Raw genomic sequence first — 51,778 nt, 5'->3', positions numbered from 1 at the left:
AGGTAGACCAATGTGAACTTGGGCGTTTCCTACCAGTCTGGCATTTATATCACTTCCTCTCTTTGCAGGTTATCCCAGGCTGCTTTTCTCTTAAGTAGAAGTACTATGTGGGTATTGTATTCTGCAGCATTGCACAACTTGATCAAGACAGAGTAAGTGTCCTCGAAGATCTTCTAGAAAGATAGTCAGAAATGAAAATGCCAAGGAAAATGAAGCCTACTTATTTTGTGAAGAATCTAGCAAGGTTTGAGCATTGAATAATGACCCACAAATAATAATGATAATACCTTTGCTTCAACTCAGAGAAGCAGAAGAAAAACAGCATGGCCTAGTGGATAGAGCAGGGCCCTAGGAGTCAGAAGGACCTAGATTCTAATTCTGCTCCTCCACTTGTCTGCTGTGTGATCCTGGGCAAGTCACTTCACTTCTCTGTGCCTCAGTTACCTCAAATGGGGATTAAGACCGAAAGCCCCATCTGGGACAGGGTCTGTGTCCAACGTGATTAGCTTGTATCTACCCCAGCCCTTAGTACAGTGCCTGGTACATAGTAAGTGCTTAACAAAATGCCATAATTTTAAAAAAACCTCGTTATCCATCAATATTAGCAGTCATGCTGTACTTGGTCAAGAGCTTAGTACAGTGTTCTGAAATAAGACAGCACTGAATAAATACCATTGTTTGATTGATTAATGTACAGAGAGAGAAGAATCAGTCATGGTGGTGGAAATGTACTACAGGTAACGCTCCACGTATGGGGAGATGTGCTTCAGTGTTTGGAACCTTCTCGAACCTGTGTGGCTCAGGAGTTACCTAGGGACTGACAAAATGCACAACCAGGCCGAGGTCATAGCAACTGGCATAACTTGGCAGCAAGTTCAGACCCGGGAAGCTCCACGCTTGGGTCATGGCTCAGCTCCTTTTTCTGTTTATTTATTGATTTTTTTGGAGCTGTTCTACTACTTTCCAGCTTGGGCTGAGGCGGCCCAAAGGATTAAAGGCTGCTCCCAGGAATATTTGCCCACACTTCCCCTCACTGCCACTCATTGCAGCAACGCTCCCAGTAAAGGTGGGTGCGGACAGTGGAGGGCACCTAGCTTCTTCTGAAATCTTGAGTCGGAGGGCCCATCCTGATTTCAAGGGGCAGAGAACCCTATGGTGGAGCTTGTGACTCTTGCCCTAGGATTAGCCCTGCTCTAATTGGCACATACCCTTTACCCTCTCCACACCACGGATGCAAGGGGGTGGGCAAAATGGTTGGAGAGACAGGCCTCCATTGCCCTCAATGATCTACCAGATCCCAGATTCCAAATCCTTCTTGGCTAGGAATTATAGGCGGAGGTCACCAGGAAGGAGACAAGACAGCCAGCTACCTCCCCCTCAATCTTATTGATCCCCCAGTAGGGAGGGGCAGAGAAGAAAAGGGAGTTTGCCATGGGCATGGATATTTCTCGGCACAGCTCCGGCTCAGAAGCCTTGCTTTGGAGTGGAAAACAATTCCTCTTCCATGTTTAATTGCACTCATAGAGTGCAAAAAATGACTTAATAACAATCAGTGAGCATCTGCTCCAATTAAACTGTACACTGAGAGAGGACTTAGGCTCCTGGCCTACCCATGAAGAGGCCATGTTTGCTTTTCTTGATTTGACTGCTGTACTATCTCCTCTCAGTCAATCAATCAATCAATCAGTCATTGATCATTATTGAGCACTTACTGTTTAAAGGACCCTGAGAGACCTGGTGAGTGTCTATGAATATGGGTGAATTTGTTTGGTTTACGGGTGAATTTTCTGCTTTTGCAGTCTTCTTGTCCATTTTTCAGACCCTGCCACTGCACACCATGTGTTAGACTGACCTCCGACTTTGCAGATAATGTCAACTACCATTAGCCATAATAGTATTTATTAAGAGCCTACTTTATGCCAAGCACCGTGTGCATAGCGCTCGGGATATTGTAAATGCCTAATAGATACCATCGTTAAGTGCTGGGAAAAATATATATGGATGAGACACAAACCTAGTCCCTAAGGGGCTCATTATCTGAAGAGGAGCAACAGGAAGGAGCTCAGTAACAAGCACATTAGAAAAGATGAAAGATGAAAAAAAGGAAAATGGGGAAGAGACTAATAGAACCCCACGGCTGGCCAAGAGAGGACAGACCTGAGGAGTGAGAGTGCATGAGAGGAACAAGAAATAGAAACCAAGTCCCATCATAAGGGGACAAGGAACAGCGTCCCCCCAAAATGGGACACACACACACACACACCCCGCCCCGAGATGTAGTTGATATCACACGCATTATGCCAGTGTGCGCGGAATTGTGATGATGTCATGCGGGTGCCACTCTGACAGGCATCAGTCCCATTCCTCCTGAACTGAGAGTGTTTTACTGGGGCACCCTAGGATACCCCAGTCGTGCTACGACCTTTTCATTCTCCTTCCAGCTCCCTTTGAATGCAGCCATTCTCTCTGGATCACAGAACTAGCCAGCAGGAGCTGCACGGGAGGGAGGCTCAGTGTGGAAAATAGAAACGCCAGAAATAATGAATACGGCTGGTATCGTATTTATAACAGACAGGGGAAGACCAGCCTGCCCGGCATAGAACCAGATAATTGAACCAAATGGCCCAGCCTGCATTTTAACCCTCACTGGAGGGCAGAATAAGAAATGCAAAGTCATATGCCTGGCTGATTCAAGAACATGCAAACCCAACTACGATGAATAGTCTTCTAGACTGTGAGCCCACTGTTGGGTAGGGACCGTCTCTATATGTTGCCAACTTGTACTTCCCAAGCGCTTAGTACAGTGCTCTGCACACAGTAAGCGCTCAATAAATACAACTGAATGAATGAATGAAGTGGGGTGAAAGAGATGAGAAGCAGCGTGGTTTAGTGGAAAGAGCACGGGCTTGGGAGTCAAAGGTCATGGTTCTAATCCCGCCTCCACCACTGATCAGCTGTGTGACTTCGGGCAAGTCACTTGACTTATCTGTGCTTACCTCATCTGTAAAATGGGGATTGAGACTGTGAGCCCCACGGGGGACAACCTGATTACTTTGTATCTACCCCAGTGCTTAGAACAGTGCTCGGCACATTGTAAGCATTTAACAAACAGTATTATTATCAATCAAGCAATCAGTGTTTTTCTGAGTGCTTACTGTGTGCAGAGTAGTAAACTAAGCATTTGGGCAAGTAGACTATAACAGAGATGGTAGACCCGTTCCCTGCCCACAACGAGTTTACAGCCTAGAAGGGGACCTTACAATCTGCAGAGTACTGCTGCTCCATCACGCCCCGGCCACCCCGGACAGTAATGAGTTCTGGGCAGCTCAGCTTAGAGACCCCATCACTTTCAAGAAAATTGCAGTGGAGAGGTTGAGAATCAGCACAGTATAGTGGATAGAGCAAGTGCCTGTGACCATAAAGTCATGGGTTCTAATCCCAGCTCCGCCGCTTGTCTGCTGTGTGACCTTGAGCAAGTCACTTCACTTCCTCTGTGCCTCAGTTACCTCATCTGTAAAATAGGGATTGAGACTGTGAGCCCCATATGGGACAGGGACTGTGTCCAACCCAATTTGCTTGTACCCACCCCAGGGCTAAGTACAGTGCCTGGTACATAATAAGCACCTAACAAATACCATAATTATTAATATTATTATTATTCATTCATTCGATCATATTTCTTGAGTGTTTACTTTGTGCAGAACTCAGTACTAGGCACTTGGGAGGGTACAGTACAACAATAAACAGACACATTCCTTGCCCATGACAAGCTTAGAGTCTACAAGGGGAAACAGATATTAAATAAATTACAGATAAGAACATAAGTGCTGTGGGTTTGGGAAGGGGGATGAATAAAGGGAGCAAGTCAGGGTGACACAGAAGAGAGTGGCAGAAGAGGAAAGAAGAGCTTAGTCAGGGAAGGCCTCTTGGTGGATATATGCCTTTGATAAGGCTCTGAAGGTGGGGAGAGTCATTGCCTACCAGATATGAAAAGGAAGGGCATTCCAGGTCAGAGGCAGGATGTGGGCAAGAGGTCTTCTGCAAGATTGATGAGATCGAGGTACAGTAAGTAGGTTAGCATTAAAGGAGTGAAGTGTGCAGGCTGGCTGGTAGTAGGACATAAATGACAGTACGGAGGTAGAAAGGGGCAAGGTTATTGAGTGTTTTAAAGTCAGTGGTGAGAGTTTTTATTTGATGTGGAGGTGGATGGGCACTTTCACCATGTGCCACCTTAGAGAGGGGAAGAGGAATATATTCATTTTGCCTCTACCAGTTTTGCAAGGGGCTGAGCCCTCTCTCCTGACCCCCATTATTATTATTATTATTGTTATTCATTCATTCATTCAATCGTATTTATTGAGCGCTTACTGTGTGCAGAGCACTGTACTAAGCACTTGGGAAGTACAAGTTGGCAACATATAGAGACGGTCCTTACCCAACAGTGGGCTCACAGTCTAGAAGGGGGAGACAGACAACGAAACATATTAACAAAAGAAAATGAATAGAAATATGTGCAAATAAAAAAAGTAAACAGAGTAATAAATACGTACAAACATATATACAGGTACATATTCATTCATTCAATCATATTTACTGAGCCCTTACTGTGAGCAGAGCACTGTACTAAGCGCTTGGGAAGTCCAAGTTGGCAACAGATAGAGACGGTCCCTACCCAACAGCGGGCTCACAGTCTAGAAGGGGGAGACAGACAACAAAACATATTAACAAAAGAAAATGAATAGAAATATGTACAAATAAAATAAGTAAACAGAGTAATAAGTACAAACACATATACAGGTACATATTCATGGCATAACAATGATAATAATGGTATTTGCTAAGTGCTTACTATGTGCCAGGCACCATACTAAGCCCTGGGGTGGGTACAAGCAAATTGGGTTGGACACAGCCCCTGTCCCATGGAGGGCTCATAGTCTCAATCCCCATTTTACAGATGTAGAGAGAACTGAGGCCCAGAGAAGTGAAATGACTTACCCAAGGTCACACAGCAGACAAATGGCAGAGCCAGTATTTGCACCCACAACCTTATGACTCCCAAGCCTGTGCTCTCTCCATTATACCATGCTATGCCTCTGCCATCCTCTCTGAGAGTGCACCATGAGGCAGCTGTCTCACTCACTTAACACCTGAAGCCTGTCCTGGCCAAGAGACTAAACAAGTAAAACCACTTAACCTCTCTGGGCTTCAGTTTCATCATCTGTTAAATAGGAATAAAATACCTGCTCTCCCTACCTCTTGTATTGTGAGTCTCATCTTGATTATCTAAGTGCTAGCACAGCGTTGAATGCTTAGCAAGCCCTTAATAAATACCATTTTTTAAAAAAGAGACATGAGCAGGTGTCTTTCTATGATACTTCGGACCAAGACTCTGGTAGAAGTCTCTGACATCAGAATGGTAAACTGTGCTCCTTGATTCAACAGCTTGCAGTCATGATGACTCCCAAGGAAGTTATATATTGAGAAGAGATTAATGCAGAAGGGCTGTTTTCTAAGTTGGACATCTAGAATTCCCAAGCAGAACTTGAGAATGCAGTGCATGAGGGGGCAATCTGATAGAGGGAGGAAATGCACCTTCAGGAAGATGTCCCTGGGGTACGGGAACCCCCTCTCTCCTCCTCCTTACTCTTCCCGGCTTAAAGCTTTACTGAAGGCACATCTCCTCCAAGAGGCCGTCTCTAACTAGCCTTCCTTTCCTCTTCTCTCACTCCCTTCCGTGTCACCCCGACTTGCTCCCTTTATTCATCACCCCACCAGCCCCACAGTCTTTGCACTTATGTCCATATCCGTAATTTATTTATATTAACGTCTGTCTCCCCCAACTGTAGACTGTAAGCTTCTGTGGGTGGGGACTGTGTCTGATTATTGTGCTTTGCACACAGTAAACTCTCAATAAATATGAATAAATGAATGAATGAATGAGGAGCCTGCACTTTCTCAGAGCAAAGGGGTCCAGGAGTGGCCAGTGGCCTAACTCAGCCTTGGCCCCTTGCCAACCCCTCCTTGCCAGAATGATGTCAAATGGGATTTCACCAATATTCTGAGGTCAGAACCCTATCTTCTCTCCTGATAATTCCATCATCAGTAGCATATATTAAGCACCTACTAGACCCCAGTACTTGGGAAAACATGATTGAAGTAAAAGATATGGATTCTGCCCTTTAGTAAATGACACTGTTCTGGCCAAAAGGGGTGGATCTCTGATCTTTGGAAGAGTGCAAAGAGAAAGTCATTTCTTCTAGGAAAATTGAAGCAGCCTAACGAGGAGAGAAAATTGGAGGTGTTTAGAATCAGCTACTTCCTGTCCCAGGACTAGTGGTCCTATTTATTATGCCCTACCAGCAAGAGAGGCGTGTAGCCTAGTGGAAAGAGCACAGTCCTGGAAGTCAGAGGACCTGGGTTCTCAACCAAACTCCACCACTGGTCTGCTGTATGACCTTGAGAAAGTCACTTAACTTCTCTGTGCCTCAGTTACCTCATCTGTAAAATGGGGATTAAGACTGCGAGCCCCACCTGGGACGTAGACTGTGTCCAGCCTAATGGTCCTGTATCTAACCCAGGGTTTAGAACAGTGCCTGGCACACAGTAAGTGATTAACAAATTCCATTTTGAAAAAACCCTTAGTCCTTTTTGTTCCCAATCTGCTGTGGAAGCAAGAAAGAAGAACCCTCTCGAAGTTGAAAATATATTTTTAAAACCTGATGAAGGTCAGAATGAGAGATGAAGTGGAAGGGTCATAGCAACCGTTTAGAAAAATGTAAATTATTCATCATATCATTAATGTTTCTTCCTAGAGAGGAGGCCAAAGTAATAGTAAAAAACTTAATTCTTATGGAAACCTCAGGCCTGGATAAATTTTGATCGATTTTTTTTCTGGCAGTGACCTAAATAGAACTCTGGCAAAATTAAAGGTTTTATAACAGATTTTGCCTGAACCTAGGGTTGAGGCTCTAATATAATTCTATAAGGTCAAGAAACTTAAAAGGGAGACTGGTACCTTGATTTGAATTCACACTACAACTGACATTTTGGCCTCATGCCTCCAGGGAAATCTTTGATCTTTTAGGCCAAAGAAGACTCAGACATCTTATTCAAAGTTCACTTGAAGAGAGTTCATTAATGCTCTCCCCAATCTCCCTTTTTTTCTTTCTTTATAGATAAAGAGAAGAACTTCAGAAGTGAACACTTTCATTGTGTAAATGCCTGGAAACCTGTGCCACAATCTCAAAATGTTAGTTTTTGGTAGAAATGCAATTCCTGACACAAATTTTTTTATGATATTTTGTTAAGCACTTACTATGTACCAGGCACAGTACTAAGCACTGGGGTAGATCCAAGCTAATCAGGTTGGCCGCAGTCCGTGTCCCACATCGGGCTCACAGTCTTAATCCCCATTTTACAGATGAGGTAACTGAGGCCCAGAGAAGTTAAATAACTTGCCCAAGGTCACACAGAAGTACCCAAGCTATATTCTGGGAGCCCCGGCAGACCTCCTATGGTGATTCCACAAAGGTTCAGTTGGTATTCGGTGATGGTGGTATTCGTTTAAGGGCTTACTCCATGCCAAACACTGTACTAAGAGCTGAGGTAGACAGAAGATAATCAGACTGGATACGGTCCCTGTCCCACGTGGTGCTCACAGTCAATGTAGTAGAAGATTAACTTAAACTGATCTACCAGAACCTGTACCTGATCTTAAATGAACAATTTTCTTTTCCAACTCTCGCTGTCTTCCAGGAATAATGGGGTCACTTTAGCCAAGCTCTGTTTTTTTGGCAAGTTTACAATTAGATCATCTGTGCTCTTCAGACCCCCTCCTGCAGAGAAGCAGCATGGCCTAGTGTAAAGAATTCAGGCCTAGGAGTCAGAGGACCTGATATCTAATCCCAGCTCCACCACCTGTTTTCGGTATGACCTTAAGTGAGTCATTTCACTTCTCTGTGCTTCATTACCCCATCTCTAAAATGGGGATTGATTACTACTCACCCCTACTTAGACTGTGAGTCCCATGTGGGACAGAGACTGTGTCCGACCTGTTTAACTTGTATCTACCCCAGTTCTTAGAACAGTGCTTCACACGTAGTAAGCGCTCAGCAAGTGCCATAATTATTATTGTTCTTCTCTGTGCCTCAGTTACCTCACCTGTAGAATGAGGATTAAGACTGTGAGCCCCATGTGGGACAGAGACTGTGTCCAACCTCATTATCTTGTAGCTATCCCAGCTCCTAGAATAGCACCTGGCGCATAGTAAGCTCTCAAGAAATGCCATTTAAAAAGTCTTTTGCAGAGAAATGAGGGAGGTATGTCAGCTAGTGAGGAGCAATGGCCTAGTGGATGTAGCATGAACCTGGGAATCAGAAGGACCTAATCTTGGCATTCTAATCCCAGCTCTGCCACTTGTCTGCTGTGTGACCTTGGGTGAGTCACTTAAATTTTCTGTGCTTCAGTTTCCTCATCTGTAAAATGGGGATTAAAACTGTAAGCCCTATGTAGGATAGAAACTATGTCTAACACGATTATCTTGTATTCACCCCAGTGCTTAGAACAGTGCCTGGCACACAGTTACCACTTAACAAATACTACAATTATAATTGTTATTATTATTAGTGATGTGACCCCAGAGCAGGGCCCTGGGAATCTGAACTTTTAGCCCACCAGCAGCACTGACTCATTGTGTGGCCTGAGATACCTCACATTATCCCCTGCTATCTCCTTTTCTTTATCTACAAAATGGGGATAATAGCAGTGACACACCAAACCCGGGCGGTGTTCGTCTTAACTAATTAAAGATGGCTGGATAGTTAGAATATAATCAGTGAGACACACAGACATTAAATACTATTAGTATGTTAATATCAGCACAGAACGGTAGAAACAGTAAGGATAATGACACTGATGAGAGTGCACCCTTTCCAAAGGTTCAAAGGAATTTCCATCTATTCACTTGATAAAGTGAAGAAAGTATGTTCTTATGGGAAACCAATCTGTCTTTCCACATATAATTACATGTAATAGTGTAAATAATACTTCTCACAGCTGCTATTTGGAGTTCTACTAAATGGAACAACAACGTTTCTTGTCTCAATGTCTTTTTTTATGAATATACAACTGCCCCTCCTCACCAAGAGAGCCGATTCTGACCTAAATCCAAGGCATTCTGGCAGAATCCCACCAAATGCTAAATCACAGGGAGGAGAGCCAATAGCTTGTCCATTACCCAACTCCATCTCCCGTGTCATAATCTCTCCCAGCCCTTCTCTTCACTAGGTAGCTGGAGGCCTAAATACTTTCATCATCATCTGTTTTCTCTCAGTTTGACTTTTTTAGAGAACTAGGTCATCTCTTAGCAATCTTGAAATTGCAGCCCAGGGAGATGTTGGGCAGGAACGGCTCCTGACTGCAGCATGTGCCGAGGCTGGAAGACGAGTTCATTTGAAATGCCAGGACACCGAGATAGCAAACGATGCCGTCAGCGGATAACGATCCGACCTGGAAATGAGGGCCCGGCCCACAGGCCAGTGCTGAAATGACATACTGTCCCAGGGCATGCTAATGATCCTATTTCCGTTACCGGATACATTTTACTTACTTAAAGATCACAAGCTTACTCAAAGCCTTGACAGTTCCTTGCTGGGTGGGTTAGGTGGGGTGCTTTGTTCACCTTTTTGGACCCACTGTGAGAGAGAAAATGTGTGTGTGTGTGTGTGTGTGCGTGAGAGAGAGAGAGAGAGAGAGAGAGAGAGAGAGAGAGAGAGAGAGAATTGCACTTATGGTCTCAAAACTAAATCCTTCCAAACGTCACTTTAAAGATCGGCTGAAAATTACTTTGCCAAGCACCATAGACCATGAGTTGATACTCCACTGGCATAAGTCATACGAGATGTTCAGAGCCAATTGGCATTTGTGGAAAAGGAAACTCCTGAATCTCTAGAAGGGGGTTACATCCATTTGTCATTAAACAATGATAGAGAAGCAGCGTGGCTCAGTGGAAAGAGCACGGGCTTTGGAGTCAGAGGTCATGGGTTCGAATCCCAGCTCTGCAAATTGTCAGCTGTGTGACTTTGGGCAAGTCACTTGACTTCTCTGTGCCTCCGTTACCTCATCTGTAAAATGGGGATGAAGACTGTGAGCCCCCCATGGGACAGCCTGATCACCTTGTAACTTCCCCAGTGCTTAGAACAGTGCTTTGCACACAGTAAGCGCTTAATAAATACCATTAAAAAAATAAGGAAGTCACAGGCTGAGACCCAAGATTCCTGCAATCCCAACTCAAGACTCAACCACTGCGCAGTGATGTGAACCCAAGGAAATCTCTTAACTTTTTGGGTCTCAATTTCCTTATCCAGAAACAAGGCTAAGGGGATGAATTATTTACTGTCATTATCACTATTTTTATTATTGCCTTTATTCGGCTTACTCCATCATCATCATAATAATAATGGCATTTATTAAGCACTTACTATGTGCAAAACACTGTTCTAAGTGCTGGGGAGGTTATGAGTTGATCATGTTGCCCCACGGGGGGCTCAAAGTCTTAATCCCCATTTTACAGATGAGGTAACTGAGGCCCAGAGAAGTTAAGTGACTTGCCCAAAGTCACACAGCTGACAATTGGCAGAGACAGGATTTGAACTCATGACCTCTGACTCCAAAGCCCGTGCTCTTTCCACTGAGCCACACTCTATGCATCGGCTGCTTTCATAATGGATGTTATTGATGTTATTGCTTTGTTGTCTGTCTCCCCCTTCTAGACTGTGGGCCCATTGTTGGGTAGGGATTGTCTCTATCTGTTGCCAAATTGTACTTTCCAAGAGCTTAGTACAGTGCTCTGCACACAGTAAGTGCTCAATAAATATGATTGAGTGAATGAATAATGCCCCCTAGAAAATCAAGTTTGTCTTGGTTTCTTCATTGCAAACAGCAAATCTGAAATAGGGGAAGCTAAATTGTTACTTCAGTCTCTTCTTAGTTATTCAAAGTTTGATGACTCAGTTTGCTAATGATTGCAGTTTACCTCTCAGTCTTTATCTGTAAGTTTGAAGGTCAAATGGCATTTGACCTCTCAAGAGATCAGCCACTGGGGGGATGGATAATTGATTACTAAACTCAGAAAGGAGAATAAAAATAATGGTCATAGAGATGCATTAAATGTAAATGACCCCTTTGCAAAAAGGGACCCAACACTGATCAAAAGCAAACAAGTAGGGAGATTAGCTTCAGTCTCCCTCATTACAAACTCTGTCATGGTTTTATCTAAGGGATTGGGGCTGAGTAATAACTGGAGTGTCTACTGCTCTCTGCCTTTACCAACAATTTCAAGTAGCAGAGAAGGAAAAAGCAAAAAAATTCAAATTAGTTGTTTTACTACTTCTAGCGAATCTGGTACTTTGATGGAGGAAATTCAAACTATTGGCTCAGATGAAATTATTTTGAATAATCTGGGAATTTTGGTTTATATTTAATATCCCTTATCTATATCTGGTGAATCCGTGTAACACAGCGAGAAAGAGTTTTAAACAATTCTAGTGTCTTCTTTCTTAAGAGTCTGCCTAGACTGTAAGCTCATTGTGGGAAGGCAATGTGTCTGTTTGTTTTTATATTGTACTCTTCCAAGCTCTTAATACAGTGCTTTGCACACAATAAGTGCTCAATAAATACGATTGAATGAATTAATAGTAAGCAGTAGAGTGTTAGACTGGAAATGAAGAAGCCTCGGTTATGTTTCCAGATATTGTCCTGGCTTGCTGTGAAGCCTGGAGTGAAACTTTTAGAAGTCATCCCCTTGACCTCAGAAGTTATCATTATTATTCATCATTATTATTAGTAGTAATAATAATAATAGCAATAATAATGGTATTTGTTAACCACTCATTATGGGACAAGCACTGTGCTAAGCACTGGGAAAAATACAATACAATCAGATCAGATACAGTCCCAGTTCCTCACAGAGCTCACAACCTCAATTCTTCTAAATCTAGCTAAATGCTGGAACACAAAACTGCAACTGGGATCAATTTGCTGCCTTTTAGAGAGGGATCACATGTTTCCTCATAACACATATGGATCATATTTTTCCTGTGTATCATTCTAGCTTTGTTCACTTAATCTATGGGAGAACTGAACAAATATCTAACTCTACATGTTTTGCACCTGCTAGTTTTTTTAGAAAGCAATTTCAAAAAGACTACCATATGGCTTTCTACTCTTTGCCAGATAGGGTCTAGCTGCCAAATGTGGCTTGTTTTTTGTGTTTCTTCCTCTTTAATATCTCTCCGATTGAGTGAACTCACATTGACACTTAATAGAGTGACACTGGTTTGGACAGGCCCATTAGATGTTCACACTTTCAGTGATTACTGAAATCGTATTAGTATCATCAAGGATTGAAACTCTTCCATTCTGCACTGTTGGACTTATTTCAATAGTCTGAGCAGGAATCTTTTTTATTGGTTTGGGAAGAAACTAATTCATAAAATGGGCATTGCACTTTCCGATCCCAGACTTGGAAAAATTAGTATTTGCTGCTTTTGCTGTGCTCTTTATGTGTCTCTTACTCACAGTGGTCACTTGTCAAGTAGTTTGCAACTCCAAAGACCTGCACACCCATAAATAGCAAGATAGTCATTCTAGTGGTAAACATAGAGTTAGGGTCTTGCCATTACCAGGGTCCATGTCTTTCCGCTGGGGTCTAGGGTCCAAATGCCTCCACAGTTCCTCAGCAGCAAGAGGAACCTATTTGGGAAGCTCCTTGTTTGTCCACGGTCATCTCTTGTACTTCCCATGTGCTAGAATAGTGCATTGCATTCAGTGGGCACTTGTTAGGTGCTTACTATGTGCACTACTGTTCTAAGTACTGAGGTAGAAACAGGTTAATCAGGTTGGACACAGTCCCTCTTCCACATGGGGCTCAGAACCATAATCCCCGTTTTACTGATGAGGTAACTGAGGTACAGAGAAGTTAAATAACATGCCCAAGGTCACACAGCAGACATGTGGCAGAGCCGGAACTAGAACCCAGGTCCTTCTGACTCCCGGGCCCGCGCTTCTATCAAAGCAGGTTCAGGCTCCCTTGAGGGATGTCAGTGAATCAATCCATGATATTTATCACTGATTGTTATTATTATTGTATTGTTAAGCATTTACTATGTGTCAGCCTTTCTCAGTGTGCTTGGGAGAGTACTGTTCAATAGATTTGGTTGAAACAATCCCAGCCCTCATGGATCTTATATCAAATCAATCTAGAGATCTCTGAGACCCAGACCTCAGACATGGTTTTAGATATGGAAAATAACATCGCTATATATCTACCTATCTATATCTATATCCCTATCTATATCTCCCTATCCCTATCTTTTCCTCCCTCAAAGCCCTACTGAGAGCTCACCTCCTCCAGGAGGCCTTCCCAGACTGAGCCCCCTCCTTCCTCTCCTTCTCATCCCCCTCCCCATCCTCCCCGCCTTACCTCCTTCCCCTCCCCACAGCACCTGTATATATGTATATATGTTTGTACGTGTTTATTACTCTATTTTATTTGTACATATTTATTCTATTTATTTTATTTTGTTACTATGTTTTGTTTTGTTCTCTGTCTCCTCCTTCTAGACTGTGAGCCCGCTGTTGGGTAGGGACCGTCTCTATATGTTGCCAACCTACTTCCCAAGCGCTTAATACAGTGCTCTGCACACAGTAAGCGCTCAATAAATACAATTGAATGAATGAATGAATATATATCATAGCCAACATTCCTGGATATTAGCAAAAGACATAAATTAAGTGTCTGAGTCACTGGGTGTGTCTCGGTTTTTCTCGACAATAATAATAAAAATCATCGTATTTAAGTGATTACTATGCGCTAAGCCCTGTGCCAAATGCTGGGGGTAGGGCAATATAAGCAGACAACTTTGTTTACCTGTCTCTCTGCTTCTCACCTTCTCTCTGGGGTTCCTCATTCCTGCTTCCCTGAGGCCTTGCCCCAGCTTTTCTTCTGCACCTAAAATGAAAAGATGGCATTTATGGCTTCAGCTATTCCGATGGCAGGGAAGAAGGGAACAATTCCTGTAGGAACAGATGATCCCACCACTACCTGCTTCTGATTAATCCCATCTCTGCCTGCCACTGTGTTTCATCTGGTTTCCTAAGCCTGCTTAGAATGGATATAAAGTATCAGGTGGCCGGTGAAAAGTAACCAATAAATGGAGCACTCTAGAAATGCAAAAAAAATTAAAAATAAAGTTAAACAGAATAACACTATTGCAATCAACTGGCTTCAAAATGTGTCCTTATTCTCTCTTGATCTCTCTTCTTCAGTGAAATTACTATAGTCATAAAAAATATTCTATTTAACTTCCCACTCTAATTGCATTCATGCTCCATACTTCATCTCTTCTCCATTCTCTTCTTTTTAGAGCGTTGCCTCTCCCTTTTCTACTCTACTTTTCTACTCGTTTTCTCCTCTTGTCTACTCAGTACTCCCACTCGCCCTCTGTTTCCTTTCTTTTTTTCTGTCTCCTTCCACAAGTTTCCAATATCTATGCTCTACCCACCTGATATAAAGAGCAAATCAAATCAAAATTAAGAGTAGAAAATGAACAGACTTTTAAAATGGCATTTGCCAAAAAATGGCACTTGCCTATATATGAAAAGGTGATGTCTTTGAAACACAGGTAAACTTTTGGAGGGCTGGTATTGAATTCATTCACTCATTCAATTGTATTTATTGAGTGTTTAGTGTGTGCAGAGCACTGTTCTGAATGCTTGGGAGAGTACAATGAATCTTTCTTTATGTGCTAAATCATCCCCAGCAGGGTGGTTGTCGAATACTGAGCTGTAATAGTAATTCAGTGTTAACACAGAATTGTGGTCCCAGCTGCATTGTGAAAAAAACGAACTCTTTGGATTTTAATGTAATGTGGGACACAACAGGAGGAAGAGATAAATGAGATCACAACTAGACTGCAAGTTCTTTGAGGGTAGGGATAGTGTCTACCAACTGTATTGTACTTCCCCAAGTGCTAATGCAGTGTTCTGCACCTGATAATCACTTAATAAATTCCACTGATGGAAATTAAGAAGGCACTAGTAATTGACCGGCTTCTCACATCCTCTGTCCGGCCACTGTGGCTATGGGCAAATGACCTAACTGCTCTGCTTTCCTAATAAGGCGGGGACTATAATATTTGCCTGATTCACAAGTCTGCTGTTTAGATTAAAGTGCTCTGTAAACATTAATTAAAGATGCAGAGAGTTAGGTTAGGTATTATTAAATGTGAAACAAAATAGTTTCCTTTTCCCTTTAATCAAACTTTGCCCATGGCGGGGGAGGGTGGTGGGATGGTGGTGGGGGTGGAGGGATTGAAGAGAAAGATTTAAGTGCTAGGGAATTGTCCCCAGTTCTGCCACTGATTTGTCCTGTTGGAAAGACAATCACTCAACAGTCTTTCTCTGCCATTAGCAAAATGGGGATCAGAGTTTAACAAATGCCATTAAAAAACAAAAGAAAACAAAAAAAAACCCTTACCTCACCCATGGTGTGGCAGTTTTGGGGTAGAAATTTGTTAGGAGTAACACTGAACCTTGCACTCAGGGCATTCATGGTAAACTAAGACAAACAAATAACCGTCCTTCCCTCCAAATAGGAGGCCTGTGAGATTCTGTGAGGTGCCATCAGAATTAAGCCTTGATTACAGGTATTTTTGAAAGATTCTAGAATTTCTCCGAATAACCAACTTCTGATACTTTTCTTTAAACTTCCTTCCCAAAACCAGGTTGCTGAAGAGGAGAGAGAAGAGGGTGGGAGTTTTGAGCCCAAGATGACAGAAGCAAGTAAAACATAATAATAATTGTGGTATTTGTTAGGTGTTGACTATGTGTGGAGCACTGTGCCAAGAGCCGGGGTAGGTACAAGAAAAGATTGTGTTGGGTAGGGACTGTCTCTATATGTTGCCAATTTGTACTTCCCAAGCGCTTAGTACAGTGCTCTGCACATAGTAAGTGCTCAATAAATACGATTGATGATGATGATGATGATTAGATGAGACACAATCCTTGACCCACATGGATTCACACTCTAAGGGGGAGAAAGGATAATTGCTTAATTCCCATTTTAGAGATGAGAAAACTGAGGCCTAGAGAAAACAAGCGGCATGCCTGAGTTTCCACAGCTGGCAAAGTGGCAAACCGAATTTAGAACCCAGGTCTTTGACTCCCAGTCCTGTGCTCTCCCCACTATACCACAAGGCTTCTCATGGAAGCTAAGGAAACCTTAACAATCAGGATAGTTTTAAATGTAATTGTTTAGGAATGGATAAACCTTGTAAAGTCCCTTACCGGCCTAAGGATCTATAGATAATCCAGCCTAGAGGGGTGCCACTGTCCAGTAATCTTAAACCATGGCTTCTTCATCATCATCATCATCATCATCATCATCAATCGTATTTATTGAGCGCTTACTATGTGCAGAGCACTGTACTAAGGATGACCCTAACGGAGATAGGGTTCACAAACATCATCGCCTGGTGGATATTCATTCATTCATTCAATCGTATTTATTGAGCGTTTACTGTGTGCAGTGCACTGTACTAAGTGCTTGAAAAGTACAATTCATCAACAGATAGGGACAGTCCCTACCCAACAACAGGCTCACAGTCAAGAAGTGGGGAAACAGACAACAAAACAAGTAGAAAGGCAGAAGATTCAGAAGAATATGGGTTCTAATCCTGACTCTACCACTTGTCTACTTTGTGACCTTGGGCAACTCACTTCACTTCTCTGTGCCTCAATTAGCTCATCTGTAACATGGGGAAAAGACTGTAAACCCCATGTGGGACAGGTACTGCGTCTAACCTGATTAGCTTGTATCTACCCCAGTGCTTAGAACAGTGCTTGGCACTTTGTAAGCACTTAACGAGTAGCATAATTATTATTAGTATCGTTGTAGCTCATTCACTCATTCAATCATATTTATTGAGCGCTTACTGTGTGCAAATCACTGTACTGAGCGCTTGGACGAATACAACAATGAACAGACACATCCCCTGCACCGAATGAACTCTTATCTCTCCCAGCGCTGAGTTCAGTGCCTGGCACATCGTACGCACTTAAAAAACACCATCAAAAGAAAATAGGGTTTCACTCCCTCTCTTACCCATTCCCCCCTCTTACCTTTCCCAGACGCCAATTTTGGCTTAGTTGATAGAGCACGGCCCCGGGAGTCAGAAGGTCACTGGTTCTCATCCTTGCTCTGTCACATGTCTGCTGTGTGACCTTGGGCAAGTCACTTCACTACTCTTGGCCTCCGTTACTTCATCTGTAAAATGGGGATTAAGAGTGTGAGCCCCATAAGAAGCAGCGTGGCTTCATGGAAAGAGCGCCTAATAATAATAATAATAGATATTATATAATAATTCGTATTATTCCCCCCTTCGAGACCGCGAGGCCGTTGTTGGGTAAGGATTGCCTCTGTTGCCGAATTGCCAAGCGCTTAATACAGCGCTCTGCCCAACCTGAGTAACTTGAATCTACCCCCGGCACTTAAGACAGAGATTGGCACGTAATACGCGCCTAATAATAATTATATAATAATTATATAATAATTATTACTATTCCCCACTTCGAGGCTGCGAGTCCGTTGTCGGGTAAGGATTGTCTCTGTTGCAGAATTGCCAAGCGCTTCATACAGCGCTCTGCCCAACCTGAGTAACTTGAATCTACCCCCGGCACTTAGGACAGAGATTGGCACGTAATAAGCGCCTAATAATAATAATAGATATTATATAATAATTCTTATTATTCCCCCCTTCGAGACTGCGAGGCCGTTGTTGGGTAAGGATTGCCTCTGTTGCCCAATTGCCAAGCGCTTAATACAGCGCTCTGCCCAACCTAACTTGAATCTACCCCCGGCACTTAGGACAGAGATTGGCACATAATAAGCGCCTAATAATAATAATAATAAATATTATATAATAATTCTTATTATTCCCTCCTTCGGGACTGCGAGTCCATTGTTGGGTAAGGACTGTCTCTGTTGCCGAATTGCCAAGCGCTTAATACAGCGCTCTGCCCAACCTGAGTAACTTGAATCTACCCCCGGCACTTAGGCAGAGATTGGCACGTAATAAGCGCCTAATAATAATAATAATAAATATTATATAATAATTCTTATTATTCCCTCCTTCGGGACTGCGAGGCCGTTGTTGGGTTAAGGATTGTCTCTGTTGCCGAATTGCCAAGCGCTTAATACAGTGCTCTGCCCAACCTGAGTAACTTGAATCTACCCCCGGCACTTAGGCAGAGATTGGCATGTAATAAGCGCCTAATAATAATAATAATAAATATTATATAATAATTCTTATTATTCCCTCCTTCGGGACTGCGAGGCCGTTGTTGGGTTAAGGATTGTCTCTGTTGCCGAATTGCCAAGCGCTTAATACAGTGCTCTGCCCAACCTGAGTAACTTGAATCTACCCCTGGCATTTAGGATAGAGATTGGCCCGTAATAAGCGCCTAATAATAATTATATAATAATTATATAATAATTCTTATTATTCCTCCCTTCGAGACTGCGAGGCCGTTGTTGGGTAAAGATTGCCTCCGTTGCCGAATTGCCAAGCGCTTAATACAGTGCTCTGCCCAACCTAACTTGAATCTACCCCCGGCACTTAGGACAGAGATTGGCACGTAATAAGCGCCTAATAATAATAATAATAATAATAAATATTATATAATAATTCTTATTATTGCCCCTTCAATACTGCGAGGCTGTTGTTGGGTTAAGGATTGTCTCTGTTGCCCAATTGCCAAGCGCTTAATCCAGTGCTCTGCCCACAGTAGGCGCTCAATAAGTACGACTGAATGAATTATTTGTATTGTTGTTATTATTATCGTTATTATTACGGTTGGTATTATTATTATTCTGTGGCGTCCCAGAGACGGGCCGGAGGAGAAAGAGGTGGGGCCTGTGTTTTTTAAATCGCTGCTGCCCAGGGCGGGGCAGGTGGGAGGCGCGCTGCGCATGCGCAGAGCGGCGGCGGCGGCTCCCGGGTGAAGCCTGCTGCAGCAGCAGGAGGGAGTTAGGTTAGCAACAGCAGCAGCGCGCCCTCCTCGTCCAGGCAGCCCTCCTCCTCGCACCCGCTGCCGGCTCTCCGACCCCCCGGGAGGTGAGTGGCTCTGGCTGCAGCTGCCTTCAGCTCAGGAGTGGGCGGGAGGGGGAAAAAAAAGAACCGGGGCAGGAAGAGAGTTTCTTGCACCCCCCTTTTTCCCGTGGCGGTTTCGAGTGCTCCCTCCTCCTCCTCATCAGTCGTATTGATTGAGCGCTTACTGTGTGCAGAGCACTGTGCTAAGCGCTTGGGAAGTACAAGTTGGTAACATATAGAGACAGTCCCCACCCAGAGAAGAGAAGCCGCGTGGCTCAATGGAAAGAGCCCGGGCTTTGGAGCCTGAGGTCAGGGGTTCGAATCCTGCCTCCGCCACATGTCTGCTGTGTGACCCTGGGCGAGTCACTTAACTTCTCTGGGCCCTCAGTTCCCTCATCTGTAAAATGGGGATTAAGACTGGGAGCCCCCCGTGGGACAACCCGATCCCCTTGTAACCCCCCCAGCGCTTAGAACAGTGCTTTGCACATAGTAAGCGCTTAATAAATGCCATTATTATTATTATTACCCAGCAGTGGGCTCACAGTCTAAAAGGGGGAGACAGAGAACAAAACCAAACATACTAACAAAATAAAATCAATAGAATGGATGTGGACAAGAAAAATAAATAAATCAATAGAGGAATAAATATGTACAAACGTATACATATATACAGGTGCTGTGGGGAAGGGAAGGAGGTAAGATGGGGGGATGGAGAGGGGGGACGAGGGGGAGAGGAAGGAAGGGGCTCAGTCTGGGAAGGCCTCCTGGAGGAGGTGAGCACTCAGGAGGGCCTTGAAGGGAGGAAGAGAGCTGGCCCGGGCTCGGCCATGCGACGTTTTGCAGCCCCGGGAGGCTGGAGGGCCCGGCGGGGGCGAGGCGGTCTTCACCTTCCCGCGGGCAGGGATCGTTTGCAGCCTTTACAGCCGGGGGGCAATTATAATAATAATAATAATAATAATGGCATTTATTAAGCGCTTACTATATGCAAAGCACTGTCCTAAGCGTTGCGGAGGTTACAAGGTGATCAGGTTGTCCCCCGGAGGGCTCACAGTCTTCATCCCCATTTTCCAGATGAGGGAACTGAGGTACAGAGAAGTTGTGTTACCTCATCTGTAAAATGGGGAGGGAACTGAGGCACAGAGAAGTTGTGTTACCTCATTTGTAAAATGGGGATTGACTGTGCGCCCCCCGTGGGGCAACCTGAACACCTTGTATCCCCCCAGCGCTTAGAACAGTGCTTTGCACATAGTAAGCGCTTAATAAATGCTATTATTATTATTATTATTGTGACTTGCCCACAGTCACACAGCTGACAACTGGCTCAACCGGGATTTGAACCCATGACCTCTGACTCCAAAGCCCCGGCCCTTTCCACTGCGCTACACTGCTTTTGCTGCTCGTTGCCCCCCGCGCTTCCCCAGCCCGGCTTGCCCCTTGGGCCCAGCCCTTAGAGCAGTGCTTGGCACATAGTAAGCGCTTACTATTATCATTACTATATATTATAATATATATTATTATTACTATATATTAATATATATATTATTGTCGATAATAATAGTATTTGTTAAGTGCTTATTATGTCCCAAGCACTGTTCTAAGCGCTGGGGTAGATAGAAAGTAATCAGGTTGTCCCACTTGGGGCTCACAGTCTCAATCCCCGTTTTACAGATGAGGCAACTGAGGCCCAGAAAAGTTAAGTGACTTGTCCAAAGCCCCACAGCGGACAAGTGGCAGAGCCAGAATTAGAATCCACGATCTCCGACTCCCAAGCCCGGGCTCTACCCACTAAGCCACTCTGCTTCCTTGTACCATTATTATTATTTGGGGGGTGTTCCCCCTGGAGAAGGGGGTCGCAAGTTTTCTCCACCTCCAAGCATTTCGTTGATGCCACTGTGTACGGGGCTTCCAGGGAGATGAGCACTAATAATCACGTATTTTGAAGTGGCTATTGAGATGCTTGTTTGGTTTGTGTTTTTCTGAAGTTTATCTTAAAGTCTACGGTTTCTTCTCCAGATTGGCTTTTGTGCTCCACCCTTTAATAATCAACTTTAGGTATCTTTAAGGTGGGTTATCAGTTGCAGTTCACCGCTGAACTAGAATAAAAACGTCAGTGAAGGAGAGCTATTTAAGCTCCGTGTCTCTAGAGAGTGAACCCGATGTGGGCGGCGATTGTCTCTATTGCTGAATTGTTCTTTCCAATAATAATAATAATAATTTTGGTATTTATTAAGCACTTACTATGTGCAAAGACTGTTCTAAGCGCTGGGGAGGATACAAAGTGATCAAGTTGTCCCGTGTGGGGCTCACAATCCTAATCCCCATTTTACAAATGAGGAACTGAGGCACAGAGAAGTGAGGTGACTTGCCCCAAGTCACACAGCTGACATGCGGCAGAGCTGGGATTTGAACCCATGACCTCTGACTCCCAAGCCCATGCTCTTTCCACTGAGCCATGCTGCTTCTCTGCACACAAGAAGCGCTCAATAAATACGAATGAATGAATTAGTACAGTGCCTGGCACATAAGTGCTTGAAAAATACCATAATAATAACAATTATTATTATTTATGGAAATAACGGGCCGGACACTTTTCGGTTGGTGTGATCAGGGTGTTTTTCTCTCTGATCTCTTGAAAGAGATAAAAGAGCTGGTGGGACAGAAGCACCCAATCCAGAATGGATCGTGTGCCCCCCTCCCCCCCCAAAAAAGTAACTTCTTTTTTTTTTCTAGTACAGCATCTTGGTACTCAGTTTTGTTTTGAAAGTATAGTTGTGTTTGGTATCGTGAAGGCCAGGCATAAGTAGGTTCCCTAGAAATTTGTGGTTTGTATGCTACAGTCACGTCATTGTTTCTCTAAGGGGAGTGGGTCCTTCTCATTTATAAACCTCCTGAAATACAAACACATGCTTTCTATGTGGGATGGGAAAGGAGGGGAAACATGTCTTCCAACCTTCTTACTAATATTCAGAATTTGGAAACTTGCGCTTCTTGGCTGCGATTAATAACTGCTATTACTTCAAGACCAGTAACACAGTACTGAGTGATTTGCCCTAGAGGAAACCAAAGGAAAACGTTTTAATTGGAAACTAGGTCCTTTTGGATTTAATTCTAAGTTCTCTTCTAGACTGTGAGCCCGCTGTTGGGTAGGGACCGTCTCTATACGTTGCCAACTTGTACTTCCCAAGCGCTTAGTACAGTGCTGTACACACAGTAAGTGCTCAATAAATACGATTGAAAGAGTGAATAATCCTGTCACTCAATATGTTTGACCAGAGTAGGTGCTGGGTTTGTAATCTTTATGTTTAAGACTACTGAAAGTATGTGGACACCTTTTGGCATCCTGCAGGGCCAAAAGGCTTTGCAGGAGAAATGTCTCCTGGTTGGCCATTGCCTGGGTATAGAATCGATTCTCTCTTGTGGTGGATTTTCATCAGAAGTAGTGTGGCCTTGTGAATAAAGCACGGGCCTGGAAGTCCGAAGGACTTGGGTTCTAATCCCAACTCTGCCACTTGTCTGCGGTGTGCCCTTGGGCAAGTCACTTAACTTCTCTGTGCCTATTACCTCATCTGTAAAATGGGGATTGACTCTGAGCCCCATGTGGGACATGGACTGTGTCCAATGTGATCAGCCTGTAATTACTTCAGCACTCAGTACAGTTCCTGGCACCTAGTAAGCACTTAACAAATACCATTATTTAAATATATATGAAACACTGGCCCAGATTGAAGGGAAAAATCACTGGTATTTACTGAGTGCTTACTCTGTGCAGATTACTGTAGCAAGCATTTGGGAGAGTATTCATTGTATTTATTGAGCACTGTACTCAATAAATTGGAAAGTACAATACAGCAATAGAGACAGTCCATCCCTTCCCACAGAGAATAGTTAGTAGACATGATCCCCTACCCTCAAGGAACTTACAGTCTAGCTGGGGAGACAAACCCTGAAATTATAGGAAGGGGGAAACGACTCTTATATCCCCTAGACTGTTAGCTCCTTACAGGCAGGGACTAAACTGCCATCTCTGTATTGTATTTTGCATATAGTCAATGTTCAGTAAATAACATTGGTTGATCTAGAGATGTGTAGATGTGTGAGCTGAGTACCTAAGTGTTTGGTAAATATTTAAGTAGAATATGGGTGAGAAATTTTCAAAAAACCAGTGGAAAGGAGTTTACTCAGATTCCTGGAGGTTAGGACCATCTAGGGCAATTGACCCATGCCCCTTGCTGTGGATGTCGCTGGAGAAGGTGGGAGAGGGAGGGAGGGAGAAAACTCCCTCTTCCCCTGCTGCCCTAATTGCTGCTCTGCGTGGCTTCCCACCGGGATGGGCAGGGATCCCTAGGGCCATGGGCTAGTCCTAGCAGGGGAGAACTAGAGAGGTTGTGGCAGTGTGGCTCTGGAGACTAGAGAGAGGAAGCTTTTTTAAAGAGGAATTTTTGCTCTTTAATCTCTCCTCCTACCCTTAAGGAACACTTCTGGGAAAGGGAGCATTGGTAGGGAAAACGTGGGGACCGTTCGTTTAAAGATTTCGAGCCCTGATGCAGACTCTAGGACTGGCTGGCAGGCAACGGCCGGCATCCAAGGTGATGTAAATATTTTTACCAGGGCAGAGGTGTCACGTGATTGTATAAATGAGATCCAAATCGTATCAGAACAATCCTGATTACATCTGTCTTGGAGGACAACCTCTTGAGTTGGTAAAAAAAAAAAAAAAGAAAATTCACCCCATTTAATTCATATTCAGAATTCAGAATTTCTTTGTAGTGTATCAAACCACTGAAAAATAAGGTACTAAAAATAGATACCGGGAGGCGTAGCCTTAGAGTTTACCTTGAATACTTTTCCTTAAGAAGCAGTGTGTCCTAGTGGTTAGGGTATGGATGGGCCTGGGAGTCAGAAGGACCTGGTTTCTAATCCCAGCTCTGCCACTTATCTGCTGTGTGACTTTAAGCAAGTATCTTAACTTCTCTGTGCCACAGTTCCCTTAATGGGGATTAAGACTGTGAACCCCATGTAGAAGATGGACAGTGTCTATTCTGCCTAGTTTGTATCTACCCCAGTGCTTAATGTAGTGTCTAGCTTAAGTGCTTAACAAATGCCATAAAAAAGTTAGCTCTCCCCCCACCACTCAATCAAATATATTTATTGAGCACTTCGTGTGTGAAAGTATCTGTTATATTGCATTTTTCCCAAGCGCTTGGTATGGTACTCTGCACACTAGGCGCTCAAAGGTGATTGCAGTGCACTGTTCTTAGCGCTTGGAAGAATACAGTACAATAGGTAGTTATGATCCATTCAGCTCGTCACTTTTTGTCTCAAGCATTGCTTTTAGTCATGAGAAACTAATTATGAAATGTATTGTAGCTCTTCAGGTGAAGCTTTATTTTAGGAAAAAAATGGATTCCCAGATTGTTCCAGTAGCTGATAGGAATATGGTATTGAGACCAATATCCTACAGGGCTGATAAGCTGACCTGCTCTATTTAGTCCTCTCCTACGTCAGTTATTTCTGTGCAGTTTGCTTCAAGTGGGATTGTCGCTGGCCTCAAGTTAACAGCTGAAGTTTTTCACAGGGGAGGACCAGTCCAAAAGCAAACTCGTTTTTCTACATTTTTTGTTTTGTTTTGGCTGTTATTTTGGTGCTTTCACTAAAGCAGTTTGCCAACTTTTGGGGGGGTGTATGCATTGGTTCAAGATGCTGAACTATATGTCAGCATGAAGTCATAGGGCAAACATTTTAAATGATGGGAAACAAAAAACGGGTTTTTAGTCTTTAGGAATCAGAGGGGACAGTGTAATCTAGCAAGACTTTAAAAAGCTCCTCTTGCACTTAAACTTTCCTTTGCTTCTCCCTTGATAGTAGAATGAAATCCTGGTATATTTGCTTAGTATGTATTTTTGAAAGTATTCTCTTCCCAAGTGTACTTTTCTTGGAAATCAAAACTCATTTTACACAAACTTTTTCACTGTCCTTTATTCCTTTAATCGACTCCCATTTTGTAGTTGGGTGTTTAGAGATTCTGGACACAGGCACATGCACAAACATGTATGTGCACACCCACACACATGCATACATACACACATCTCAATTTGGGCATATGACTATGCCCATAAATATGTTTATCATCTATTTGTAGTCAGAGGAAGTTGCCAATTGACATGTTTTTAGTTTTTCTTCTGGGCCAGATTTCTGTGCTTCCTTTCTTGTTCAGCACTAGCAGAAGGATCTGATATTCTCTCAGGTTTGAGTTCTGTCTGGGTTGAGGATGTAGGGTTATCTAAGCACTAGCAGAAGGATCTGATATTCTCTCAGGTTTGAGTTCTGTCTGGGTTGAGGATGTAGGGTTATCTAAAGGGCAAAGCTGTTACTTTCTGAAAGGAAGCATGGTAATTTCCACTAGATGAAGCCTGTGGGGTGTGGGTTCCAGGAATCCCACACCATCTGACTTTGTCCTATTGGCCGCTCATGTGTGAAGAGTGGAAAACTAAGCTCCTTTTCTCAGCCACTCTACTGTCCCTTGTTCATTCTGTCTTGCTCTTTCTTTTTCCCTTGATTCCCTCCCAATACTCTTTTCTGCTCTCCCTTTCTGTCTCTGGCTCTTCTCTAACTAGCTATCCCATTCTCCAGTGCTTACTTTTCACTGTCAATCAATGATATTTATTGGGCACTTACTTTATGCAGAACGGGGTACTAAACACTTGGAAGAGTGCAATACAATGAAGTTGGTAGTCACGATTCTTGCCCTGAAGGAGCATACAGTCTAGTGACAGGGCTTTGAAGAGTAACGCCTCTTGCTTAACCGTTGCCTATGGTTGCCAAATTATTCTCTCCCAGCTAGAAAGTTAAGAGAAGTTATTGCAGGGATGTGTAAGTGGGAACCTCCCTTCTTCTGAAACAGTGTTATCATTACTTAAGTCCATGTTCCCTATATGGCTCCAATTTTTTGTAATCATTTTACAGCTTTAGTAGCAAGCTACTAGAGCATGTAAGAATTTTGCTGTATTTTTCAAAGTTTGTGAAAAACTAGGGTGGAGGGGTAGTTGAAATAGGAACCATGAACAGTAAACAAAGTTTTTTATTAACTTAGAAAGTCACCTTCATGTACTCCAGAAAAAAAGTTAATATTCAGAAAATGAGCTCAGGAAGAAGGGGAATAAAGACAACCATAACAATTATGGCAGTGCTTTTTTCTTGACTTCTAAAGGAAAATATTTTGTAAAAGGCTGGCTCTTAACTTGCAATTTTTCTAAAGAAAGAGGGGAAAATATCTCCTCCCCCCATCTTCCTGTTGTTTTTGCTTTTTTTCCAAAACTCTCACCTTTTTCTTCTTCTAACCACCATGGAAAAGAAATTAAAGCTGCCATGTCGAAGTGAGGGGTGGTGAGCACTAAAGTCATAGTTCAGATTTTTGTTAGTCATAAATCTCGGATGGTATGTTGTCCTTGGAAATGGCTGGAAATTTTGCTCTAGGTGTAGTATTGGGGTAGTGTCTTTTCACACACTGTCCTATGTTTCCTGTACCACCTGTAAACGCTTGAAATAGCCCACTTGTGATAATGAGCTGCAAGACTCAGAAGTAAGCCCCCTGAGAAGAATTTTCATTTTTAGTGTGTTTGAAGGTCAAGAAACAGCTTCTTTTCTGCTTGCTGCCATGTTCTTAGAATCTGTTATCTTTTTTAATCATTTTACTGGGATTTCCTAGGTTGCTGGTTTAAAGACTAGCAGGGGACACTCTTTTTGAAGCTCTGTGGAGTCTTTCCATATTCTGAGATCTGGTGTGCACAAAATCTCTGTAAATGGACATGTAGAGAATAAGTATATCATAGTGGGGAAGGGGATGAAAGTAGTGCAGACTCCATTGCTCTTTTGATTCCCTCCTATTGTATTTCTGGTCTTGAAAATAATATATATATATATATATATATATATATTTTAAGAAACTTGCCTCATCCTCAAGTCATTGTCGGCTCTGCCTCCAGAGCTAACATTTGCAGTTGAAGTTTGGAGCAGCTTCACGAACTCACTCCTGAGTTTATTAAAAACTTTTTAGTAAGTCAGAAGGCCAAACTAGGGTCAGGTAAATTACAGTGAATTTATTTAAAGTTATAGGCCCTGCCTACAAGGGGCTTAAGATTCAAAAAGAAGGGGAGCAATAGAAAGGATACACAATAATAATGTGACAAGAACTGCCTGATCTGATGGAAGGATTGAGGGAGAGGCCTTTTAGGGTCAAACTGGAACCCCTTTCAGCCCAAAGACTTTCTATTGTCCAACGATCCCCATTATAGTTCATGGTCTGAACATTAAATGAGCTCGGTCTGTGTGACTGACAATGGGGGGCGATGAGCATTAAAGTCATAGTTGAGATTTTGGTTTTTCATAAATCTCGGCCGGGTGTGTTCTTAGAAATGGCTGGAAATTTTGCTCTATATGTAGTACTGGGGCAGTATCTTTTCACACACTGGCCCTGTGCTTACTGTGCTATCTGTAAATGCTTGAAATAGTGCACTTGTGATAATGAGTTGTGGTGATGGGTTGTGGGGAAAGCGTCAGCCACCACATCTCCTCAGGATGAAGGGCACGAAAATGGAGCCCACAACTAGGTCTGTTGTCTGGACAGCCAATATGGGTTTATTAGCAGATGATGAAATGCCCACATCAGGCCAATGAGATAATGCTAATTAATAAAAGATTTTAACTAACTTCACCTAGAGCCACTGTAGACCTGAAAGCCGTTTGGCCCCACAGCTCTGGGTTTTGGAGAGAGAGGTGCTGTCCCTGCAAACACCACCCCCCAACCAACACACACACCTGGTTCAGGATTTGGGGAGCACCCTGGTTTGTCCCTCTGCATGGCTGGCACTGTTGTCGGAATGGCTGGCTTCAAACATAGTCAGTTCATGTTCCCTCCTGGTAGTCTGAACCCTGGTGTTTCTCTTCAGTAACCATCCTTTTTCAACCTGAAAAGAGTAATTGGTCTCATGATATGGATGTGCTATCATGTGGAGAATGAGTTCTAGCTTTCCAGGTCTGATGAGTTGTGATCTTTTGACTCGGTGGGATTTTTTTTTCTTTTTGGGTTCAAAATCCAGACTTAAGTGGCCTCTAGCTTGATAACTCCATTTCTTCACACCTGTTGCAACCATTATTTTTTACTCGCCAACTCCAGTTGATTTTCTAACTATTTGGGTCAGATTGGGGTTTTCCCTCCCATTCATTCAATTGCATTTATTAAGCACTCACTGTGTGCAGAGCACTGTACTAAGTGCTTGGGAAGTACAAGTTGGCAACATATAGACATGGGCCTTACCCACGGGGTCCCTACCCAACAATGGGCTCACAGTCTAGAAGGGGGATACAGACAACAAAACATTTTTTGTTGTCCCATTTTTCCTGTTAGCCAAACTGACCAAACAGCTCTCTTTCCGAGGTAACACTGACACTTAGTTTATTAAAGACTGTTAAACCCCTTTGAATTGGAATACAATTTCACTGTCCTCTACTGAAATGTAGTTTTAGTCAAGGATGGGTTGATGTCAAATTAACTAACTTGTGCTAATCCATTGATTGAAACCAGCAATATTTCCTGGGGCAGCTTGTAAATCTAGGCTTATTAAATTACACACACACAAATGCCCTTTTTATAGTGCTCTGTTTAGGAAGCACAGTTTAAAATGGGCTGCTGTACAGGGAGCTGAGAATTATGTACTTGAGGGGACCAGAAAATCCAATTCATGGGGGTTTGATGTTCTAACGAAGGAGATTGGAAAAGGTAAAACTCAGCAACCGGAATTGGAAAATTTAGCCATTGGAGGGACAGGCATGTTTTATCTCTTGATCCCAAAGTCCAGAGGTCTTTATGCACTAACGGGAATAAGGCTGGAATTAAGTTGACAGGTGAGAATTAAGGAATGCAGAGTACAGAGTTGAGAGGGAGGGATGACTGCTATAAAATCTCCTCTGTCTTGTCCTGGGGAAAGATCATTTCCATTTCAAAGAATCGGTTTGGGGAAGACTGGCTTAATTGCAAAACTGGGCACAAATGAGATGCCAATCTGTGACAGTCAAAAATGGTAAAATCCTTTTGATGGTTAAACGCTGGTTCCCCAGGTAAGATCATAAAGGGAACAAAAGACAGGTGCCCCCCCAAACACAGTATATAGGAAACCCCAATCAGTACACATCAGAGGAGAAGCCTGGGGTGTTGACGAGTGGTAAAACTGTCATCGATGACTTGCATTGATATTCAGCCTAAATAAATGAACTGACCCTTTCAGTAGATGAATTATCCTGACAATGAGGACTTATTAGCAGGAATCTTTCCCTGAGAAATTCTGGTCTCCTCCTTATTCATCTGATCAGAAGGGTCAGGGGCTGAGTATACGAGAAGGACCTGGGTTCTAATTCCACCTTGACCGCTTGCCTGCTGTGTGACCTTGGGCAAGTTGCTTCACTTCTCTGTGCCTCAGTTACCTCATCTGTAAAATGAGGAATAAAACTGTGAGCCCCTTGTGGGACAGGGACTGTGTCCAATCCAATTATCTTGTACCTACCCCGGCGCTTAGAACAGTGCCTGGCACATAGTAAGCACTTAACAAATACTATTATTATTAGCCAGAGGATGTTTTGGGATTTACCTTTGCCAGGAAGCAGCAGCTGGGAGTTCCTGAGGTAAATCAGACTGGGTTTGAAAAGGGGAATTCAGGTGAGATCCTTTTTCCAGATTTGTGAGGACTCCTAAGAAGCCCAGGTATGTCATTAACACTTTTTCAGTATGTCACATCTTCAGGGAATAGATACCCCTTTTGAAACAGTGGCCCTCTGGGGGTGCTATTACAGTGAGAGGACTATATGTGGATCCAAAACCTTATACTGATCCATCCTCCAAAAACAGTATTTATATTCTAGTTCATATTTTCCAAGTGAAACCACCTCCTGGAACAAAGAGCAAGTGTGCTTATCTCCTCTACTGGATGAAGAAATTATCCATTTCCTTTAGAACATAAGGGAGGAAAGCATCCATTGGATGGGGCCAAGAGAAAAGTAGGAATAGAGCTAGCAGCCTTGTTTAGGAGTGGGTCAACATTGGAGCCTCAAAGTGACCATTTCAATGAAAACAAGAGAAGAAATGGTGGCACAGCCATCCCTCCTTCAGTTCCCTATTTCCATACCCAGGAAGAGAGTGTGGGAATGATCACATTCCCTACTGTACCAGAAAGGGGCCTCCTTCTACCCTACATGAAGCCTCTTAATAGTAGGGATGTTATGTAAATGACTGGCTCAAAGACACACTAGGTTATAATTTGTGAATCCTTAACTTTTAGTCCTGTGCCCAGCCACTTAGCATCCTGTCTAAACGAAGGAAAGGGGCATTTCATTTATCAACTCGTAAGCTGAGGGAGGGCAGGGAACGTGTCTACCGCCTGTGTTGAGTTGTACTGTCCCAGGCACTTAGTACAGTGTTCTGCATACAGTATGTGCTCAATAAATATCATTGATTGAGTAGTATTTGCGGAATGCCTACTGTGGGAAGAGCCCTCTGTTCAGCACTTGGAAGAGTTCCGTCAAGTTAGTGGACATGCTTATATCCTCAAAGAGTTTTCAGTCTAGTTACTAACCTCTCCTGGCTGTAGGTTTCAGATACTCCAATAATAAACATAGGAAGAGTCAGCTATTCTCCTAAATAGCAATCAAGCCTCATCCATTCAAGTCTAGAGATTTTAAACTAGCTATAAGGCTGTCTAGTCATTTTTTTTAACATTAGAAACTAGAAAAGGCCTATACATCTTAGTAATTTGAGAAAAAAGTATTCCTCATACTTTGACACCAAATAACTTTCTTAGTTTGTTTCATAATTGTATTTGTGCAGACCTTACTCAATATTCACATAGTTTGACTAGCATGTAGTTTCAGTTTACAGTATGCTAGGATGGCTTAGTAAATATTTACTTACAACTGAAGAGCATTTACATAGGATATCAGCATGTCATAATATTTTGAGGTTTATTTTAATAGCTGAGATTCAACTTATAAACATTCGTATTGCACCATTTAAAAGTAAATTGAGAGCAAAGAATGTGTATGCCTCTTAAAAATTTTGTTAAAGGTTATAATTCAACAAGTATGATTATTTTTAATAACAGGGAAGGTTATAATAATTTCTATTAGCTTTATATGGGTAGATTAAATTATTTTCAAATAAACTGTTTTTTGAAATACAGTTGTTTTAAACTGTATCTTTACTATATTCCTGTTTGGGGGAGTCTCAGAAGACCAAGCATTTTACTCTTCTTGACTGTAAGCTTGTTATGGTGTCTGCTCATTCTATTGTACTCTCCCAAGCACTTAGTACAGTGCTCTGCACATAGTATGTGCTCAATAAATACTGTTGATTGATTGATGAAGGGTAGTTCTGCATTTCTGAAGGAGCCTGGGAAAAGTCCCAGAGGAACTGAGGAATTGGTGCTGGTCTCTGTCCCACCGGCAAGATCTTGGAGGAACTAAGTGAGGGTCAACGTCCTAAGGCAGAGCCGTTCTACTTTTCTGGGAGCCTGGAATAAGTCATAGAGAAATTAGGGGGTTAGGGCTGGACTCTGGCAGCCTGAGATCCTTGAACTTATCTCTGGGAGCCTGTGACCAATAGGGTAAAAAGGGAGCCAAGGTAAAAGGTTGTTTCGTGGAACCTGAAACAAACTGGGTTAAGATCTAAGAGGTCTAAAGCGAGTGACTGCGCGATCAGGATTGTATTAGGACTTGCAAGTATTATTGCTGCATTCCCGGAACCCCGGCTACATCCAGTGAGAGTGGAGGGTCATGTTAAAAGTGAAGACCTGTGGATTCCCTTGTATCCACAGCTGAGTACTAAGGAAGATCCATCTCAGGCCTCCTGAGAGGGAAAACTGGATCTCAGGGGGTTCTACCATCCCACCAGTGCTTTCTGATAAATTCCTGCCCCTAACCACACCCATCCATTAGAATGGCTATGAGCAAATTCTTTAGCAGGGGAGGGAGCGCAGAGGAGAAAGGGAGATGGTTAGGATGAATAACCCCAGTGAGACAGAAAGCTGTGAGTTGTCTTTTCTATAATTACTGGTTTGGCAGCAAAAGTGGCAAAGAGCTCATTCTTGTAAAGCAAAAAAGTCTGAAGTCACATAAATTCTCTCTGAGCTAGAGGCTGCTTTTGAATTCCTTGCCGAGTCACGTTTTTACATAGCTAGAATGCAGTTTTAAAGCCTACCCTCTGTATGTGTACTCTGTATCTATTGGATTTACACTGAGTCCACATTCCTCATTTGGCCAGTTGAATTTCCAGCACAGCTAGTGCTGAAGCTAAATTTTGGGGCACCTTGCCAGTCCTTGATCATATTTACTGAGCACTTATTATGTGCAGAGCACTGTGCCAAGCGCTTGCGAGAGCACAGAGCACCATAATTAGCAGGCATGTTCACTGCCCACAATGAGCTTACAGCCTAGAGGGGGTGACAGACATTACTATGAATAAATAATTTATAGTATATAATTTAAAGGTATGTACATAAGTACTGTGGGTTTGGGGGTGAGGAGAGTTTCAGATGTCCAAAGGTGGCAGAATAGAACCAGTTTATTCCTGTCAGGGATAGCCCAATTTGAATTTGTAGAAAAAGGACCACTAAGCATCTAGTAACTTTATATTTAGTCATCAGCTCATGGTATTGGTTTGGCGGTGGCCACAGTTGGTGGTTTCTGGGGTCCTTACGTAGGAAAGAGAGGAAGAAGGTTTTGACACCTTGATAGTCTAGAACAGATCCCATTCAGCTTTAACCTTGAGGCTGGGCTTAGCCTGCCTCAATTAGATCACTGTTTTTGGCGTAGACCCAAGCTGGTATTGGAGGAGAAATGTAGAAATGTAGAAATTGCGTGTAGAAATGCAAGTCCAGAAGAAGGCTTGGTGACCCAGCATTTCTAGCTCAAAGGAGATCCCCAAGAAATGCGGAGGAACTTGGACAAAGCTTGGGACTCAGAGCTCTGGCTCACCTTTTTCTTCATGTCCAAAAAGGAAATGTAAGAGCAAACCGATTTAGGTTGATACTTTGTTTTTGGATCATTTCTCTAGTGCTCTGCTGCTAACTTCCGCAATGCCGTTTTTCACTTTGTAGAAATGATCTTTGGCCTCAGAACAGTGCCTGTGGTGCTGGATGCTTTCTCCACTGCCTGACCAAGACAACTGCTGGAGCGGCTGGGGAGATGCCTAGGAATCTTCTGAAGTCGGATTTTTCAGAAATGGACTCTGATATGTCACCCAACTGCAAGCTCAGTGACTCGGGCAGGGGAGGGAGTCTGGAGAGTCGAAGCAGCGGTTCTCGGACCCGAAGTTTTACCTTGGTGAGTGGTGGTGAAGGCCAGTGCTTCAGGGAGCAAAGCCCTGCTCATTTTCCATTTTTGGCGGGGAGGTGTATCTTTTCCTGGTATTATTTCTGGGGGTGATTGGGGAGCAATGGCATGTACCAACATAAGGGTGGCAAATTTTAGATGCTCCTTTTCTGGAGTGACTGTCTGTGTCACCTCTACATGTGTGATCTTTGCTGTCCTCTTGGTCTCAGGTCTACTGCTGTGGAATCATCTTTTTATGGTATTTGTAAATTGCTTACTATGTGTCAAACACTGTTTTAAGAGCTGAGTTTGGTACAAGTCCCTGTCCCACATTGGGATCACAGTCTAGGAGGAAAAACAGGTATCCCCATTTTACAGTTGAGGAAACCGAGGCACAGAGAAGTTGTGACTTGCCCAAAGTGACACAGCAAGTAGTTCATGCATTCATTCAATCATATTTATTGAGCGCTCACTGTGTGCAGAGCACTGTACTAAGCGTTTGGGTTGGCAGAGCCGGGATTAGAAACCAGGTCCTTCTGACTCCCACGCCCATGGTCTCACCATTAGGTCACACTGCTTCACTGTCCTGAACCTATCCCTGTACCCTTGACATTTACAATGGCCGTGGGGTCATGGAGTTGGTGGTCTGGAGGGTGTGGAGCTTCACAGCCAGCAAGACCCAGCGTGGCTCAGTGGAAAGAGCACGGGCTTCGGAGTCAGAGGTCATGGGTACAAATCCCAGCTCTGCCAGTTGTCAGCTGTGTGACTTTGGGCAAGTAACTTAACTTCTCTGTGCCTCAGTTCCCTCATCTGGAAAATGAGGATGAAGACTGTGAACCCCCCGTGGGACAACCTGATCACTTTGTAACCTCTCCAGCACTTAGAACAGTGCTTTGCTTATGGTAAGCGCTTAATAAATGCTATTATTATTATTATTATTATTATTATTATACTAGATTGCAGAGACCTCTTCTCATGTTAACTTTGGGACACTCCATTTTATGTGGTTGTTTTGTTCTCGTTCTCCTTTGGGAGAACATTTAAGGACAAATTGATGGAAACTGAAGTATCGGAGTTTCCTTAAGCACTAAAAATTAGGAAATTTGAGTTTATCCTGAACCGGATACTAAGGATGTCTGCAAGATGGCAATTAGATAGATAAAGCTCTTAGACTAAAATTTTCCCAAGGCAGATCACATCCGAAGGGTGGAAAGTAAAGAACCCCATACCTTTTTTTTTTTTTTTTAACTGTAAAAGACTTTTTTCATCTGGAACAATGTCTTGTCCTAAATGAAAGTCCCACAGATCATCTATGAGAGGGGTCGGTGAATAAAGGCAGCAAGTCAGGGTAACACAGAACGGAGAGGGAGAAAAGGAAAGGAGGGCTTAGGGAAGGCCTCTTGGAGGAAATGTGCCTTCAGTAAGCCTTATTGAAGCGGGGGAAGGGTAATTATCTGTTGGATATGAGGAGGGAGGGAGTTCCAGGCCAGAGGCAGGATGTGAGCAAGAGATAGGTGGTAAGACAGATGAGTTCGAGATACAGTGAGAAGGTTGTCATTAGAGGAGTGACGTGCGTGGGCTAGGTTGTAGTAGGAGAGTAGCGAGGTGAGATAGGGAGCAAGGGGGTACTTTAAAGCCAATGATGAGGTGTTTTTGTTTGATCCAGAGGTGGATAGACAAACACTGGAGTTTTTGAGGAGTAGGGAAACATGGCCTGAATGGTTTTTGTAGAAAAATGATCCAGGCAGCAGAATGAGATATGAAGTGGAGTAAGGAGAGACAGGAGACCAGGAGGTCAGCAAGGAGGGTGATACAGTCATCGAGGCGGGCTAAAATAAGTGGTTGTATTAATGTGGTAGCTGTTTGGATGGAGAGGAAAGTGGATTTTAGTGATGTGCAGGTCAAACCAACAGGATTTAGTGATTGGATTGAATATGGTGGCTGAATGAGAGATAAGAGTCAAGGATAATAATAATAATAATAATTATGTCATTTAACTGCTTACTATGTGCCAAGCACTGTTCTAAGCACTGGGTGGTGGGGGGGAATATAAGGTAATCAGGTTGTCCAACGTGGGGCTCACGGTCTTAATCCCCATTTTACAGATGAGGTAACTGAGGCTCAGAGAAGTGAAGTGACTTGCCCAAAGTCACAGCAGACCAGTGGCAGAGCCGGAATTAGAAACCAAGACCTCTGACTCCCAAGCAGGCCGGGGAGTCAGCTAGGCCATAACGGCAAGGCTACAGGATTGTGAGACAGGAAGTATGGTGGTGCTGTCTACAGTGAGGGAAAGTCAGGGGGAGGACAGGTTTTGGGTGGGAAGATAAGTTCTGTTTTAGACATATTAAGTTTGAGGTGATGGGAGGACATCCAAGTAAAGCTGTCTTGAAGGCAGGAAGAAATGCGAGACTGCAGAGAGGGAGAGAGATGAGGGCTGGAGATGTAGATTTGGGCATTGTCCTCATAAAGGTGGTAGTTGAAGCTGTAGGAATGAATGAGTTCTCCAAGGGAGTGGATGTAGATGGAAAATAAAAGGGGACCCAGAACTGAACCTTGTGATGTACTCAGTATTAGCGGTTGGGAGGCAAAGGAGGAGCCCACGAAATAGACTGAATGAGCGGCCAGAGAGATAGGAGAACCAGGAGAGGTGATTAGTTAGCTCAAGATAGGGGCTTTTTAAAGAAAATATTAGCGATGGCAGGTGCCTACCACATTGGTCTGTTCCAGCATAGTGTTGAATCTTCATCTGGAAGTCAAGGATTCTATCAAAACCTCACCCCTCTTCTAGAGGGCTGCATTTCAACTATGAAGTATTGAGTGGGATGATTTCCACCTGCCACATGGTGAAGTGCTAAATTTACCAAAGATAACATTGGGCCATCCTAGTGCTATTTACTATTCCACACTTATTGCTTTCCTTGTAATATCCTATGTGAAATCAGGAAGCTGAGAGCAGTTTAGGAAACTATACTTGGTCCAACTCCTTCCCAAATCCCATAGTTAAACTTGTGTAAAACTCTGTTATAAAGCACACACCAAAGCTATTGCTGTCAGCCACCTCCTGAGGCAATTTACAAGGATCTGCTATTGGGAAATGCCTCTCTGGGCACCTTGAGAGTGGTGAAAACCACTCTCAAGTGGAGAGGGCCTGTATGTACTCTCCTTTCATCAAAAATGACCTTTGTATGAGTGATCTCTCTGGAAATGAAGAAAACAAAATAAACAATAGCATATTTTCACTCTATGCCCTTTAAACTCTGTGATGATACAACTTAGTCAATCAGCAAGTGTCTGCAGGTCCAATAGTATGTTTACACACATTTTGAACCTGGCCTAAAAAAAGTAATGGAAAACAGGATTATAACCTTCAGAAGGACTTAATTAACTCTCTTGAGGAAATACTATCTTTCCTAGCCAGAAGCAAGTGAAACAAGATTTTAAAATGAACCTTTGACATAGAATGGTTACCCTATTTAAAGCAAGAGTTTTCTGAAATCCACAGTGATTTGGGCTCTCCATCATAGAGAATGTGCCCATAGAGAATTAACCCATTCCTGAACTCTAGGGACTTTCCTCCGTAGCTTAAAAATAAGCCTAAGAAAATAAACCATGTGAAGTAGAACTGACGAAGGCAGTTCTCCATTGCAAAATGACCTGTACTGAGATCCTTTATGGCATTTTTCTGTGTCAGCATTGGGCATAGGTACAGGGAAGGCTCAAAATTATTCAGTCTATATACTGTGTGTGTACTGTCAGGGCACTGTACTAAGAGCTTGGGAGAGTACAACACAGCAGTATAACAGACCCATTCCCTGCTCACAACAAGCTTACTGTCTAAAGCTTTGAATTTCTCAGCTGGTCATATTCCTCCCAATAAGGATTATTTCCCCCAGGTGTGACACGCTTTTCAGTTCTATTTGTTATCAGAATAACCCCCGTCATGGCATCTGGCTTCCTCAGTGAATTCATTTGGTAATTGGCTATTTGAGATGTGTTAAATTTTCTTGAGGAGTTAGAAAATAAAAACTTTCCTCTTAATTTCCACCAGCGAGCTCTGTCATGACTGCCTTCTTGGCTAAGGTAACACAAGATAGTTAAGGTGGAGACGTTTGCCAGAATCCATCTAGAGAATGTGAGAATCCTGTTGGTGATGATCAGTACACATAAGCCGCCTCTTCCTCGTTATTCGTATTTATTAAGTGCTTGTATGCAGAGCACTATACTAAGTGCTTGGGAGAGTACAGTACAACAGAATTGGTAGACACGTTCCCTGCCCACAATGAGCTTACAGTCTAGAGATGAGCTTGTAGTCTAGCGATGAGCTTGTAATCCTCCACACTTATCATGATCTCTTATTTGGGCTTGACTCACAAAGTACCTGCTCATAGGAGTCCACCAGTTTAGAGGCCAAGATGTTATAAAACACCCAGTTCTGCTTACTGGGGTTTCATGACCATCCTGGGTTCCTAGGAAGGACTTTCTTAAACTGTTGTGGCCTTAAAGTAGTATCCGGCAACCTGTGAACCCAGATATGACCTAGCAGAAACTAACATCGTCCACTTTTTGGTTCTGTAATCAAAACTGTTCACGGACTCTCACCACGGTGTCTGGATTGATGCCCTGGTCGTATTCCCTAAGTGGGGTTAGCTGTGTTGGTTTATAAAGTGATGGTGAAGCAGTGTGTGTGCCACGGTATGTTGGTTGGGGGGCATCTTAATCAGCTGTATGGGCATCAGCCTTCTTTGGTAGGTTGCAAAGAAGCTTGAGTGTTTCAAACCACTAGGAGTGGAGTAGGAGTGGTGGTGTCTCTTCTCCTGACCCTCCCCCACCATACTGTTTCCCATGCCCATTCCCAAATCTGCATTATCAGAGAGCAGTAAAGTACTTCTTGGGCAAACTGACAGCTTATGTTATGTGCCTGCTTTTCAGACAATCACATTAGCCCAGAAACTTGTCGCAGAATAACCACAAAATCCTTGCCCAGTTAGGTCACCTCCTGTATTACTGGATTATTTGACTTATTTCTAAAATTGTTCCTGCCACCAGAGCTGTTGTAGTCCTTCACTTGCAGTGTCATTGAACTGAAGTGTGGCTCTTCAGAGGCATTTTCCTGTAGACCCAGAGAGGAGCCAAGCGGCTGGTGTTGTCATAAGATTGGAGCTTGTTGGGGGACAATAGAGCAATAAATTTTAAGATTTCTCTAGTTTGCTAGTGATGATATTCTTCTTGAGTTCAATATTCAAGGATTTATCCTCTCTTTGAGAAGTGCCAGGCTAGAAAATTTATTTTAAGAGGCTAAACCTGCCTCTCGATATGTCAAGGAGCCCTTTTGGGGCCCTGTCGTTATCATCCAGTTTTTGACTGGGGGACTGGGCCCTTGTTTAGATTATAAAGCTATCATGAGCGCAGTCAGACTCGACCAGTGCTTAGGGGAGACTATACTGATTCCGATCCATATATTTTTGAGGGATTGGCGTGTCCCATTCTTAGGCCAAGAGTACTATGGTTTCCTTAGTGGTTGGAATGTGTCGTTAATGGCTTGTAAAGATAATCAGATCTTTGAGCCCATGGAGTTTTTGGAGAGTCTTCTGTTTTAAGTGCTTTAGGAATCCCTAGATAATAACATGTATTACGTTCCACAGGCTTTGGGGTTGAGATGTTGCCAGAATCCAGTGAGATGCTTCCATGCATTCCTACGCACACTTAGAGGTGTGGTAGCTGTGGGTTGGTTTTGTAGGTTGATCATAAAGTGGTTTATAAGCCTGAAAGTACTTGCCCTCACTCCTCAGCCCAGCCCTGTGCATTTAAAGTCCCTATTTATGGAATCCTGTTAAAGTGCTCTGATGACGGGGTTTGTGTTGCTGTTCTGCAAAGCAAGCACACAGCATTCTGTGTTCACCCGAACAAACTGATTTTTCTTTTCAGATCCCACCGCTTCCCAGGAAGCTGTGCAGTAATGATGTGTTTATGCTTACTCCTGTTACATAGATTTTTTTCTCTTGTTTAACATCCAGCTTATATTTCTCCTCCAATATATTTGATAACCACCTTCAGAAGCAAAACTAAGGGGGAGATTTGTGTCCGGTACCTCTTCAGTCAGGGCCCATAATGTTGCCACCGTGCTTGAAGCAGCTGTTACTGAGAAGCATGTTTTACTGGGAGCTCATGGAGTTGAGGGGGATATTTCCAAGAGCTTCTACCCAGGTGCCTCACTATTCCCCTCCACCCCACCCCCTCGAGGGACCATCCAGATTCCGATGCCACCCGTCTCTGAGAGATATATGGCAGAATTTCCTTGATCTGAGACCCTGGAGAGGCAAGTGGTATTTGTGGAGAACCTACTGAGTGTAAGACTAAAAATAATTGTGGTATTTAAGTGCTTACTATGTGCCAGGCACTGTACTAAGTGCTAAGGTGGATACAAGTAAATCGGGTTGGACACAGTCCCTGGCTCGCAGTCTTAATCCCCATTTCACAGATGAGGTAATGGAGGCACAGAGGAAGTGAATGACTTGCCCACGGTCACACAACAGGCAAGTGGCAGAGTCAGGATTAGAACCCAGGATCTTCTGACTCCCGGGCCTGTGCTCCAACCACTAGGCAGTGCTGAGCGACTGGGAAGGTACAAGAAGAAGCGAAGGCTATGTTTTCTGCCTGCCAGGAGCTTTCAAAAAGTGGTAGCTAAGAAAAGGGTCTGATAGTGATATAGTGTGGACTGATTGCTGTTCTCCTATCAGTGTTTATCATTGAGACATTCTAGTTTTCTCATGATGTCATTTTCAAATACAATGGGGAGTGGGCATATGATGGAATGTCCTTTCATCGGCTGCCATTCAGATCTTCAACATCCTGTCTCCACAAACCCCATTTAACTTTCCTTATGTCTCCAAGGAAGGTGTGGCCCGACTTTGATCATTTGGGGGGGATGGCAAAATTGAAGATTTCCAAAGTGGAATTATTTGTCAGGTTTGGGTGGTCAGATCCTCCACCATTCTGAGAAGAGAGTTTTGAGGTGGGCTTGGGTTACTACAAGGGGAAGGACGTAGAAAGGAAGGGAATCTGTTCTAGGGTAAGGAAAGATTGCCGGCCCTTTTCTCTCAGACTCTCAGAGATGGAACTGAGTGGGACTGAGGGGGAGGAAACAACTCCATTTTAGAAGCAGGGCACTGAATCTTATCCCAAAAATGATAGGTTGGGAAACAGATCGCACAACAGCTTTATTGTTTCGGGGGGCAGCAGCACCAGTGTTGTTCAGTTTCCCAGGGTCTCTATCTGGCATCTGAAATGCCAAGCCATTTGGGCTGACGTGCCCATCTCTTACCACACTGAGGGGAACCAGTTGCTTTCCTGGGTTGGCAGCAGCTCTTCAGCGCTCACTGTGATATGCAGAAATGGCAGAGGCACCTGTTATTGTGGCTGAGGGTGTCCTCTCGCTGGGCCTCACTATGGTTTGGCTCAACAACCCTGAAAGAAGATCAGAGATCCAGCAGGATGGGAACACTAGCCTTCCCTTCCCCTTCCTCAAATAATGCAGTCGCTTATTGTGTGCAGAGTGCTGTACTAAGTGTTTGGGAGAGTTTAATAGCCTTAGTAGCATGAAGCAGCATGGCCTAGTGGATAGGGCATGGGCTTGTGAGTCAGAAGGACCTGGGTTACAATCCCAGCTCTGCCACTTGTCTGCTGTGTGACCTTGGGCAAAGTTCGTTCATTCATTCAATCATTTATTGAGCGCTCAATGTGTGCAGAGCACTGTGCTAAGCACTTGGGAAGTACAAGTTGGCAACACATAGAGACGCTCCCTACCCAACAACGGGCTCACAGTCTAGAAGGGGGAGACAGATAACAAAACACGTGGACAGGTGTCAAGTCGTCAGAACAAATAGAATTAAAGCAAGTCCCCTAACTTCTTTGTTCCTCAGTGACTTCATATGTAAAATGGGGATTAAGATAGTGAGCCCTATGTGGGACAGGGACTGTATCCATCTTGGTTAGCTTGGATCTACGCCAGTGCTTAGTACGGTGCCCGGCACATAGTAACAGATATCATGCTTAATAAATATCATTTTTTAAAAGTGATCCAACCCGGAGAACAATATATTATTTTCCGAAAAGTTTGTAACTCGGAATGGCGGTGCCCCAAGCTCCCTCAGAAGCCTGGCCTATGTTTTTATTCCCCTCACAGTCAAGAATCCCATATGACCCTTGTATCTGACCCATATTCCTCGTGCTTTAATTCAGGCCCATTTCCTGTAGTTTGGGCCCTACTGGACTTGGAGAACTGGTCAACTTTCTCCATTAAAAACAACTTTATAACCTGGAAGACCATTTTTCTCTCTAGCCTTCTCAGCCCTAGTCCTTTAACCTTTCCTCATAGGAGCTGTTTTCCATCCCTTTGGTCACTTTGCTGCTCTTCTCTGGGCCATCCTTTTTAAAGTGCCCTGGCCAAAGCTGGACATAATCACTTTTAATCAGGCCTGACCTGGGCAGAGTTTAGCAAGAAGATTATTTCCTGGCATTTGTGCATCATATTCCTATTAATACATATTGGCTTTTAAAATAGCTGCAGTACATCTGGCCCAAATTTGGCTTGAGGTTAACTACAACTCCCAAGTCGCTCCTGTCATCTCTAGCCAGTTTCCCCCCCATCGTATATTGTTCGATCTTCTACTTCAGTCTATTAAATTTAATCCTGTTGTTATAGGGTCAGTTTTTCCAGTATAGCAAGGTCACTCTAAATGCTAAAACTGTCTTTATTCTCAAACCCTTCTGTAATCAGCACCAATTGTTCCTTGCTGGGATACCTAGTAATCCAACAAGCTAAGTGGTAGTCAGCCTTTTGGAAAGTATGTAGCTGGATTTCTAAAGTGGTGACTCCCCATCAGAGCAAACATGGGCCTTAAGTGGTTATGGGGCAGGGGGTAGGGGCACCTCTGATTTCTGTGGCTGCCTTGGGACCGTGCTACTCTTTGCTTACTCCTCCCTGACTCACCACTAATTTCTGCCTCATTCAGATGATTTTTTTTTCTAATGGTACATGTAAAGTGCCTACTATGTGCCGGGCACTGTACTAAGCACTGGGGATACATACAAATTAATCAGGTTGGACACAATTCGTGCCCCACATGGGACTCAGTCTTAATCTCCATTTTACAGATGAGGGAACTGAGACATGTATTTGCCCAAGGTAATACACAGAAAAGTGGCAGAGCTAGGATTAGAACCTAGGTCCTCTGCTTCCTGGCCTGTACTGTCTCCACCAGGCCATTCTTCTTCTCTTGTCCAAGGTCTTAAGAGTCTCTTGTGCTCTGCACTTACCTGCCTACTTCTTGGCCCCTGGTTGATTCTCCTCAATCAGTTGTATTTATTGAGTGCTTACTGTATGCCGAGCACTGTACTAAGTGCTTGGGAGAATACAGTATAATAGAGTTGGTAGACAACGTTCCCTGCCCACAACCACAGGAAATGATAGCTTGGGATGTAAAGACAGTGCTCAACAGCTGTCTAGTTTGCATATCTCACCCAGGGTCAGCTTTCTAGGAAACAGTGCAGACACCCTCTCCGACAAAAAGTTCTCCAACGTATTCACTAAAGACTCCAAATAGTATGTGAACACCACTGCCATTTTGGGAAACTTCTGTCTGACTCCACCAGAAAAGTGTGTGCTCGGTGTATATGAGGGAAAACTGGATTAACATTTATAGTTCTCTACTATTTACCTCACCTGAATAGCCCTCAGTTGGACCTGCTTCCCCATCTTAAAGTGGAAGTCCAACAACGTATGTGTACTTTGTCAAAGTGCTTAAACACCAGGTCGGCACAAAACCACTAAAGTTGAAAACATCTTCTCTTGACGGCTGGTCTCGGGCTACCAGGGAACTTTTGAGCCAAACCATCATGAAACGTCAAAAGCTCCACATTTGCCCAGTTTGCCGTGCTTGCTCGCCTTGCCCAAGCAGGCATTGCCAGGTGGATTACCTAAGGGCATATAGCAAGCCAGTCTACAGAAGTACAGGGATTAGTATTCAAAGCTGCCTCGCCTGCAGGATGACTGTGCATTCTCTCTCCTCCAGCAAGAGTTAGTCAACGTTTCATAAAGGTGAAGGCCAGAGGTCATTTAAAGGGGAAGATAAGACATGCCTTTTAGGAATTTACAGCCAAGCAGGCATTTTTGGGCGTGCTTCAGAGATATAGGTAAGAGTCATAAGAAGCAGTGTTGCCTAGTGGATAAAGTATGGGCCTGGAGGTCAGAGAACCTGGGTTCTAATCCTGGTTCCACCACTTGTCTACTGTGTAATCTTGGGCAAATCACTTCACATCTCTGTGTCTGTTACCTCATCTGTTAAATGGGGATTAAGACTGTGAGCCCCATGTGGGACATGGGCCATGTACAACCTGATTAGCTTGTATCTACCCCACAGCTTAGTACAATAAGCACTTAACAAATACCATTAAAAAACGTCAGAACTGGTTATATGTTGAGGGGTTTCAATTTCCATTTTAAAAGGACACTTTTGAAACTATCCTGATTAGGCAAGGGAAGGGTCTGAACCAAAGGGAGGAGATCAAATTACCTTTCAAGGCCCCTTTCATGTTCTGCCTTTCTCTACTTCATTAAGCCTCTGTTGCTTTACTCTGCCCCATTTTCTCAGTCTCATCTGCAGGATGATGAGAGCCTGCAGTTCCTCACCCACGAGGAAAAGGATGTCCTCCTGTTTTTCGAAGAGACCATTGACTCACTGGAGAACGAGCTGGATGATCCGACCCTCAACGACAGCGGGATCCACTGTCACTCGCCGAAGTCACTGGAGGAGAGTGCTTCCAGTCACTCGGAGTCAGAAGATATCATCGATTTGGTGCGACGGACTCCGGAGACCGGGGAGGTGGAGCAACCACGAGACATGTCCGCGGCTTCAGGTGATGCACAGACCATCGAGCCTGTTCCAGGTTTGTTCCGTTGGTGTGTCCGTCGTGCTCGGCTGGCCTGTACGGAAGTCCGATGAGACCACTTATGTGATGGTCGTTTGGTGGAGCCTCAGTGGGTGCTTTTCACTGCATTTTTTTATGGTGTTTCTTAAGCACTTACTATGCGCCAGGCACTGTACTTAGTGCTGGGATGATTACAAGTTAATCAGTCCATGTCCCACATTTTACAGATGAGGTGACTGAGACACAGAGAAGTTAAGTGACTTGCCCAAGTAGCAGACAAGTGGCAGTCGAAGGATAACACAGGCCCAGGACAGAAAGGGGGAAGTGGGATGGCTTAAAGTCAAGGGAAAAAAAATAAGCGAGCACATGCACATCTCTCCAAACTCACTTCATTTTGAGGGGCCGGCAAGGAGCTAGTTCCTCCTACTTGTACGACTGCAAAAATAGAAAAGATGTGGGTTATTCGGTTTAGGGCTTGAACTTTACCTGAGTTTCTCTGGAAGGGCTGCCTGTCCAACCCCTCAGCCACAGAGACTGTTGAAATCTCCCATCAAGATAGATGGACCAGTATGTGGTCTCTCAGAGTGGCTCGCCACACCTCTTTTAAAATATAGGTTTGGGTCAGCTCTGTTTATTTGGCAAGGTATGATTCAGTTCGTACCTCCAAATCCTGTCATAGGCAGCTGGTATTTAGTTGGTGCAAGGGAGAGGGGAAAAAAAAGATCAGGCTCCCGGCTTTTGCTAGGGACATCTTGCATAAACATAAATAAGGTGCAGAGATCGCACAAAGTTATCTGTGGCCCACTACGCCTGTATGCCGTAGTTACTCTTCAGTGAATGGATGAATTAATTTTTTCTCCTCCATCACCTGACTCTAGTAATCCAAAACCAAGAACTGGTTGGTTTTAGCTCTTGAGGGGGAAGGTGTAAAGAAGAGGAATACCAAAAGTTATTTAATACTGCTTTAATCCTAGAATAGAAAAGAAAACCTTCATTTTTGGATTATTCAGTTATGTATTCTAAACAGCAGCAAACCTTGTTTTGTGAATTAGGTTCCAAAGCTGCTGTGTCTTTGAGCAATCAGCTGGAGGTGGAATTGTAAACCGCGTAATTGGAGATGATTTAAATAGGGCATTTAAGCCTTCCTTTGCCACATGCTGAAGAAAGGAGTGGACTAGGAGTATTTATACACCCTGCCGGCCACCTAAGAGCTGAATGTACTTATCTTATGATCACTTCACTATCCTTAATACCCTTAAGGTCTAGTGAGAGCAGTGGGAGCAGAACTTTTTAAAGAGCTCCAGAGCAGAGACCCCCAGGCCTGTTAAAGAACTTAAAACATTTCAGGAAAGCAGAAGCAGGGTATTTTCTTCCACAGAAGCAAAGCATTTACTTATGACAGTTCTTGTTTCTGACTTTTTTCAGGATTAGGAATCTCTGGGAAAGTGAACGCAACCACCCTGGCCTTGAGGGAACAAGTGTCCAAGAGAACCCTGGCTCCTGACTCTGCTGTTTCATTGGTCACTCCTCTACCACCATCCCCACCTCTAGCATCCGCTCCGGTCCCTTCCAGGAAAGACTTTTTGTCCCCTTCCCCTCCAGCAGAGCACCCCAGACTCCTCCGTTCTGTCCCCACACCTCTCATCATCGCCCAGAAGATTTCTGAGATGCGGGGGGGGAGTGAGGGTCTCTCCCCAACATCCCCTTCGAAGGAAGGAAAACTCGGTGAATGGAGGACACTCTCACCAGTTCCTTCCTCTGCCCTAAATGGAGACCACTTCCAGTGGCACAGGCACCCAGCCACCCTGCCCGCCCCCAAGGTTCACCGGTTCCCGAGCAACATCAGTGTGACGAACAGCACCGGGAAGGAGTTCAACAAGACCATCTCCAAAGCAGCAGTCAGTGTGCAGGAGCGGAAGGCCCAGGTTCTCGCCAACATCAATGGGGTGGCCTTTCTCATGGGGGAAGTGGAAGACCAGCCGCAGAGGAACGATGTGTCCAACCAGTGGAGGAGCACCTCACCCAAGGACGTGGTCCCCGAGCAGAATCGAGATGAAGTCCCGGGCTTTGCCAAGGAAGTTCCGGGCCTGGTTGAAGTAGATAAGGTCGGCGGTGGCCACTCGTCCAAGGGTCAGCAGAGGGAACGGCCCGAACCAGTGTCCAACGGGTACCAGAACATCAATGAGGTCTTGAAGAGGGAGACCAGCCCCTTTGTCTCCACGGGCAAAACCATCACCTTCCGCCCAGAAGCAGCCTCCATCAATAGCAAGATCTCCCGCCAGAATGCCACCAAGAGCTTCTATGAACACCGGCAGGGGGACTTCGGTCAGGACGTTAGGAAGCGGACGAGCTCTCTCCCCAGGGTGGTGGGATTCAGACCGCAGGGGATCACCGTTCAGTTCTCTGGCCGCGGCTCGACAGAAGAAGCCCGGCGAGAGGCCTTGAGGAAGCTGGGGCTGTTAAAAGAGACCTCATGACCGGGGCTGTGGTAGTGAGAGCTGGAGAGGAGCTTGCAAGCTAAGCTCTGATGGATGGACCAAATGGCTGAAATGCCCCCACCTGTTCTTTCTCTCTCGCTCGGTCTCGGAAGGAACACGAGGACTGTTTGTCTGGTTTAGCAAGTCCAAAGCATACCTGGCCTTGAAATGGCTGAAGGTCCCTAAAACCTACCACTGCTTTAGAGGGGGCTACAAAGTGGCCTGATCTGCTGAGTCAGGGGAAGGGTGATTACCATGAAAAATGGCCTGGGGCCATGTAATTTCATGAAGGATATAAAATGCTTATCCTCATCCTCTCCCCATTGAAAACTTAATCTCTTGTTGGAAGAGAACTTCACACCATCTTTTAAAGTCTCGTGTGTCTATCACATTTGGGGAGTCAAAAGTAACTTTGAAGAAACCTATCTTCAAACCCAGTGGCACTCATGGGGCTATATTAATTTTTGTTTCATACGTGGAGGCCTTTGCTAACAGTTTCTTATATCCATCCACACTCTTCAACACCTGACTTGATATACCATTTAAGAGGTGACTTATTCCACACACCTTGATTGTTTGGGTTTTTTTTTTACCTGCCTTTTCGTAAAGGTTTCCAGTTCACATACATCTGATTACTGTGGTGTCTGTGAGATTTCTAATATGTCTATTGTCTTACTACTCTGAGGATAAAACCATTCAGGTTTATATGTGTATACTTATCTATATGAAGTACCATTTCGGGTGATTAACTTTTATTGAAGGATGGGGAAAAGGCTTTAGAACATTAATTACTGTGATTTTTGCCTGAGGCCCAGGAGTGAAAATAGGAGAATTGTGAATTTTAGAAGGGGAAAGTAGTTTTAAGAAAGATGCGTCCCATCAACTTGAAGGGATCGGGATATGTTTGCAATTCTCTACAGGGCTCATCCTCTTCTTTCCACTCCCTTAGCGGACTCTCAGCCATCTCCTCTTTGGGGCCAGTGATGCAGAAAATCAAAAGGTTTTGAAGCCATGGGATACTGATTTTTAATTTCAATCAATTTTGAACCTACTTTGGCTATAGGCCAGAAAGTTGTGTTTTCCTTAATCTCAATATCTATGTTTCCCAATTGAAAGAGTCAAAAAGAACTTGGATAAAGAAAACCAGTACATCTCTGGGAAACCATTGGTTTGGATTTTTGGATTTCTGGAGCAAAATTGCAACTTCATAATTAATAAAAGAAAGCAAACCAGCATATATTATATAACTAGATGAGAGGGGACAAGCCATGGGATTTAGATGCCAAGTTATAGCCAGGACTATTATTATTATTATCATTGTTGTCTCAGGGTGGCACCCCAAAACCCTGAAAACGGATTGGGACAAGCTAGACTGGAAGATCAGACCTACCCATTCTATTATAATGGTCTAAATACCACCCACTGTACTAAACATGTTGCTTTCCTGTATGATCCCTAAATGCATTGAGTCAACCTTTTTTTAAAGTGCTGTGAAGGAAAATTTTCATAATTGTTCATGAGCTTCCTAAGTTATATAAAATATTCTACTTTAGTCTTAAAAAATATTTAATCTTACCATGTATAGTTGCAACTTTTATGGAATCTGACTAGCTTTATTTAAAACCTGTAATTTTAGGCAGCTTTGAAAATAGCTTATTTTTGAATTTTTAGGCTGTTCATAATGGGTTCTTAGTGATTCAGGAGGCCTTTATTCTAGCTCAGTGAATGAGATGCCATACTCAGTGTTTAATATTTCTACAGAAAGTAGTCAGTGACTTCTCCTTCAGTGGAGTTGCAAGGTCTTGGCATTGCTGAAGTTTTTCAATAATCTGTATTCGTGCAGTAGCCTCCCGGGGAGGTTGTTTTTTTTTAAAAAAAAAAAAATGTGTTAACCAGAAATTTTACTGAGATAAGTGAGCTTTGCTACTTTAGAAAGATAGTCCTAATGATGCTTTTCTTTGAAAAATAAAATGGGGAATTTCTTTAATTTGGGAAGAGTTTTTGTTTTACTTTTTGAACCAGATCATGAGTTACTTCATTATTATTGGATTATACCCTCTATTTTCGTATTTGTACTCCACCTGGGATTTATTTTAGTCCATCAATTATATCCATTGTCATCCCTCCCCTAAATTTAAAACCGCCTCATTGTGCCTGAAACCGTAGTAATTAAAGCCATACGTTACATGTGAAGTTCAGTTTATAGGCTGCTAATGAAATAACCTGTAAGTTAAAGATGTGTAAGTTACATATTGTGTCTTTCGTGTTTTGTACCATATTCTGAGGGGTTCAAGTTACAAATGGTGACTCTTTTTGCTGGGACAACATGATTTGGCAGCCTTGAAGATTCAACTGGTTCCATCTAAAGGACCTCACAGAACAGTGGATGTGCAGTGAGAAGGAGAGAAACTTTATTCACCCAGTTGTGAGTGAAATTCTCTTGCTGGTTTCTTGTGTGGGAGCACATATTTGCTTTTGAATCCAGTCTCCACTATCCAATCCCATACTTTCAGCTCTTAGTTTGGAAAGACAAAATTGATTCAGTTGTTTGGGGCTAAAAAACAGCAAGTGTCTCACCTGAGAGCAGCAGTATTCTGTGGTTACCAAAGTTTCCAGTTTCCTCTGAAAATGTCCCCACTACTGCCTGCATGCACTTCCTATTACTCTTAAGTGTGGAAAAATATATAAACTGGCGGGAGACTTTGATATTAGCTGCTTTTTTTTTCCAGTTCCTGTGCTCCCCTAGAGATGTAATTGTGAACCCCTCCTTTCCTCGGAATTATTTTGTGGCAACTTTTTTTCTTCCTTGGGTGTGCAGTGAAGCAGCAAGAGCAGAGAACTTGGTGGTGAGTTGTGTTTTTTGGTGTCTGTCTCCATCTGAAGCAACTGGAATTGCAGTAGCGGGGTTATTTGAGATTTTTCCTCATAGAATATTGACAACCCGGACCCCTGAGTTTGATGCCTGGGTGGTATTGTAAAAAGATTATGTCAAGAGTTTGGGAGAGTTAATTAATAAGGCCTTATTAGAACAAGATTTTGTGTGTGTGTGTGTGTGTGTGTGTGTGTGTGTGTGTGTGTGTGTGTACACATATATTAACAAAAAAAGATTTGATCTGAATTTTTGCTTTTAAAAAAAAAATCCATATAATGAAAACTTCCTTCTGGGAAAAGAGTGGGTAAGAAAAGTTCGAGTTATGGACGGGCTCAGTGGCAGGTGTACATATTAGCTCACTTTTTTTTTTTTTAATAAGTGAATGATTGCCATTTGACTCCTGTACCATTCTGTCTGAAGGGAGAGGTACACTGGACGAAGGCGTAGCTGCTCTTTGGATATCTATTATTGCCATCCAATGACACATTCAGCAATAAACTCTTCCCTAAACTGCTTCTTGGGATCGTGAACATTCTGTCCTCAGAAATAACTTGCCTGAAGGAAGGCTATTTACCTCTTCCTAACCTTTGTTTCCTCATCTCCTCAGGACTGGTGGCTAGACAGTGGGAGAGGGAGGAGGGAGTGCCGGGGATGTGGTCGGCCAATTCATGTACAGACCTTCTCCACTTCAAAGCCAGGGACCAGGGAATGGGTTTTTTGTCCACTGCCAATCCGTTTGCCCTTACAAGCCTTCCAAAGTGGGATAATACCAAAAAACAGCTACAGGCCCCAGCGTGACCTAGTGGAAAGAACATGACCCTGGGAGTCAGAGGACCTGAGTTCTAATTCAGCTCTGCTGCTTGTCTGCTGTGTGACCTTGGGAAAGTCACTAACTTCTCTATGCCTCAGTTAACTCAACTGGAAAATGGCGATTAAGAATGTGAGTCCCATGAGGGACATGGATTGTGTCCAATCTGATTAACTTGTATCTACCCCAGCATTAGTGCCTGGCACAAAGCAAGCTCTTAACAGATACCCTTAAAAAAATGCCATCCAATCCTGAGTTATGGCAGTCTTGTAGTATCACCTGCCTTGTACCCATCTCAAATGAACATATTAGCCATTTTTAGCCAACATAGTGCAGCTGTGTATTCAAGCATGTTTCTAATCACCGGGCCCCTATTCTGCTCTTTCGGCAACTCCTATTCTGGTCTATCTGCAACTGCCTCCTCCCATTTCTCTTTATGTGTCCCCAGTTCTTCTTCACTGTGTCTTTTAAACACTTTGTCATTCTTGTTTGTGGTTCCTCAGTTCATAAAATAGCTATTTGTCCAAAGAACCAGTTGTTGAAGCAGCCTATATATGTTCGTACATATTTATTACTCTATTTATTTTACTTGTACATATCTATTCTATTTATTTTATTTTGTTAGTATGTTTGGTTTAGTTCTCTGTCTCCCCCTTTTAGACTGTGAGCCCACTGTTGGGTAGGGACTGTCTCTATATGTTGCCAATTTGTACTTCCCAAGCGCTTAGTACAGTGCTCTGCACATAGTAAGCGCTCAATAAATACGATTGATGATGATGATGAAGGCCACTCGGTGTTGCATCTAATCACTGCAGGGAAGACAATTCCCTGGCTATCCATTTTTCCCTCACCTCCATTCTGCTGCTTCCCAAACACGGACTGGCAAGCTGGGCTCTCCATCTTGGCCAGGGCTCCGAGCAGGAGGCAGGCCAGATGGAAAGCCGAGAGATAGGCTGGCTCTTCTGTCTCTGCAGGTCAATCAATGGTCTTTATTGAGCACTTAACCATACTTAACTATATCACGCACTTGGGAGAGTACAGTACAACAGATGGACAGATATTCCTGCCCACAAAGAGTTTGCAGGCTACAGGGGAAGAATCTCAATCCAGTTTGGTACTGTGTTGGGGCAAAGCTAAGAAAACCTCCCTCAGACTCTCTGGCCTTTCTTCCACAGCTGCCAATGCCTCCAGGCTG

At 43.6% G+C, this 51,778-nt stretch overlaps 1 protein-coding gene across 2 annotated transcripts; it reads left to right on the top strand.

Moving 5' to 3' along the window:
* The first annotated feature begins 19,077 nt into the window (after positions 1–19,077).
* On the top strand, positions 19,078–49,596 carry PROSER2 (proline and serine rich 2). 2 transcript variants are annotated; one of them, XM_038741469.1, is made up of 4 exons: positions 19,078–19,172; positions 33,287–33,512; positions 44,162–44,414; positions 45,852–49,596. In XM_038741469.1, the coding sequence occupies exons 2-4, from the start codon at positions 33,375–33,377 to the stop codon at positions 46,901–46,903; spliced, it is 1,443 nt and encodes a 480-aa protein (XP_038597397.1). In that variant the 5' UTR covers positions 19,078–19,172; positions 33,287–33,374; the 3' UTR covers positions 46,904–49,596. The 2 variants fall into 2 exon arrangements, with proteins under 2 accessions (XP_038597397.1, XP_038597396.1); XM_038741468.1 differs by having other exon boundaries at positions 44,162–44,444.
* Positions 49,597–51,778: the final 2,182 nt, after the last annotated feature.

Source organism: Tachyglossus aculeatus, assembly GCF_015852505.1.
Source record: "Tachyglossus aculeatus isolate mTacAcu1 chromosome 12 unlocalized genomic scaffold, mTacAcu1.pri SUPER_6_unloc_1, whole genome shotgun sequence".
In the NCBI taxonomy this organism is placed as follows: domain Eukaryota; kingdom Metazoa; phylum Chordata; class Mammalia; order Monotremata; family Tachyglossidae; genus Tachyglossus; species Tachyglossus aculeatus.
The sequence above is the reverse complement of the archived record's forward strand: the minus strand, read 5'-3'. Positions and strand labels throughout refer to the sequence as shown.

Bases quoted from the DNA above. Each gene is read 5' to 3' on its own strand.
- PROSER2 (XM_038741468.1), top strand. From the start codon at position 33,375: ATGCCTAGGAATCTTCTGAAGTCGGATTTTTCAGAAATGGACTCTGAT. The intron at 33,513-44,161 runs GTGAGTGGTGGT...TCTCATCTGCAG, and splicing joins GGACCCGAAGTTTTACCTTG to GATGATGAGAGCCTGCAGTT. The intron at 44,445-45,851 runs GTTTGTTCCGTT...GACTTTTTTCAG, and splicing joins GACCATCGAGCCTGTTCCAG to GATTAGGAATCTCTGGGAAA.